Raw genomic sequence first — 72,089 nt, 5'->3', positions numbered from 1 at the left:
TAGACCTGCAAGAGCCGAGGCAGAGTGGAGCTGAAGCGTAGCCGAAGGGGCTCAGACTTGCCCACAAGAGGTGGGAGACTGTCCCACTGTGGCTGCTTCTACAACCTCTTCGTTATCTTCAACACCAAGAGCCACATCGATGTGTGGTTGTTACACCTGGTTGAGAATTTAAGAATCATATCACATTTACAGAGCTGCACGTCATGTTTTCCAATTTTGTTTCCAGTCGAATATGGTCTACCCGAAAGCATTCTCTCTCACAGTCTGACATTAGGCAGGAGTGATGGAGAGCTCTTTTAAACTTCCTTCCCACCGTACCTATTCTGTCTGTGCTCTGCAGCTACCTGCCGACAGGTAGCAACAGGGCCCAAGAAGACTGTTCAGAAATGGGCATCTCTATCACCAGAGGCCACAAGCCCACCAGAAGAAACAGCTCCTGGGAACAGTGTTTTTTAAATTGTATCCCACACTCATTGTATACACTCCGCATCCCACCACTTGGTGACAAATCCTTCAGAAAATGACCCCATGTTGGTCCAGGGCCACTGGGTAGCCAGTGAGCCTCCAAGAGGCAGGCCAAAAGCTTGGTTGGCAGGATGTGGGAGCCACGGGTGCTAAAGGTTCCCTCAGAGACCAGTGGGGACAAATCTGTCACCCCAGCAAGTGGCCAGGCTACCTCAGAGACAAGAGTGCAGTGGCCTATCACACACGCTCAGTTTTGTCATGACATTCTCAGGATTGATGCTCATTGGCAGAGAAGGTGGTACAGGAAACAGACGCCACAGACGCCCAAATCTCGGTCAAGCCTCCTTCTCTTCACAGACTATTTTGAAACAAACCCCAGACATTTCATCACTGTCTATAAATACTCAGCATGATAGCAGAAAGGTAACGGCTATTTTGTAAACACAGCCATGCTGGCACTACCCAACACTCAAACCGCCAGAAAGAGCCTTTGTAATCAAGCGTGAAGCTTGCTTTGGGCTGTCTAGACTGCCATAACCTTTGCCCCTACATCTGGAGGTGGGCACATTGTCCAGTATCCTCTGGCCAAGTCTCTTCAGCTTTTGTTGTCTGCTGGAGAACCGGGCTCATCGGTCTTGCCGGCACCTCATCTTGGCATTGCTTTGACCTCTCGGCCTTGCCCTCCCATCCTGGCTTCACAGTGCCCTTCCATTCCTCTACACCAATCACTGTTTCTTAGATGTTCTTTTTTTCCTGGACAGATTTGCAGACATGAGACCTCAAGCACTGGACATTGCCGTGGGGGCAAGGAAGGAAGGGAGGAATTCAAGGACCTCAGATAAGGACTCATCGATTTGGGGGTACTTGACGTCTCCTGGGAGCACAGCAGCTGCAGGTCGCGAGGTGAGCAATGGGGAGGTAAATGCACCCTGGTATGGTCCCGCTGGAGAAAGGTACAGAAGGGTGAGCCCAGGATCGAGGAACTGGGTCCTAGGAGGTAACGGGAATAGGGCCTGAGCTGGCCCATCTAAACTCTTTGCAGACTCTGTGTGAACTCGGAGCTGAGCTGCCATCCTGGAGCGTAGAAGTTGCGCGGGGAACCCCATCAGATGTTGGGAGCTCCAGGCTGTCAGGGGCAGCTATTCGTTCACACCAAGTCCTCAAACTTTAGAAGTTGTTGAGGGACATTTTCCCAGTAAGAGACACTGGTAATGCATTGCCCGGGGGCTATGGCAGAGGAGAGCTCCAGAGTCGGGCGGGCTTGTGTAGAGTGGATCTTCAGAGATTTGTTTCCTGCACAGTCAGATCCCATCAGCCTAAATATATGGGTAAATCATCAAGTGCCACCACGGCTCCAGGAACCCACCAGAGAGCCAAAAGAGTTCCCTTGATTCCCCATTTCTTCCAAGAATGGTATGGGTTCTCGGAGCTCTGATTCTGCACTCACCTGGAGGAATGTGGTAAGAGACCTGCTCTTGGAGTCACAGAAGGCCTGCAGTAATAGCAGGGAGCAGGCTGTGACCCCCGCCCAAGACTCTCAGCAGAGGCCTCCGGCAGCTGTCCTCTGTGACCAACACTTTTTCAAAAGCACTGCGCACTGCCCTGCCCAGACCCAGCCAGCCTCATCTACCCTCTTCAGATAAAGGTAGGGAGCTAGCAGGAGCCACCCACCACAGCATGGCCCTTCGGGGTGATGATACCTCAGGTGCTGGAGGAGGAGCGGCAAGGGCAGCCCCTTTCCTCCCACCTGCCAATAGCTCGGATGATGAGGGTGAGGGACACAGGAGCGCCTCTGACTCCTCACCCCCCACCCCTGCCTTCTCATCCCTACTTCCGCTGCCCACTTCCCTTCCTCGAGCTCACCAGCAGTTCCTGGTGTCTAGGTTCCTGGGGGCCCTGCTGCTGGGGCACCAGCTCACCAAGACCAAGAAGGAAGAGAGTACACAAGACTGTGGCTGCACCTTCTCCCAGCAGCTCCACCACTCACCACAGCTTTCTTGGTGCTCAGTGGAAAAACTGTTGAACACACGGTGTGACCGGTCAAATATTTGGAGTTTGCTTTAAAATTAATGAGGATTTTAACTTTTATAAACTTCTAAAATTCAAAATACACCAACTTAGGGGGGAAAAAAAAAGAGTTCCCAGTCATGTGAAGCCAGCTCACACTGACCTGTTTTCTGCCCTGTAGTCCTTGGAATTTCACTGTGCTCCCATCCTTCACTGTGTCAAGACACCCTAAGGTATCAACTTAGAGGAGGAAGAATCCATCGGGCTCCTGGTTGCAGAGGTTTCAGTCCATGGCCACTGGAGTTCACTGCCTCTGAGCCCGTGGGAGACAGATAACAGTAAGGAGAACAGAGCACAACAGCCCCGTGGCAAAGAAGCAGGAGTGGAAGGAAAGAGGGAAGAGAGAGGAGAAGGAGCTGGGAATAAGTCACACCCATGGGTACCTTCTCTTTTTTCCAGGATCCACCCCCATGTTTCTACCACCTCCCAATGTACCAGCCAATGACGAGCTTATCAGTGGATCTGTCCACCAGTAAGGTCAGAACATTCAAAATCCAGTCCCCGCCCCATCCCCAGATGTCCCACCTTTGACCATGGGAACCATGCCCCCATGCGCAAGCCCCTGGGTGCATTTCAGATCCGAACCCCTGCACACACTGCACCTTGGTTTGGTTCTGTTAGTGCACTCTACCAGTCCTGCCTCTAAAGTGGGAGCACCAATGGCTGCTCTTACAGTGCGGCCAACCGCACGGCTCCTAAGAAGTCTGGACCTTTTAGGGAGATCCCTCCTCAGTCCTGCCTTGCCACCTTCATGGCTGTCCCTACCGGTAGGTCCCGCCATTCCCTCCCAAAGCCCCACTCTGACCACTCCCACACCATTGGACCCTCCTGCACAAGCGAGGGTCACTGCTTCTGCTCCCATGGCATTTGCTTTCCCCTTATCTCTTGACTTTTTGTCTGGAATTAGTTTAATCATTTTTTCCTGCCCCACTTTGTAGCATGGGCAAATACTAGAGTGAACTCAATCACCAAAATAAGAAGGTAACTGAAGAAAAAAAAAAAACTAAATGTCTCCACCATAAATTTCTCATTTTTGTCATTTAAGCTACTTTTATTGGGTTTTTAACATGGCAGTGAACAGGAAGAAAATAATATCTGAAAATATGGCAGCAGAGCATGGGGTGAGCAATCACCATCCACCAACTGACCAGCCATGGCTTTACAGACATGGTCAGTGCAGAGGACTCCCATGCTGGCACAGTTTTAAACACACACACACACACACACACACACACACACACACACTCAAACCCATAAGCTCTTCTGTATTCACACTCACATACATTCACACCTGTAAGCTCATACACTCATGCATACTCACACACACTCACACAAACACATACACATGCATACTAACATCCACACTCATAGCCACATGATTCACATCCATACATGCACATTCCCATATGTTAACACCCACACGCATTCATTCACACCCGATGGCACACACATATGAGCATACTCTCACACATGCTTGCACACTCACATACATTCCCATACTCCTAATAACACCGGACTACACATAATCCAACCTGCATGTTTATGAATGTTCATGCACAATGGTGCACACTCATAATAGTACACTCACATGCTCACATGACTCACGTATACACACACTCAAATCTGCACTCTTAAGCACATTCACACACACATAAGTATATTCATGTCCTCACAATATGTGTGAAAACACACGTACATGCTCACTGTGATGACTAGTTTTATGTCACAAGCTAGAGTTAATTTGAAAAAAGGAACCTCAATTGAGAAGATGCCCATACCCGACTGGCCTGTGGACAAGGCTGTGGTGCATTTCTCTGATTAATGATTGATCTGTGGGAAGTGCCCTCCCTGGGCTGGTGTTCTGGGGTGCCATAAGAAAGCAGGCTGAGCAAACCACAAGGAGCAAGCCACTAAGCAGCACTCTTACAGGCCTGCTCCACTTACTGCCTTCAGGCTCCCTCCCGCCCTGAGGTTTTGCCCTGGCTTCACTCAGTGACGGACCCATAAGCTGTAAGGTGAAATATACTGTTTCTTCCCAAAGATGCTTTTGGTCATAGTGTTTTATCACAGCATTAGAAATCTTAACTAAGAATGAGTACCAGGAGTGGAGTATTGCTGTGACAGACCTGACCCTGTTCAGGGGAAGACTGCGGTAGCATCTGAACTTCGAGCTGTAAAAGGCATTTAGTGTTCAGCACCCAGTGGGCTTTTCTGTGGCATCTTGGAAGAGTATTGAGACATATGCAGACAATGGGGACCTGGCTTGTGTCATTTCGGAGGGAAGATTTGAAGGCTTCTTAAGACTCCACCAGGGCCATTTGTGTGATGTTTTAAGAATCTGTGTGTCTAGTCAGCTGGAGCTGAAGAATCTGCTTGTGATTACCAAGAGACTGGCACCATGGGAGTAAAACCTTAACTTTCCTAGGGCAATTGATACTGATCAGCTGAGACTGGGGAATTACTACAACTGAGAAGAGACCAGCTTCATTGAGGTAAAACCATCTGATAGTATTTCCTTAGGCTCAGCACATAGAACCTGTGGTCTGGGGTAGTCACGGCTGCATTTCACGGGGGCAGCTGAAGTTGGTAGTCACTAGATACTGGTTTTGAAGGCATGAAGGGGTCATGGAGAAGAGCTGAGGGCTGGAACTGTGTGGCAGGGTTAGAGTCCCTGAAGACATTCCAGGAGACGTTGTTAGTGAAAGTGTGTCGCAATTGCAGCAGGAGACCCCAGCATTTCGGAGCTGTCTATAGCACAGAATGACTGCTCAGGACAGCAGCAGCAGCAGCCATGGAGTGGAGCTAGCCTGAGCCTACAGAACAAGCTGTGCATGCTTCAGGTAACAGGCTTGAGACGTGGAGCTAGCTATCCAGACCATGGGAGCCTAGATGATTGTGAGTGAATCCCAGACATGGGATACTGGGTTATTTACACTGTTAGAGTCTGACTTTGCTTTGTTCAGATTGAGACTGTATCTTGGGTCTTCCTTCTTGGAATAAGAAAGTATTTAACTTATTTTTATTTTATAGGGGTCCACGGTTGAGAGAATTGGGATTTTTGAAGAGATTTTGGAGTTTTAGAGACTATGAATATTTTAGAGACTTGAGATATCTTGGGGAGGCTTTGAACATTGAAAGTGCCTGGGTGTTTTAAAGGAACTGGACTTTAAAGGACATTCACAATCATTTGTGTTTTATAGCGTGATAGTGATATTAACATGCCGTCCTGGAGACAAACAAGAAGGGAAGGGTTCTAGTGGAGTAGTTATTTCCTGTGTGTCAGGTTGACAAGGGATCAATTGTACTGACTAGCTTTATGTCAACTTGACACAACCTAGAGTTGGTTTGGGAAAGGGAACTTCAATCGAGAAAACACCCCCACCAGACTGGCCCATGGTGCATGTTCTTCATTGATGATTGATTTGGAAGGGCCTAGATCACTGTGGGTGATGCTACCACTGGGCTGGTGCCGTAAGAAAGCAGGGTCAGCGAGCCACAGTAAGCAGCACTCCTCTACGGCCTCTGCTCCCGTTCCTGCCTCCACGTTCCTGTCCTGAGTTCTTGCCCTGGCTTCTCTCGCTGACAGATCTGTAAGTGATAAGGTGAAATAAAGCCTTTCTTCCCTCCCCAAGTTGCTTCTTGACATGGTGTTTCATCACAGCAATAGAAACTCTAACCAAGATACTCACAAGATATTCACACTAACGTGTACATACACACTCACATACATTCATACTTATATGTTTGTACACATTCATGTTCATTTGCATTCCTACTCACACATCACACAATCCTATAGGCTCACATACATTCACACCCACACACTCATATGCACACTTGTGCATATTCACACTCTAACATTCACTCACACATTTATTCACATTTATATGATCACATACATTCACACACACATTCTCATGCACATTCAAACACATTTGTGCATGTTCAAACACACATTTGTGCATGTTCATACTCCCACAACCACACAATTCACACTAACATGTTTGCACAAACCCACATTTGCATGCTTACACACATCTGCACTTGCTTGCTCAGCCACATTCATACTCATGCATTCACATACATCTGTATTTGCACACATGGTCATATACATGCACACTTATACTCATCTATTCACAACTATATACATTCATATACTTACACACATCCACCTGAGCTTGCATGTTTGCCACTGACACGCTCACATGTTTGTGCACAGTAGCATACTGACACACCCACATACTAGCTTGTGTGTTCAGGAGCTCATTTGTACACACTTGGACTCTGAGACACATTTGCAAACACTTTCACACTCAATTCTTTGAGCACACATTTTCTTAAACACATTTACACAGTCTGCTCATACATGCTGGCTTCTTCATTTTCACACATACTAACACACATATTCACACACAGTACTCATGGTGTCTGTGAGGAGAGCTCACAGAGCAGCAGTACTGTCCTACATAGTGTGATTTGCTGGCCACTCCCCAGAGTGGGTATTCAGCTGCCTCCAACCCATCCCTGAGCTGGATATTTAAGATCTTCCAAACTTCTGCTCTCACCAAGAGCTCAAAGCACGAACGACTGGCTGGAAAATTATTAGATATTTAAAAATATAATGATATTTTTAGGCTTAAAGATATTTCTGAAACAGAGAATTATTTTACAATGTAAAGAAGTAGAAGACTGCCCTGGGTTGTGCCAAAATTGCTAATACTAGAAAAACCAGTGACTCAGAAACATTAATTTTTAAATAAATAATTACTTTAACAAAATTGCCAGGTGGAGCAACTTGCTTTCCACCACAGCTAATTTAGTTAAATTGCTCTGGCCCAACTGCCAGAGGACACAGCCGGAGCCAGCCCCCCCACCACCACCCCCAGGATAGACAGGCAGATAGCAAATACATGTCGCACTGATGAACAGTCCAGGTAGGGTTTGGCTAGCAGCACCCAGAATGCTTGGAGGGTGGAGGGTCCAGGCCCCAAGCTCCAGCTATAGTCTAGCTGCTAAATGGAAGGTCTGCGACAGGAAGAGGACCTTGGGCATCAGACAGTCTAGTCAGCACCATGGACAGTTCCTGAGCACCCCGACACCTAAGAGGGACTACCCTCTGCCTTCCAGGACAGATGCCCTGTGAACTGGATCTGGGCCTGACCTTCATGTCCTCTTTATGCCTGACAGTGGCCAGGGAAGAGGATGGATGAACTGGGGAGTTGGGAGGGAACAGGTGGATGAACTGGGGCAGGAGGAGGGGGGAGGCTGGGAGGAGAGTGTATAAGAAGCTTGTCCACTGAGAAATCGGGGAGGCATAACAAGCCCCTGCAGTCACATCCACTCCTGATAGAAGGGCTGCAAAGGTGACTTCTGCCCGCAGCACACTACCCCCCAACACCCTCACCCTAGAAGGTGGCCTCTTCTCATAAAAGCCAGGCTGTTGGCTCACTACTGGGGTCTGGAGACCAGAGTGGTCCCTGAAACTTAAAGCCATCTGGGTAACTGGATGTCTCTGTTCCATCTTTAGCTCACATTCGAGATGAAGATAGCAGTAGAGAGTGTGGTTGTGTTGCAGAAAGTCCCAGCAGGTCTGGCTAGAAATGCTGTGTTTAAAAATGTTCCTGAGAAGCCAGGTTAACTCCCGAAAATGGAGGCTATTGGGGTGCCCCACAGTGCTGCAAGTGCCTGGTGTCTGTGTGCCTCGCTAGCTGCCACAGTCGTCGCAGCTATCAGTCTAGCCTGTGAGGACAGGCTCTGTGTATTGCTTATCTCCCCCTGTGATTAGCTCTTGTTGAAATTCTGTGCAGAGCCAGAGGTTTCTGCAGCTCCTGGGAATCGTCCTCGCCCTGTCTGTGGCCACATGTCCAGGCCACACTTCAGTCCTGGGAGATGAAAGATGCTGGTGCTGGCATGTTTTGGTGACAGGTGAGACTGGTGTCCTCCAACAGGCATCAGTGGGTCTCTTATTTGGAGACCCAAGTCCGTGTACAGAGATTTATCTAGGCCATCCATGCGCATGTCCAGAGCTATCAGGGGTCAGGACAAGCAGCCAGAGATCAGACTGTACATCTGTCTGTGCCTCAAGGTGGGGGTGGCAGGTGTGCCTTGGTATCAACCGAGGCAGCTCCTCTTTCCTTCCAGAAGGAGCTGGGTATGTCTCCAAGGGGAGGGGATACATGGATCCTGGAAAAGGCTGTGGACTCACTTCACGGTGTGGCCACTTTAGCTCCCTTGCTCTATACTCTCCAGTGCTGAAGACACAGTCAGCAGTGTGCTAGGGCATGGTAGACATGTCCCATCAGTGAGGATTTCAGAAGGCTGTGTCTGAAGCTTATGAGGCCTCAAGGGATAAAGTGAGGGAGTTGAGAGCCACAAAGTTGTATCATATCACTCATCACCATGACAACTAAGAACAAACCTGCTTCTTACTCTCTCCCTCAGATACATCATTCTATGGCTCCCTAGTGCCTGCAGAATAAGCAAGATTTCCGCGCCCAGACCTCTACTCCTGGGCCCAGTGTGCCAGGCTCCCTGTCTGGAGTATGGGTGGGCTTGGTGGGCAATGAAGCCATGTGTCTCTTCTGGAATCTACGATGGAGTTAGCAGGAACAGAGAGAAGCTGCATGTGTCCCAGGATACACTGCTGCCTCTATGATCTTGGTAGAATGAGGTAGGTTCTCCACAGGGCAGCCTTGCCAGTGTCTCCCTCTTCCTGCCAACAGCTCTCCAAACCTCCCCAAAAACCAAAGGGCCCCAGGGAAGGAGAGTGGCCTTCTGAAGAAAGAGGAAGGGTCTGAAGCTGAGGAGGTGGAGCTCAGTGAGACACCTGGCACTTGGGGTCAAGGGTCAAAGTGAAAACTCCATAACCTGCTGTCTTCCCAGCTCCCAGACCAACAGGGCCTGAGCTCTTTGCTGCAATCTGAACAACCCAGGGCCCCGTATCTGCCCAGGAGGCCTTCTAGGCACTTGCGAAATGCCAAAGTGTCTGTTTGTTACCAAGCAGAAGCTGCACATTACCTCCTTGTCCTCCAAGACTGTGATGGGGGCTGGACTGGCCCTGGGCCTCTCAAGGGTCCAACTGTGCTTTGTTAAAGAGCCAGCAGCAGGAGAATACTGGAAGTTGGTGATTTTATTATTTGCTTCTCAAACTCATCTTATCTCGAGGTGAGAATGAGTTTGTTGGCTTGAATCTGTTAGGAATGGTCTGTACAGATTCAGACTGATGCTGTGGGGGTTGGGGGTGGGGAGATGGCTGGTTTCCACAGCAACCCAAGAACCTTTTAAATTCTGCTCTGCAGCCCAGATGCTGCACATAGAGAGACCAGGGCCACAGTCCCACCCCCTCCAGGGCCAGGCTGCATCCCCCAGAGGCCACTGTTTCCACATCTACCTGTTTCCCATTTCAGTTTCTTGGTCCCCACAAAATGGCTGGGAAGCCTACAGCTATGAAGACTCAAGTGCTCAGAAGAGGTACATCTAGCCAGGGCACTAGCAGCCATCCAAGGCCATCCCTATTCTAAGATAAAATGTTTCTTACAAGTACCTTGCCATGTCCTTGGTAGCCTCAGCCCCTCTGAGAGAGGAAAGATAGTCTCAATTCCACCAACCAGGTGCATGACTCAATCTTAGCCTCCTCATGGGACTGTTTCCTGTTCTCCCACCAACAGCTTGCAGATTCCTGAAGCCATACAATACAGAAAGAAGCCTGGCCTCTTGCGGTCCTGGGTTCTGGATGTTTGGGTTTCCTGATAGCCACTGCAGGGCAGCCAAGCTTTCTCCTTCTGAGCAATAGGGTGGGCTGTGACCCATCTAGACTCTGTCCCTAACCAGGCAGTACTCGCAAGTCCATTTGAGTTTGACAAGAACTCCCAGCTGCCTGCAGTCAGCATACATGTCTCTACGACATCAATAAGCCAGGTTCAAAGGCTGCTGGGAAGGCCACAGCTTTGATTGAGATCCTAACACTTCAGAGGAGGCCAGAGCCACTAGCTCAGTCTGTGAGACTGACTGGATGATCTCACAGTCCAAAAAACTAACCTCTCTGGAAGAGAGGCAGAAGCTGAGGGCACCGAGGGAACTGGAGCTGTCCATCAGTGGAGAAACCTAGGATTATGCTTTAAACAGGCCACACAGGCTTGAAGCCTCTGTACCATTATTGTCCACTGACACTCCTTTTGGAGAGGATATCAGTGGTAAGATTTGCGGCAGGAAGCAGCTGAGCAGCTAGACACTGTCCCACGCCAGCAATGGTAGGAACCTAGGAGATGTGACCGAGTCCTGAGGACATGTTTTCTGGGATAATGGCCCCCCAGAGCCAATACAGCCACAGCTTGCCACATACAACCCATAAGCAGGACGTCCTCTCTCACAGTTCTAAAAGGTTGGAAAAAAAGAAGAATAACACGTGAGAACTGTGTATTTTTCCAGTGTTGGCACCCAGCCAGCCCTTTGCTGAGAACTTGTCTCCACCAGCAGGGTGGAATGCTGTGAGGAGGATCTGGCCCGTGGAGCCTGAGAGAGGTGCTGTCTGGCCCTTTATGAAAGTGGCAGCCTGGTAGGATGGTCCATGCTGTGTCCCCACAGGGGCTGCTGTCCTGTCTCGGCCAAAACACGTGGAGACATTACACAGAGGAGACTTTGTAGATGCTGCAAATTCTAACCAGCACTTGCTTTTTACTACACGTGAGGAAGATGGCCCTGGATGACTAGGTAGGATGACCTGCCTGGCAATGGACAGGACTACAGCTGAGGTCTTCTTGAGATGAAACCCTCAAGGACAACACTACCAGCCTGTGCTGGAAGACTCCAGACAGTCATTTATATCCCTGCTGTCCTGTGTGACTGTCATAGATGCAGAAACTCGCATCTTCTGCTGGTGTCTCTTTGAGCACTAGACTTGGGGAACTTTGGTAAGCAGAATGTGCCCTGAGCAAAGACCCACACACGGGGCAGAAACTGGCATTTCCCTACATGGAGGGGTTTTACTTGTCCTCAGTGAGGGCCCTTGTTGCCTGCATCCTAGTGGCCTCGGATTGGGGGTTATTTCAGTTCTTTTCCCTTCTCCCGTGCTTTCCTCTTTGACCAGTTTGTGGAGTTAGCAGGTACTCTGAGATGACTACATCCATGATGCCCAGAGGTCGGGCTGTGTCCCATAGCCACACTGAATCCACGCAGCTAAAGGAGGGATTGGGCTTCATGGCCCATGCAGTTATAGACACTTGGGCCCAGGGCTAATATTTCCCAGCCCATCCCCCTGGGGGCAGGTTCCTAACTACAGGGTAATTTACATTACTCCAAGTGAGTGTTGAGAGACAAGAGACCAGAGGCTTGAGCCACATTGCCAGGCTTCCTTAAAGAAAAAGCAGCCCCATAGCCAAATATGCTTTCAGTAAGAGGCAAGTGTAGCCTGTCTAGCAAATAAGACAGGGTGGTTCCCAGAGCAGCAGCAAAGGCTGGGTGGTAACCAGAAACATACCTGACTATGCCATGCCTCAGTTTCTCCATCCCATAGAACAGTGGTTCTCAGTCTGTGGGTTGCAACTCCTTTTGGGGGTTGCATAGCAGATACTCTGCATAACAGATATCTACATTATAATTCATAACCATAGCACAATGGCAGTTATGAAGTAGCAATGACATAATTTTATGGTTAGGGGTCACTACCACATGAGGAACTGTCTTACAGGGTCACAGCATTAGGAAGGTTAAGAACCACTGCCATAGGAAAACTATTCTGTGTTGATATAGAACATGAACCATCACGTAGGCATCATGGCACCTCTGTCTCCAGTGCCACCCCAGAGATCGGCTCTGAAGTGATGCCCTCCTTGGGCAGCTCCAACCCTAGGCCCTGGCACAGCTGCAGAGGGGCGTATATGGGTTGGTGGAAGCCACTAGTCCAGTGCCAGTATTCATGAAGCCAGGTGCTGGGCTTTGATTCTGGAAACTTCAGCTAGGGCCCAAGCACAGTACAAGCACAAATTCTTGGTTATGGCCACTCTAGGAAGAGGCTGGGGGACATCACTCAAGTTGTGCATAGAGTGAAGGACCAGTAGCCTGTGCTATTCTGCCCTTCCTGAGGCCCTGGGCCACCTGTGATAATCCTGGAGCCATAAGCAGGAGATAGGTGTCAGAGTCCACTCTGGTCCAGAGCCACCACACACGCACACCCCATACTGCCTCCTTATCTACCCACTTGACCATGACCATCAGCCAGACTCTATCAGGGAGGGACCTTGGCTGGCCTCTAGTCCCTGGAGAAGCCACTCTCAGAGTATAGAACACAAGAAGGTCTCCACAACTCATAGGGTTCTGAGCAGGCAGAATCCCCTCTGGGTCTCCAGTCCCTTTATCTGAAGTTCAGGGTTCATCTCAATGTTCCCACTGAGCTCTGGGACAGAGGACACTTGACCACACCCCACCCAGAGGTTACACACCACAGGATGTACAAAACCAAGAATTACAATGTCCCTGGATCCAATTCTGCCTTCAAGATTCTTAACAATCCTCCCCCACCCACCCACCCCACCCCCACCCCCACCCCCCACCCACCCCCGGCACTCTAGCTTCCAACCTGGGGACCCCCTTGGAGTAGGCACTAGCTTGAAGAGCAGAGTAGATGGGCGGGGCTGAACCAGGTGGAGAGAAACCAGAGTGGCCCCCAAACAGGTGTCTCCCAATCATAGTGCCATGCCAACATTCCCCGAAGAGATTAACCTTATGAAAAACCTAGACCTGATCCTGGTCCTCGCCTCAGGCAGCAGCCGGGGTCAGGCCATCCCCACTACAGTTGGGAGCCGGGGCTCTGGCCTCTGACAAACACCGCAGTACACTTTCCTTCACAGTGCTCAGTTCTTTTGACCCGGGCTGGGAGAAGGGGTTCAACATTGGGGTTAAGGAAGACACTTCCTGCCCAGCCAGGCCCTGTCCAGAGGCAGGACCAACCCTGCTGACTCATGCTCAGATAGACTTCACCCCAGTTTGGGCATATTTGGATTTGAGAAATATTTTAATACCAGGGTTGTGGAGATTCTTCCAAAATCAATTTCCGTTTTCACCTTCCTGTTCCTGGAGCCCTCAACAGACAGCGATCTCTTTTAAAAATGAAATAACATCATGCTGTCCTCCTTTTGGGGGAAATGCTTTAATGTGAGTTGTCTGAATCTGTTGGAAGCAAGCAGCAAACCCTAGTCGGTTGTCTCTTTAAATCGACTCTGCAGTGTGACGGGCAGCGCGGGCCGCCGGGCTGGGAAGAACCATTCCCGCTCTGCCGCAGGGAGCCAGGGCACGGCGCTGCCGCGGTCCGCGCCTCCCCCAGTCCCCATGGTTACAGCTCCTGCTTCCCGGCCGGTCCTTCATTCCCCTGGCTGCTGCTGCAGAAATCAGGCGCGCAGGCGGCTGGCGTCCCCCAACCCAGAGCTGGAAACTGCCTGCAGAGAGCGCATTGGATGCCTGCTCTTCTCGGCTCTGACTCATTCCCTCCGGGTGCAGAGCTCCGTCCCCAGCGCAGTGCTCTGACCACAGCCAGTCGCCAGGCTGCAGCGCTGCAATCTGTTGATAACTCCACTCACAAGCTCCAGTCGAATGCCTCCTTCCGTCATAGAAAGCTGTTCCCTAGCACGAGGGACATGCCACATCTCGCCTATGAGAAGCGTGAGACCTGTGCCTCTCCTGCTGCCTTTACCAAAATAGGTGAGAAGTTGGGTGGCTTCCTCCTGGTGTCTGAGAAGGAAAGGGGAGGGGTGGTGCTTCTGGCCAAGCTACTGGCCCACCACAGTGTCCACTCATGAGGGCCATTTCTGGGGCTATGAGGGGTTGGACCACTCTTGCTGTTGGAAGGTGGATTCTGAATAACTTTGGGTAAGTCTAGGGCTTAGAGCCCTAGCAAGACCACATAGTTCCAGCACCGGCAAGAATGTCCATGTGGGAGACACTAGCCCTCCAGGTCTGGCCGTGTCAGGCAACAGAAGCTTCTGCCAGCCAGGTCTGCTGGGCACTGAGAGATTTATTCAGGTTTATTTGATTCTCTTGATTTAAATTGATAATGTTGGTCTGGCTTTGTGGAGCCTGAAATAACCAAGTGGCATTCTTATGTTGGGATGGTGAGCAGGGACGACTCAAGGGATGGTCTCTGGCTGCCAGAAGGCAGGTTTCCTCCAGAGTCCCAAAGCTCAGATTGTCACCACCTTTCTGGATGCCTCAGATGGAGCCTGAGCCAGGGACTCCAACAGGCTGGCCAGGCTGATAGGAGCCAGAAAGGGGCATACTTGGAAAGGGGCTGGGTGCTCCCTGAGTGTGCCTGGGTACTGGCCTGTAACGGGCTGGGAGAGCCTTCCCTTCACTCTGAAAGTGCGTATTGTCTTTGCAGGTGGGTCAGCCTGCAGATCCTCAGCCATCCTGTCCCAGTCACTCTGAGGTCGCCTTCTCAGGAGCTCCACGGGGACTGCTGTTTGGGACTTGACCTTCCAAACGGCCATGGAGGCTAGAGGGGAGAAGGGCGCAACATAGTGGTCGCAGCCAGCAACCCCACCGGTGCGCTTGCCTCTCTAACTCTGCAGGGCTCATGGTGAGTACGCAGCCCCGAGGGGCTAACAGCTCAGGGCACCCTGCGTCCACGCCAGATCAAGCACTACCACCTCTGCTAGGTGGAGGGGGCCTGGCCGGGGAAGTAACTTACGGGGTGGTTAGGTCGTTAGCAACTGTCCAGCCTGTGCTCATTCCTGGAGTGGGAGAACTCTCCGGGGCTGGTGCTGAGGGCAGCAGGGTCTGGCCGCCCTGGGTCTCTGGCTGCCTGCCAGGGTCTGTCTGCTCACTGGCTCACTTGGTGCTGTTCATACTAATTAGCTGCAGGCACACGGCAGTGTCGGATCATTTAATCAACAGAGTGGCATCCATCCATGGGGCTCTTGTCCATGCCCTGGGAAACCTTGTCCTAGTCCTAGACAAGGTTCCCTCCCACTCAGGGGGGGCCTCAGTCAGGTCACCAGGCCCTTCCTACTGTTCCTGCTCCTCAGAAAGTCCAAGGGCTTCGGCAGCCACAGTCACAAGAGGAGTGCAAGGGTGTTTCTCTCACCAGAGAGGGGTAAGGGCAGTGTGGTCAGCGGGTTGGAACAGTGTCCAAGACATGCCGGGGCCCTTCCTGAAGGCTCCCACAAGCTTTTATTGTGGTTGCTGCCTATCGGTCTCCAGGAAGGCTGACAGCCGAGTAAATAATGCATTGTGCATGCTCCTAAGGGACAGCTGACAGGGCAGCTCCGGCTGGGGTGCGTGCCGAGAATGCCAATGGCCACCAGGATAACATGTCCATAGCCCAGACATGGGCATGGATGCCTCAGGGCAGACCTGTGTGTCTCCCTAGCAGGGAGCATTCTGTCTGAGACACTGTCTCACTTGCTTCTTGCTCCATTCAAAGATGCCCCGGAAGAGAAATCCCTGATGCCCAAAGCCACATCACTTCAGCATTGGTGGCTGAGGCCAAGCTTGTGTCCACGCTCTCTCCGGACCCCAGCAAGGTTACCTGTTCCAGGCACTGGCAGCTCTCAAAGGACAGCAGCCCGGGCTCCAGGGTGCCTTGGCTTCTGACTCTCTCCCCTGCTGCCCCCAGGTGCCACACCCAACATGGCTGTCGGCCCTAGGTTGGAACGGTTTGTGGCTTTCATCCTCAAACTCATGATGTTTGCGAAATGGAAACCTGCCCTTGGCAGATGATAAGTAAACTGATTGGAGCTTCAGGAGGCATGGGTGTTTGCAGTGCCCACCCTGTGGGACCCACTGGGCAGAATTAGCTGCCCAGCTCAGCCCTGCCTTCCCCCGACTCCTTACAAGCCCTTGGCCCTTGCCTACACTCATCTCCCTCTGCACAAAGTGCCTGCCCTCTGCTCCCCCTGCCTCCATGTGCAGGACTCACAGCAGGGGCCAGCAACCCCCGTAGGGATCTCTCATCTACACAAGGACCATGTCAGACTTAGCAGCCCAAGGCTGCCCATTTAAGAGCCTATACTGCAAATGCCTCCTTGACAGCTTGGCCCAGAACCTGTGGGCTTCCGTGGGTTTTATTACTTTCAACTGATAGTTTACAGATTAGAATAGCTCAGAGACACAGAAAGTAGACCACCTGAAGTGCCACACCTTCTGTACGTCTGCAGGCTGAGGTGCGGGTGCTGGGCAATTCACCTGGGACCCAGGGACAGAATGGTCAGTGGTTCTGAGACTGCATGGCCTTAGCTAATACTCCATGGCTGCTGGAACTTCCCCAACACATGTCCAGCAGTGAACTGCCACCTTCCTGCTCCCAGGCTTAAGACATAGCCACATACCCTGGTCTTCTGAACCACATACCAGGGCTTAAATGAGCCCTGGATTCAAGCCTCCTTCACTTAGCCATGCCATACTCCTCCTCCTAGACATTGTCTTTGTCTGGTCCTCCCTATGACCATGTCCAATGTGTGAAGCCAAGGGCACCTCTGTCCTTCTCAGGGCATCTGTGTCACAGAAGATAACAAACTCAGAAGCAACCCAGCTAATTTCTACAACAGACACTGCTGTTTAATTCCAGCAGACACCCAGACAGGGTTGGTTTTGCCCTCTGTCACCTGTGATTCTCACAGTTAGCACCAAGAAAGCAACTCTCAAAGGGAGCGAAGTGATAGCTGTCAATGACAGGGAGAGTGGTTCGGCACCTGCCTTCTCTCTGCTGGTCCTTGAGAGCATCCACATCTGGGGGACAGCTAAGGCACTTCCCACATGCACAGCTCTTGTTTTCTGCCAACCAGAGATGAGGAACTAAACAGGGTAGACGGATGTGACAGCCATGTTCTGTTGTGGGGAGGGATATGTGGTATAGAATAGTGTGGTACAGAATGTGCATTGTAGAATGGGGTGGGTTGGGGTATGGGGTATGAAATGGTGTGGCCCAGAATAGGTGGTGTAGAATGTATGGCATACAATGGTATAGTATGGAGTCTGTGGTATACAATAGTATGAAATGTGTGGTATAGACTGTGTGGTGCGGGATATGTGTCGTAGATGTGTGCTGTGGAATGTGTGATGTGGGATATATAGTGTAGATATGTGATGAGGGATGTGTGGTGGAGATGTATGGGTGTAGAATGTGTGGTGTGAGTGTGTGTATAGAGTGGTATGGAGTGTGATGTATGTTACAGAATGGTATAATATAAAATGTATTGTATGGAATATGTGATATAGACCATTATTGTATGGAATGTGTGGTATGGATGGGGCTGTAGGTATGTGGTGTGGGATTTATAGTGCACATGTGTGGTGTGAGATGTGTGGTGTAGGAGTGTATTGTGTGAAGTGTGGGATACAGAATGTGTGGTGAGGATGTGTGTTGGAGATATGTGGTGTTGAATTGTGTGATGTGTGGTATAGAATGTATGGTGTAGATGTGTGGTAGGGATGTGTGATGTTGACTAGTCTAATATGTGATACATGGTGTAGAATGTGTGGTGTGAGATGTATGTCATAGACCAGTGTGGCATGAAATGTATGGTATGATTGTGGTATAGGATGTGTGGAATAGACTAGGGTAGTGTGCAATGTGTGGTGTGCAAGATGTGATAGACAATGTGTGGTGTGGAATTATGATGTGCAATGTGTGGTATAGATGTGTGGTGTAGAAGATGTGGTGTGGGAAGTGTGGGGTGGGATGTGTGGTGTGGGATGTGTGGGGTGGGATTGTGGTATGGGATGTGTGGGGTGGGATTGTGGTATGGGATGTGTGGGGTGGGATTGTGGTGTTGTGTGAGATGGGGTGTGTGGTGTAAAATGTGTGGTGGGAAGCAGAGTGGTATAGTATGAGATATATGGTGTAGAATGGTGCAGTATTAGATGGTGTGGGGGTGTGGTATGGGATGTGTGATACAGACTAGTATGGTGTAGAATGTGTGGTATAGATGTGTGGTGTGGAATGTGTAGTAGGGATATGTACTGTGGGGTATGTGGGGTTAAATGGTGTGATGGGGGATGTGTGGTGTAGAATGTGTGGTGTAAAGCTGTATGGTATGAGACATGTGGTATAGCATGAAATGTGTGGTATGGGCTGTGATGGGTGGAGTGTAGGGTATGGAATGTATGGTGTGAGATGTGTGGTTGTGTAAACTGGGAATGGTGGGTCAAACCCATCATCTCAAAATTCAGGAGGCTGAGGCAAGAAAACTGACATGCATCTGAAGCCAGCCTGGGCTGCATAGCAAGACTCTGTCTCAACAACAAGAGAACGGTGTGGTATAGAGTGGTGTTGCGTGAGACAGTGTTCATTTGGATGGTGTGTGGAATGATGTGGAGTGGATGGCAAGGAGTGAGATGGCAAGGCGTGATACACTCTTGGGAGGTGGGGCATTGTAGAGTGCCATCATGTGGGGTAACACAGGACGGGATGCTGTAGTGTGGGGTGGTGTAGTCTGGAATGACATGGTGAGGAATCGTGCTGTGTGGAGTTGCATAATGTGGACTTGTGTGGTATGGGAAGAAATGGGGTGGCTTATGATGATGTTCTTTGAAATAGTATGATGTAAGATGGTCTGGAATAAAATAGCATAAAGTAGGGTGGGGAGGGTTAAGGTGGCATTGTGTAATGGGGTACTCGGGGATGGCATAGTGAGAGAACCCATGGGTGGGATATAGTGATGAGTGTGGTGGGAAGATGTGGTACTGGGTAGTGTGATGTGGGATGGCATGGAGGGGGTGACAGTGTGGAATGCTGGGATGCAGTGTTGGTTCCTGGCTCCCTGTAACTGTCGTAGTTGAGTCTGGCTGGTCAGGTGCCGCACCCGTCTGTTGGTTGTGACAATGCTGGCTTCACGTTGTTCTAAGCACTGTTCCTAGCAGTAGCAACCACGGAGGTTGGAGCTTTCACAGAAAGCACAGTTGGCCCTCACTTGCTGTGGCCCAGAGCTTACCTCACTGCCACTGGATGGTCCTTAGCCACATTTGACAGGGACACAAGGCCTCACCTAGTCCCTACTTGAGGTCAAGGATCCAGATACATGATATATTCACAACGCCCTTTGTGTCTGCTCTTTCCACATTCAAAAAAGACAAGAGAGGAGACTAAAGACCAAGGAAAGCCTAAAAACCTGAGTTCAATCCCCAGAACCCACATTAAAGTGAAAGGAGAGAACCAATACCGCAAAGTTGTCCTCTGACCTCCATACAAGATCCATGGCATGCGCATACCCACCCCCATACACACACAATGATAGTAACTGATTAAATCAACAAATATACAAGACATGACATGATTTCAAATGCCGAAGGCCCTCGAAAGGTGTCTAAAGGCTAAGCCCACAAACAAGCCTCAAGGTCCCCCCACAATGCCAGAGGGTCTCAGAGGCCGGTGGTGGGCACTTTCAGATGCACAGGGGAAGCTTTACCTGTGTGAGGTCAGCTCTGGGATCATGGGTGAGGGGATGTCTGTAGTTCTAAGCTATGAAAAGTATATGAACCTAAATGTCATGGGTTCATTTCAATCTAGCCAGGCTGTGGTTATTAGGAGCCAGCGAGTGGCCTGGCCTTGACCCACCCACTCACCCCCACCCACCCACCCACCCACCCCACTTACAGGCAGCCGGAAGATGGCTGTGTTTATGAACAGCTCAGAACTTTTGCTCACAGGATTTGGTGGGGTTTTGGTTTTTGATTTTCATTTTATTTGACTTGGTTTGTTTCTTTGTTTGTTTTCCACTTTCTTTTTTTTTTATCCCAAGGTCTAAATGACTAGATATATCTCAGAGCTACCTTCCTGTCAGGTAGAGCTATTACCATCTACTCAACATTCCCCTTAAACGATCCACACTGAAAAAGTAACCAGCAGCCTAGAAGGAAGTCCCCATAGTACTCTTCAAAATGCCTTTCTTCATGATTTCACCATCCCATGTATCCCCCCTAAAAAGAAAATCACAGCGGACTCTATTCACGGAACATCCAGTTGGTGTTTTGAGCAAATGAGTGACTTACCTTCTGCTTTTCCCACGGAAGGCTGATGGATCAATAAAGCCCAGTTATCACTGAAAAGACAGGCCAGGAAATGCATCAGGCTCTAGCGAAACCAGTCTGGGCTGGCACAGAACCAGAAAAGGAAACAGAACCAAGAAGAACAAGACAAGCAACCAAGCCGAGCACGGTGACTCACAGGGGTGATTCCAGCACTTGTGCGGCTGAGACAGCTACAGAGTGAGAGACCCTGTCACAAAACAAACTAAAACAAAACCACAGACGCAGATGAGGAAGACTACCCCGGAAAACTAAGTAGGAGGAAGAACCGAGGCTGAGGAGATGACCCAGTGGGTAAGATAACTTGTTGAAACCCAAGAGCCTGAGTTCAAACCCCACCACCCACATAAACAGTCAGGCATGGTCACGTGCTCCTGTGACCCCAGTGCTGGGGGGGGCAAAGACAGGACTGTCAGAGCTAACTGGCCATGAGGCTAACTCCAGGTTCAGTGAGAGACTGCCTCAAAGAGACTGTCACTTGACAGCCTCCTCTGGCTTCTACACACACACACACACACACACACACACACACACACACACGCACGCACGCACATGCTTCTGCACATACATGTAGGCACACATCACACTCACATATAGGCACACACACGCATACACACTGACATACAGACCCGCAAGAAAATTTAAAGGAGGGAAGGAACGAAGAGAGGGAGGGGGAGAGAGAGAGGGAGGGAGGGCAGGAGGGAGGGAACAAACCAGAAGAGGAACCAGAAAGATCCAGCTGCTCCCTCTATTCGAAGCTCCCAGGTCAGAAAGGACCGTGCCTTCAGACCTGGCATCGCCAGGTTCAAGAGATTCCTTTCCACCTGCCGCTGTCACATTACGTGATTGAGTTCTCATCCCCCTTCCCTCCTTTCTTCTGTCCTGTGTAGCTTCCTGGCTCATTCCATTGGCGGAACAATCCTAAAAGATACATCAACTAAAATAAAATGAAAGTGTGAGAGGAAGTCATGACTTATTGCAGGAAACCTGTTACTGTATGTTAGGGCAGATGTCTTAGTCGCTGCTCTATTGCGGTGAAAAGACACCATGACCAAGGCAACTTTCATAAAAGAAAACCTTTAACTGGCGGTTTGCGTACAGTTTCAGAGCTTTAGGCAGAGACCGTGCCAACAGGCAAGTATGGCTAAGAGCTGCATCCTGATCCATAGGTGACCCTGGTTTTGACATGGGACTTTGAAACCTCAAAGCCCAGCCCCAGTGACACACTCCCTCCAATAAGGCCACACCTCCTAATCCTTCTAATCTTTTCAAATATGCCACTTGTTGGTGACTAAGCCTATGGGGGCCATTCTTATTCAAACCACCACAGTGGGGATATTCATAAGACTGTTGACTGAGCAGCCATCTTAAGAGAAAGGGACTCTGGAATTTCCCAGTGAGCAGAGACATGTCCACAGTGGCTTCTGGAACCATCAGTCCATCCTATAAGCAATGCAAATGGTTATGTCACCTGGACCTGGAGAGCTGGGGGAAGCCTTTAGCCATCATTGAAATGCACCCTGCCTCTGAGGGTTCTCTGGGGTGGCCCTTCTTCGCCTGCTATTGAATCTCCCAGTTCTTTTCTTACTTAATGCCAATAGCATCACCCAACAGTTCTGGGGAATAGGCAGGAAGTGTTACCCAGTAGTCAAGGAATGGAAAGGGGAAGCTCAACTCTGCAGGCTCTCAGGCTGCTGCTCTGAGGTCTGGGTTTTTACTAGGCCTGTGTTCTGACAGTGAATACAGTGAAGTATTCACGCCGTCTTCAGAGAAGGGAGGAGACTTCCAGGAACCAGGGTGCTGCCTCTTTTCTCCCCTGACTTGGTTACATTCAGATCTGTGACAGCAGGGTGGGTGTATCTGTATCACTATAATGAGATTCTAATGAGCTCAGCATCCTCTGGAGTGTCAACATGACCTCCACACCAGACCTCATTGATGTGGAGTTCTTGTGGAATGAGAGGGAAACTGGGTAGCCGGCAGCCAGGAGCATGTGGATATCAGCATGCTAGCTGTTGTTTGTGGGAGCGAGAGACACAGCTGGACAACAGGCTTTGGTCATTTGAGAGCTCTTATGGGGTGACCTGGGAGCCAAGCTCTGCTCACCATCACTGCTCCAAAGAATGTTCTGGCTCCACAGCTGCAGAGGGACTCTTTGTCCTCAAGCCAGGCAGCTCCTGCCTGACCCCATGTCAGATCACTGGAATCCTGCCCAAGGAACATTTGCACAGTAGACTCCTTGAGAGGAACTTGCCCATGTGTGAACTTTAAAATATGAAATGCATCTCCACTTTGCATTGCCTACTTTGAATTTTAAATGTCACCTCTAAAAATGCAGAAAGACACTGCTGATCATTCTGATACAAACAAGCAGGAAGCCAAGTCAAGTCTCACTTCTTACCAAGCTCATTGGTCATCCCCTGGCTCAAACTGTCCCTAGTCTCTGAAGTCTGTCTTCACATAGGTGACTCCACCCCCTCAGGCTTAGTCTCCCAAGCTTACAGAGCCACTAAAGGGTTAAAGGCCACCCCCTGGGAATATACAGCTGAGGCTGAGCCCCTCAGCCCAAAGTTCTGTGACCCTTGTCTCGATGGCATCCTTCAAAAAACATCACTGCGCAGCAAGCTGGCTCTCTGAGCATTCTGTCTGCTACGTAGAGACAGTCCTGCTTTTTTATTTGGCCTCCCATGAGGCTTTGTTATGTGAATTCAAGCCATGGATAGGAGTATCCAAATGCAGGTGTTCCTAGAGGGCCTGGGGATGAGGATGTGGGACCTTGCTCCCGACTTAGAACACCAGAGATGCTGCAAACACTGCTTCGGTTAGAACTGAGCCCTCTGCCCTCTGTGGCTGTCTCCAAATCCTTCCCATCACAAGAGTCTGATACTGTCAGGAAGGCAAGGCCCTGTGACACCCCCACACCCCAGATGCACAGTGACAATGACCCTGAGGAGGGCCATGGAAGACTTGTAAGCCACAGGCCTTCAGGATCATTGTAGAGTTTTAGTTCCAGGGAAGAGACCTAGATGCAAGGAAAGAACTGTGCTGGGAAGCTCGCTTGCGCTTTCCCTCTCATGTGCTCTCTCTTTCTTGTGCTCGATCTCTCTCTCTCTCTCTCTCTCTCTCTCTCTCTCTCTCTCTCTCTCTCTCTCTCTCAACAATGGCCAAAATGAATCAAAATTCTAAGACCCCTCCCATGAAAAGACCCATGTGCACAAGAACCTGAAGATGTCACCTGAACCCATTTGAACCCAGAGCTCTTAGAGCCCCACAAGGCACCCCACCACCTCCCAGTGGCACAAGCTCATCAGGTGGGTGGGTATCCTGATCTCAGCAGCAAGTGTGCTTTCCATGACTCAAGAGCTGGCTCCTGTCTGACAGGAAGCAGCTGAGCCGAGACAAACAGAATAATGGCCTTGGTGCTCACAGGGGCCGCAGAGTGTCCTCTATCAGCCCATAGCAAACACAAATACCCAGCAGACAGACACCAAGGGAGGACACGTGGGCTCCCTAGGAGAGCAAGTGTCCTGGAGGAGGAGGCTGTACACTGAGTCTGGGGCCCTCTGCTCAGCACACTGCAGGAAGCAGCTAGCCTTAGAAGTCAGGGGCACTCAGGCAATCTTAATGGAGGCTCTTGTTACTTGACAGTGAGGTAGTCTCTGGCCAGGTTCCTAAAAACACCCATGGGCAAATGGATGCCATGTAACTGAGCTGAGCCATCAGACTAGATGTTGGATGTCCAGGAAGAAGGGGCCAGTTGAAGACACACACGTTGGGGAAACAGTGCTCACCCTCTTCAGAAACTCCCATTCCATGGCAGGTGCCTTGTCCTCACTCAGGCACTGGTTCCTCCTGCACTTGTTGCTGGCTAGCTTTTCTAAGGGCTTCCTGGGGCACAGATGTATGGGGCATCCTTCCTTAGCTGGACCATCCTGTAGCTATCTTGACTGCCAAGTTCCCTTCCTTGGGCCCTGTGCAGGATATGGTGGTGCCCAATGGAGAGCACTACAGTGTGCCTGCACTAAGGATAGCTTTCCAATGTGTTGTTTTACCTCATTACAGCGGCTGCGGCTTAAACTACTAGTGGCTGGCTGTTAAGGCCATAGCCTGGGGGGGGGAACTTCTGTACCCTCAAACAATGATTCAAAGGTTAGGGTGAAAACTCGTGAGCTCAGAGATTTAGAATAGCAACTGGCTAACTCTTTGCTGGCATCCCAGAAGCTACCCACTTCCAGACTGCCCCAGCTAAAACAACACCTGCGTTAAGCTCCTCCCTGCTACTTCCGGTCAACCAGTTGCTGACCCCATGTCTCTGAGCCATGTTAGTTTTATTCTATTAATGCAAAGGCAACACGTCTTTACATAGCATGAACAAGTGTAAGACATCTTTGCCTGGTTTGAGCAAATATTCCGCAACGCTAATGTCTCATTAGGAAATCATTATCTGAGATGGACACAGGCTACATGGCATCCCACCCATTGAACCCCATGTCTTCTAGAGAGTTGCTCATGTGCTACCCATGTCCACACCCACCTCTCAGATTTCTGCCCTGCACCAGCTGTGACTCAGAAGTGTGAGACATGTGAGGACACTGTGGGCCCTAGCCCTGGCTGCCCACTGACCAGGTGACTCTTCAAGGTCAAGCAAAGACTTGACCCTCTTACCCTAAACATAGTAGCAAGGACACCTACCCCAGTGCCTCAAGGATTTCTAAGTATTCCCATTCCAGACATCCATTCCTCTGTTTCCCTACCACAGGAAAGCCATGCTTTCATTTGAACTGTGACCTTTAACCTGTTACTACAGCTCTGATACACAGTAAAGTGGGTAAAGGTGGAAAAGGTCCTGAGGCCATACCTACTGTTCATAACAACTTCTCTCCATCTGCTCAGGTCAATGCCACTGTCTTAGTGCTGCCGAAACATGGTGCAGAATTCCCTAGGGAGCCATTTAAAAGCATAATGTCAATGAATGTGGGGCGCAGAAGTGGGCTGGGGAGGCTGAGTGTTCTGTAGCTTCTCTGAAGGCAGCAGACATGCATGCAGTTGAAGCTGGTGACATGGAGGGAAAGAAGGCTGGAGGCAGGTGTGGGCACTGTGGAAGTGGTCCCTCCAGGAGCTGCTCTCAGAGTCATGGGAAGATGCTCTCAGCTGAGCAGCCCTGGGAAGACACCAATCCCAGGTGAGCTCCTGGGATACGATGCCCTACACCCTGCACAAGTTAGCCCCTGAGCAGAGGGTCTGTCAGCTACCAGCCTGCCCCCTCCTGAGACACCTGACAAATCACATAAAGAATCCCGGCCGGATCAGTCACTCGAGTCTCGGCTTCCTTTCCAGGATTTGAAGACTGTCCTCTCCCTGCCCCAGTACCCAGGGGAGTTCCTGCACCCCGTGGTGTATGCCTGCACTGCGGTAATGCTCCTGTGCCTCCTTGCCTCCGTCATCACTTACATCCTGCACCAGAGGTAAGGGAGCCTACCTCGCCCTACCTGGAACAGTGGCCACTAGGGCATAGTACTGGAGAAAACCCAGTCCTTCCCTCCTGGGTCTCTGGCCTTCTTTTTTCGTTGTTAATTTATTTTTATGTTATGTATGTGAATGTTTTGCCTACGTGTATGTATGTGTTCTTTATGTGTGCTTGGTACCCAAGGAGGCCAGTAGAGGGTGAAAGATCCCCCTAGAACTGGAGTTAAGAATGGTTATAAGCTACCATACAGGCGCTGAAAACCAAACCTGAGTTCTCTGAAAAACAGCAAGTGCTCTTAACTGCTGAGCCATCTCTTTAGCCCCCTTTGGGCCCTCTTTACACCTTTTTTTAAAGTTTCTCAAGACAGGGTTTTTCTGTGTAACAGTTCTGGCTGTCCTGGGTCTTGTTCTGTAGATCAGGCTGGCCTCGAACATGGAGATCCGCCTGTCTCTGCCTCCCAAGAGCTGGGATTATAGGTGTGTGCCACCACCGCCTGGCTCACGGGACCTTCCTAATAGCAACCTCTGTATTCTTGTAAAACTGTGAAATAAGTCCATCCTGAAATGGAAGCATGTTGGCTCCAGCATCCTAAGAGGCATGGTCAGGCTTGCAGAACCTTGAAGTCTTTTTATTTAGTGAGAGCCTTCTAGACAGAGATCTACTTCTGAGTTCATTTCTGGCTGCCTATATCTGGGAATGGGGATGTGTGTGACTGCTGTGTGTCTGAATTTCTAGAAGATGCACTAGGACATAGAAGGAGGGGATCCTAGCCATAGCCACTACCAAACCCATAACCAACAGTATGAGTAATGCCTAGGCCTGGTTCACAGCCAGTCACAAGTGGAGGCTTGGTAGGACAAGGTCCCTGTTGTGGGAGAGGTTTGAATAGGTCCAAAACTGTTCTTAGTCTATTTTGGTAGCTCTAACAAGTTACCACACAGTGACTGGTTGATAATAATGGATAAAGTAGAAATTGTTTTTTCATGGTTCTAGAAATTAGAAGTCAAGAAAGAGCGATGGTACTGAGCAGGTTTGGTGTCTGATGAGACATGTCTTGATTCATGGATGGCTCTCTTTCTCTCTCTCTCTCTCTCTCTCTCTCTCTCTCTCTCTCTCTCTCTCTCTGTGTGTGTGTGTGTGTGTGTGTGTGTGTGTGTGTGTGTGTGTGTATGTGTGTGTGTCCTCCAGTGGTATAAAGAGAAAGGCAGCCCTTAGGGGTCTCTTTTATAAGGCTCTACATCTGTTGGTGAGAGCTCTTCCCCAACAACATTCTCTAATGCCACCATGCTGTCGGTTAGGTATCAACAGGGATTTTGAGAAGCGTGCTCAGACCACAGGAGCTGTAGGAGGAGACTTAGACATGTACACAGCCATGATGGAGTCAGAGCTATAAGCTGAGCAAGGCTGGCCCTGCCCCAGTTGACTAGGTAGAGCTTTAGACATGCTGGTGACTATGGACATTATCATAACCTAAGGCAGTCATACTCTTAGTCACATAACCTGGTCCTCTCTGTGCATCAGACATCTTCTCAGAGATGAAGCTGACGTGGGAATCAGAAGCATGACTTCCCCTCTAGACAAGTCATTCTCTGTCAAATGGGCAGAGGGGTAGAAACTCTACAGAAGCCTTTCCAAGCATTGTACAAGTGAGAAGCTGCTGAGGTGGACAAGACCTAGTTGTCTATCTTTCCCGTGGTCTGGTCCTTTGGATGGGTTGCTCCCAGTCCAACTGAGGGATTACTGTTCCCACAGTGGACAAGGTATTTCCAAGCTCTTCTCTGGACCAGTAGTTTTAAATGTGAAATCTCTGTCCCCCACAGTGCCATCCGGATCAGCCGGAAAGGCCGGCACGCGCTCCTCAACTTCTGCTTCCACGCAGCTCTGACCTTCACCGTGTTTGCCGGCGGCATCAATCGTACCAAGCACCCCATCCTATGCCAAGCGGTGAGTGCTGCCTTCCCTATGCTGAAAAGTGAAAGTGTGCATGCCAGCTTTCTTATCGAAGTGGAAACGAATGTTAATTTGCTTATAAAATAATATCTTAGCGTGTGTTCAGCTGTTGCTCCTGGAGAGAATATCGAAGCTTCTATAATGGGTTCGTATTATAATCCCACTTCATCTGAAAGGTTGTTTTGCTCAACATTTGGCCATATGAAACAATTTTGTTTTTTACTACAGCAACTTGTCTAAGGACTAGTGGGTCATATACCTAGACATACACTGTCCAGAAAATGGTGATCTTCACAAGAATGGGGACATGATGCCTTTCCTGAAGACCAATAAGGCAGGACCCAGGGGTGGGCTGAATGAGACCTTCTAGGTGCTAACCTCACATTGCAAAGTAGATCTGCCAGCTATAGGTACCAGTGGCAGCAGAGGCTCTCTCCTCACATGAATCAGGCAGAGCATCCCTCTTTCTTAGGGAAGAGGGAGCTTTGAAACACCAAGCATAGAAAAGAATAGCTCAAATCACAAGGCACATCATCTTCACACTTGTGGCCTGGTTTGACTTGCTTAAACGAGAAATAGAAATAACCTGTGATCCTCGGCTAAAGAGATGCTAGAGAGCCTCCTTTCAAAGTCAAGCCCAGGACTGCCCTGTCGGGTTGTGGCTCTGGGCCAAGGAAGAGAGCCATCTGCACCCCCAATAAGGAGTCTGTGTTTGTCCTGCCCCCAGACCTGCTCCACACCTAGGCTCCATGAGTGAGGCCAGGCCGGAACCCAAGGACCCAAAACAACTTACCAAAGGCCTTGGTGGTTTCTGTCATGTCATGGCCAACAACTTCCCTGCACCATGGGTTCTCAGGTATCCCTAACTGTTGCAAATTCAGCAAGTAGCTATTGGCTGATGCAGAAATGACCCCCAACCAAAACCTGACCACAGGACCCACATTAATGACAATAGCCACACTAACTGGTTCCTCTGTAATCCCCCACGGGTAGCTAGCTGAAGGTGAGGCTTATCCTGTGCATCAGTGGGTTAAAGGCTGTTCCCAGAACAGCCTGGCTGAGAGAACACACCCTCCTACCTACCTGATTCCCACCCAGACCCACCTAGCTCAGGGAAGCTTCAACCAACTCAATCACTGCTACTTTGTTTCCCTACACTGATGCCATTTGAGTGTTCTGTGAGCATGACACCCACACCTGAAAGACACAACCCGTGCTCTGGTCCTCTGGGCACCAAATGTGTGACTATGTGACACATCCAACCCCAGGAAGCCAGGCCACCACCCAGGCCTGAGCCAGACAAGCAGAAGAGACAGTACCACATGCCTGAACGGAAGGGAGAGAAGACAGCTTCCTCCATTGCTGCCTCTGTTGAGCTGGAAACAGCCACAGTGAGGGCTAGGAAATCCCACTCACTCCTGTTACAAAAGCCTGTCCAGAAGCCATCGAAAAGGCAATTGAGTGGGTCATTATCTTTATGTCTTTGCTCTGATACCAAGTGCTGCACAGCCAGGGCCTGCTGGCCACACAGTCCATTGCAATCATCTTAGTGCCTCCATGCAGTCTGGCACTGGCCCGAGGCTCAAGCCAGCCCCATGAAGCCCCAGGAGGCAGGCGTCATCCATGGCATTCCAAAATTCTACAGGTGCAGGACCTGGAGGAGAGGTTTAGTAGGTGGGGACAAATGGACCTGGAAATATCATCCTCCAGGCTAAGATCTGTAAGGGTCATGCTCAAGTGAGAAGTCCTTAGTAACAAACACTGGGACTCCAGATGATGGACAGGTCCCTGTGTGCTAGAGAAGGATGGACTGCAGAAAGCTGACACCGTCTGGTCTCCTGTGGCTTTTCCTGGAGTGGCCAGCCTCTATCCATCCCTCACTTGGCAGCATACCTTCCAGGCCCAGGCAGTGTTAGGGATGTGGGACCAGTGGAAACATATCAGTGGAAACATCAGGCTATGTTGGGAGAAGTTATGGACAGCAGACTAAGGGGAGAAAAAAAAAAGCCACAGGCAGATGAGCTTTTGGCGACGCAGAACCTCTGCAAGGGCAGTGGGGAAGCGGGGAGAACTCAGGTAAATAAGAGCTGAAGGGTGGGGACCGCGGTTCCCACAAGGCACTCCAGGTGACCATCTCCACCACACCATGCCTATAAGCAGAGGTGAGGTTGTCTATTGCTTCTGAGGCCCCCCTGAGCTGGAAGCCAGGCTGGTTTTGATCAGCAGCCTGGTAGGTCAGGAGCTGGCCCAGCTCACCCAGCACAATTGCTCCCTCACCTGCTAAGAGGGGGACACCTGAGAGGAGCAGGCTAAAAGCTAGATCACTGAAAGCTAGCTGTGTCCCCACATTGACTAGCAGCCATCCAGATGACTGAGTAGAGGAGTCCCAGCCCCTCCCCATCCAAGCTCAGCATCACCATAGAACAACCAGGAGAAGTGGTCCAGAGCTCTGGATGGCTGGCAAGAACAGACAGTTGTCATGGCAACAGAAAGATGACCGTGCGTCTCATTAAAGTACTAAGTGACATCATAAACAAAGCAGACGGCTGCTGTTAGTCCCACATAATGAATGTGCGTCAGTGCTGGCCCTGGGTCCGGAAGCAAGGGAGGGTGTCAGTCCTGCTTCTTCCTTTCAATAGCACATGCTGTCTGGAAGCCAGGCGGCATTTCCCTTGACCTCCCTGTGTGTTCTGCCTCAAGTTGGTGTTTAAGAGACAGAGCCTCCCATTGTACACCTTCTCCCGCTCCCTGATCATACAGCCTGGATGAGACACAGCTTAAGGAAGGAAGCTGCCAGGCCTCCTCTCTCTCTGCTCCCAGCCGGGCTCCCTCCTACCTCAAGGCCCCGGGCCAATGTTTCAAGGCCAAAAGCAGGAGCCCTTCTGAGAATGAGTCTGACATTTCTGTTTACATATGGCAAAGACAGCCACACTGCAGACCTCCCTTCAAACCATGGCTGCCCTCCCCTTTTCTGGTTGCCCTTACCTTGAACTCTTAGATGGCAGACAGCTCTTGCCACCCAGGTCCAGGACCTCCTACTCTCATCCAGGAGGGGTGAGCCCAGTGTGCCTGGGATGTTCATATGGCCCATCTCACCTGAGCAGCAGCGAGACCAAAGGGAAGGCTGAACTCGCAGGACATACTGCGCTGTACCTACGAAGCCATCTGAAACCATAAACAGTTCTTCGATCTCCCTACCCCTTACCCCGCCCCAAATCCTCATCAATTATTACAGCATTTGCTCATAAGTAAAAATTGAACTCTGGATTTGATAAATCATTATAATGGTGCAATGTTAGCTTTATTCAGGAAATCTCCATATTCCTTAAACATTTATGTCCTTTCCGATTATAGCAATATTTTACTTGTCATTTCAAAATGTCAGGTTATTACCTCAAAGGTAGCCTTATTTTATGGAATCAGATGGAGATGAAGCAGTGCAGAATGCGTAATTAGCTAGCGTAAAAAAAAAAAAAATAAGTGCTGGATGGGACTGGCTCCGGAGGCTGTTTCCATAGCAATGAGTCACTCTGACGTGCAAGGGCGGGTTATCATCATCCCCGAGATTCCTCTCTTTAAATTCAATGCCACAGTGATACATGTTGAGAGGCCTGCTGTGCAACTGTGCCTGCCTTCCACTTGGGGGCCCCAGAATGGGGCCAGAGTTCACAAGTAGGTGTGCCTACCAGGACCCATACATAAGGATGGCACAGACATCCTGCAGAGCGGGGACCAGTGTGCAAAACCACAAGCTTCCCACAGGTTCTCAAGCACAGCCAACAGCTGAACAGTTTCAAAGCCTTGGCTGGCCCTGACACATGCCCTACCTGTCCTCCTGGTGGTCTCATTTTTTTTTTAATCGTCCCTCAACCGTTGCAGAGTAGCTGCCAGGGTTCAGTACACTCACGGCACAGGAAGTTTGGGCTGCACACAAGGAGTCTGCTGTGCTGTGCTGGGGCAGGTGGCTGCAGGAGGTGGCTGGCTGACATTCTCCCCTCCCAGGTGGGCATTGCACTGCACTATTCTACGCTTTCTACCATGCTGTGGATCGGAGTGACTGCCAGGAACATCTACAAACAGGTGACCAAGAAGGCCCTGCCATGCCCAGGTGCAGACCAGCCACCGTACCCCAAGCAGCCCTTGCTCAGGTATCCAAGAATATTCATGGGCCCCTCCACCACCTGAGCCCAAGGAACCCATGACCCTGGACATACCTGTTATGTGTCCTGTAAACCTTCCCCACCAGACTCCGGGCTGGAGATGATCTGGCCTGCATAAATGACCTGAGGGCTGGACAGAACTAGGAGGTGGCACAGTAAGTGGGGGGAGGGTCTGGGGGCAGGAATTGGGCGGCACTGTGCCAAATATGGGGACCTGGGGTAACATGGGATAGTAGAGCAAAGTCCTGAGGTAAGATGGGTTCAGCCATGGTGGTGAGGCTAATATAGGGACAAAGACCCAAGGTAGGTAGGCCTGGGGCAACTTGAAGGGCAGGGCACTGCCCATGGTATCTCCGTCTGGAGCTAGGCTGGTCTGAGGACTTGTGTCCCTATACTGCATGGGACATTGGGCTGCCCAGTTACTGGTAGAAGGCCCCTCCATGCCCCTGGGGTGACCATACATGGTGACTGGGCATTTGTGGCTTTGGTTTACTTGCTGGTCTCAGTGACACTAACGTACCTGCTTTTAACTAGTAGAAAACCTTTGCACATTCTAGTACTAATTTCATAGTCACTGTGCACTGACCTGTTGGGACCCTGTGGATGTCCACTACCCTCTCTCCTTGGAGAGAATTCTCAGCAGACTTGGAACCATGCATATGCTGGGGCCATGGAAATAGCCCTCAAAGACAAAGACACCAGGATGGTTATTTCCCTCTTTCCAGGATTGAGACAGAAAAGCCACAGGACTAGCCCATCTAGGAAATGGCGGGAGCCCTCTCACTTCCCCTAGAAAACAGCTGTGCTGTGGAGCGATCGAAAGCTAGACAAGAACATGCCTATAATCATAGCAGACAGACGTTAACAATAAGAGCCCCAAGGTTTTGTCACTTGCTTAACACCAACCCCCCAACACTCCAGTCAACAAAAGCCAGATTCAGAGTGGTCTGCCTGGAGGCCCTGGGCATAAATGCTACCCTACATGAAGCAGGCCTTACCTGTTCTGTAGACCACGGAGGTTCCACAAGTATCCTTCTTGGCCTATCAGGACCTGATGTATTAGGTGGACCATGATGCTAGGAACCCAGCAACCCTGGGTCACTGGCATGTCTGACCCTTCCTGTCTTCTCCAGTCCCTGCCCCCATGGCTAGCTAGGGGCTTGGTATACATAACTACCTCTAAGTGCGCACCCTGTATATACATATGTAGCTATGTACCCTCTGTATACACATGGGAACACCTATCCACAGGTACATAGCCCCTGTTGATACATTCTGTCCATGTATACATGCATATGCATGCTTTCCACAGGGTCACACTCTACAGGTTAATGTCATTTGGAGGTGCAGGTTCAGGGATTAGGAGGGGTGTCTGTTTCATTCTCCACTAAAGTCCTGCTTCCCTCTCCTAACTTCTGATCCAGCCTGGGGCTGGTAAGGGAATTGCTGCACCTGGCCCTTTTCAGAGAGGCCAGGGTCTAAGGAGAAGGAAGGAGGGAGCCTTTCATCTCGGACCCCATGATGAGCCCTCTGATGCTCAATCTGGATTGTTAACTTTACTGAATTGAGAGATGCCTGGGACCAGAGAAGTACATCTGGGTATGAGTGTGAGGACATTTCCAGAGATGACTGGTATGAGATGCAGTAAAGAGGAAAGGCCCACCTTGTATGTGGGCAGCAGCACCCAATTAGACTGGGGCCCAAATGGAGTGCCATGAGAAAAGGAGGACCCCAGCCAGCATGTGCAAGCCTCATGCTTCCTGAGAGAGCACATCTATTTTGGCTGCCATGGCCCATGGACACCAGACTCCATCTTCTTCAGCCTTTGAATGTAATCATACCAGCAACTCTCCAGGGAGCTTCCAGGTTTCCAGCCCCAGATGGAGGCATCGCTGGTCTCCTCTCTCTCTTTCTAAGGCTTCCAGCCTCTTAACTAAGCAGTTAGGGATCTTCTGCCTCTCCATCATACAGACAGCCATTGTTGGACTACCCAGCCTCTACTGTATGAGCCAATCTAACGAATATTGTTATCAAATATATATATACATATATATGCATATATATGTATAGATCCTATTGGTTGTTACTCTAGAGAACACTGGCTGGTACACCCTTCATCTCTGGACCAGAAGCCTCTAACATGCCTTCCTTGATCCAATATCTCACTCAGGTGTCTCTTCCTGGGACTCCACAACGGGCATCTCCCTGGATTTGCATCCTGCTCTGGTCCCCAAACTCCTAAATGCTTATCAGCATGCACTGAAATTAGTTCTAGAGTCTTGAGAACTTTACAGTCCCAGAAAAGAAGAACCCCCAAAGTGCCCACCAGATGCATGACCTGCTTAACTAGTCTCTGGACAGAATACCTGTACCCCTTCTTAATGGCCACCACAGGAAAACAGTCAGATACCATGGGTACAGCCAGTGAGCTCTGTTTCCTGTGTGCAAAGGCCCATGTGGCCAGCCTTGCCTGCAGGTTTCCAAGAAGAGGTACTAAGAGAGCTGATGGGCTTCTGGAAGAGCCTAGGACACACTGTTGGAACTTTCCACATTTCCAGCAACTTCCCCGTCCCTAAGACAGCATTGCCATATCCGTGTTCTAAATATACTCCCTGCCCGGTTCGGTGGAGACACACCCGCCTTAGGGAAACGTTGTAGTGAACTCCAGCCACATAAGATTCATAGGACTTAGGCAATGAGTGCTGTGCAAGCCTGAGACCCTCTGTCTGAGTGCCGGGTATGATGTAGACTGTGTCATTGGACGACACCATGAGGACAGAGGGTGCTAATTCCCTGGAGCCTCCACATGTGTGTTAGTGCTGTTTCAAGGAGAGAGGGGATCCACAGAGACCCAGAACAGAGCAGCTGAGTGGGCCTCATTGCCAAGGTTGAAACCAACTATTTGCTCCTCAGTCATGACCGAGGTTGGTAGTTTCCATGACAACAAAAAAGACTAGACTCTCAGCGGGGATTCTGTGACTTTAGCTAGTGATTCACCTGGTCTCGTCTCCCCTCTCTCTCTAGATATGTGTGTGACCACATGGATGTGCACACACACACACACACACACACACACACACACACACACACACACACACATTAAGGGACACCCTGAGAAACCCATGGCCAGCCAAGCTCTCAGAGAATGGCCCCTGGATATATGGAGAAACAGCAACTCAGGTCTCTTCCTCAACAGTGGGGTGTCTTGAAGAAGGCATAACCAGCCCTGCTACCAACAGGATCCTGGCTGGGGCCAGGCAATCGAATGCTCAGACATGGAGTTTATGTCCCAGAGACAAGTCATCAAAGGCCAAAACCCATGAAGGGACAGGTCAGGCACTCACACAGCTTATAGCCTTGGGCCAAAGATAAAGAGCGCTGGCCTTGGGCGGTCTGTCAGGTCTTTTCAGTTCAGCCTGCAGTGAGGAATGATGTGGCCTGCAGACCATGTAAGGAAGCATGGTCGTTTTCACAGGACTAGCGTCTCAATTCTACAGACACAGCCTCCTTTCCATGTATGGAAATCTTTAATTTCCCCCGGAACCCCCTAGAGTTCGCAACACCAAAGTCTTGGGCCTCCTTGTTCACCTTTTTTCCTAAGTATATTTTTCCCTTGAAACATTACTATAGCTAGATGTTGTAGCTCATGCCTGTATTTCCAGAACTCAGGTGCCTAAAGCAGGGGAGTTATCAAAAAAAAGTTCAAAACCAGCTTCAGATACATAGTGCATTCCAAGCCAGCAGGGAGGGCAGGGTAAAAATAAGAATTTTTTTTAAAAAAAAAGTAACTATAAATTGAGACTTTTTAATTTTCATTTCTAATCAGCCCATGCTTGCCTATGGAAATACAACTGGTTTTGTGTGTGGATCTTGTTTCCTGTAGCTTTGATGAATTCTCTTATCAGTTTCAAAGGTTTTTCTGGTTAATTCCTAGGAGTTGTGTGCATGTAATGATTGCATCATTGGTGCCTAGCAACAAAGCTGCTCCTCCCATGCCAGTCAGAGTCCTTCCTTTTCTCCTGTCTGGCTGACCGCTCTGGCCATGACTCCAAGCCAGCGTTGGCCTTCTCCCTCCGCTTAGTGTAGCGCACATCCGCTAAGTGTGTTGAGCGTTCTAAAGAACCAGCCTTTGGTGTATCCGTGATCTGTTTTTTTTTTTTTTTTCCTGTTCTGTCATCTCTGCTCTGTCCTTTCTTCTGTGTGAATAGGTTTGTTTTGCGCTTCTTCCTAGTTCCTAACCATGAGAAACTGGGGGATTAATCTTTCATTAAAATGACTATTTCACAGCTGTAAGTTTTCTTGTGTGTGGCGTTGCCGGGGGCCCCCAAGGCATAGTGTGTGATTTTTCATTCAACTCAAAATAGTTTCTGTGTTTCCCTAGGATTTCTTCCTTGGTCTTTGGTTACTTAAGGGTTTTGTTTTCACGGATCGTTAGATATTAGAAAACAGGAGGAAACTATCTGGAAACTTGTGGAGATTTTTGTTTTTGTGATGATTGGAATGAAGAAAGTCCTGGCTTGGTCACAGGAGGTGGTGAGATTTTAGCTGCTCAGACTCTGTAAAGAGATCTTTGCTACAACCAACAGACAAGTCTCATTCCTTTATCATGTTTAGAAAGTTCTACGTGTGCCCAATGACTCTGCAGCCAGGGAAGGGGCAAGACTGGGCTGAGAGTAGGTGACTGCCCATCTTCCCTCCCGGGGAAGTCTAGGCTGTGCCTGGACTGCCTCTTCTGGCTCTGTTGGAGTGGGAACTCTGGGAGAGTGGGGAGTGGAGCTGTGTTGTCACGTGCTCAGTGGGGGAGCTACAGCCTCTGGAAATTACCTGGTGTTGAGGATCCTGATCAGAAGTCATCCAGACATCATGCAGTGGGCCCAGAGCTCTGACGGGGGTCTCTGGCCCAAACACAACGGTGGATTTAGTGGGGATCACATCCCTTCCTTAGTCCTATCTCAAGCCTCTGTGGGTTAAGAAACCACAAGTAACCAAGAGAAATGTTAGGGAAGCCCAGGAGCAGAAAGTCTTGGGAAAGAGAGTCTTAGGACCTCAGCTAGGGAACCAGGGGTCTCTGACAAGCACAGTCTGGCTTTGCCATTGAAGGAAGGGTGACTTTGAACAGGCCTAGCACATGGGCAGAATAGGGCACATGCTGAAGAGAAGTTTGCTGGGAGAAGGAAGCCTGGGGAAAAGCTGAGTTGCCTGGTTGAGAGGGATAGCAGGACTGGGCATAGTCCACCCAACTCCTGAGAGATGCTGTGCCAGCACCCCCAGGCACCTATGTAGGGCCTCTGCTGATGTGGAGAAACCCAGCATAGCCAAACATTATAGCCACAGTTCGCAATGGATATCCTGAGCTCTAGCTCACAGCATTGTGGCCAGATCCACAGCCAACCACCCTGACTGGCATGCATCAGTGTAACTCCCACACACATGTACACACAGAGGTCACTACCTAATGAGGCCTCCTCTGGGAAGCTATCATATAGCTCAAATGTGATTTCAGGCACAGGTCTTTGCCACAATCTACTTGGAATTCTCTCCTTGTGGAGCTAAGACTCCCCACAATGTCTGTATGAGACCAGAAATCCATCTTCCGGTGTCCACATCCTCCATAGGTATCCAAGACCTTTCCCCTATTGATGTCTATGTGGAAACAAAAACTCACACACAATATTTACATGAGACCAAAATCTTCCCATATGTCTATGTTAACCCAGACCCTCCTCAGTATTCACATAGGACCAGTTCCACCCCCCTCATATTTCCATGCCACTATGACCTACCCCTCTGAATCCAAATGGAAACAAGCTCTCCCCTCCAGTGTACGTACACACACACACACACACACACACACACACACACACACACACACACTATCCACATGGGATCAGGACTTCTCCCTATGTTCACATTGGACCAGGATCTCTTCTCCAGCCTCCACATAGGACTAGGACTCCTCCTCACAGTGTTCACAGAGGGCCAATATCTCCACCCTGCTGTGCCCATATAAAATCAGGATTTATAGTCTTTAGTTCCAGATAGGACCAAGATCTTTCTCCACCCAATGTACGCAAGGGACTAGGACCTCTCCCTAGTGTCCACATTGGATCAGGATTTCCCCCAGCACCCTCAAGGACCAGGACCTCTGTTTAGTGTCTACATAGGGCCAGAATCTCTCTCACTCTCACTCTTGCACACACCATACACACACACACACACACACACACAGACACACACACACACACACACACACACACACCTCATATAGGAAGAGTACATTACCCTGTACCCAGTACCCATGGGAGCAACACCAACCCCTCCATTCCACATGGGAGTAGGACCCCCCCCTTTTTCATCATCCACATGGGATCAGACAAGGACTACCTCTTCCCTCTTCATTTATCAGAGTCTGGCATCAAGTCCTACTCATAACTATTGATACTTTGAGTGGTCACTCATCAGAGCCTAGTGTCATTTGTTGACTTCTCCTGGAGTGAATCCCCTCCAGTCTGAGTGGGGTACTTTGAAGGAATGTTATGTGTAAATTATCCTTGTGAGGTATGAATGACCAGCAGGGTCACTCATCCTTGTGAGTTTTCAGAGCCCTACAGTCACGTGTCACCAAAAGCAAGCCAGAACTCAGGACTCCAAAGCAGCCACCATTATGAAATGGTACCTCTTCACAGAAGGACAAAGGACCTTTGTGCCTAAGACCCATTAAATGGGGTCAATGGGAACCAGGAGCAGGTGTCTGTTGTGCAACTTTTCCAGGGAGGATATTAACAAAGGTCCCTTCATCATAGATAGGACACCAACAGACCAAAGAAACAATTCCACTGTGGCCTAGCCTAATGAATCAGCAAGCTTACTGGGGTCACTTGGAGAATCATAGATGAGAGGTTACTTACAGGAGCATGGGTGACTCAAAGGCAAGAATGCCACCAAAGCCCATCCAAGAATAAGTAAGGACTCAGAAGAGAGATGGGCTATCTCTAGAGCTTCCTGAACAATCAGAAGTCAGCTCAGCCCATTTGGAGTGTTCCCGGCAATTGTTACAGTTTATATAGTCTGTGAATCTTGTAAGTTTCAGGAACTTCCTGAGCCTTGCAAATTTTGTTTGCTTCCTGAGTCTTAGGACCCTTCCTCCAGCCTCCAGTAGGAAATGTTTAAGTTCAGAGAAAATAGCTAGTAATCATCTCCTAGATTTTCCTGGGATCCATGGCCCACTCCTTCCACCATCAGTGAAACATGTTGTGTCTCCATCTAGGAAAGCTGGCTCAGTGTTTCACTCAAAGTTCTTTCTTGGTCTAGTATCTGAACATAGCCTTGAGGCCCCTGATCCTTAGGAAGCACACTGCCTGGCAGTGTGCTGCTCGGCACACACGATGTTACTCCATAAACAGCCTTGGGAGGCTGGTTCTGCAAACTCAGTGCTGGGCACGAAATGGCCCTGAGTAGCCCACACTAGGAGCCAGGCTCCAGCTAAGCGCTGGCTGCCAGAGCTGCCCTCAGAGAATATCAGGAGGCTAATGTCTCTTGCACAGGGAGTATGTCCTCCAGTGAAGACTGGCAGCCCTCCCCATCTCGTCTCCATGACGACACAGGACCTTCGCTCCCCTAGCGAGCTGCTGCAATCACCTGTCTCTAAAGATACGGTGAGAAGAGTGACGTTGGAAGCGATTGGGTGAGAAATATGCAAACAAACAAGTGTGGACACTGTCCCCTGGGCTGTGCCTTCCTACACCAAGTAGGGGTACAGTAAGCCCCCCACTTCTGGAAAGTCACATTTAAGACTTTACATCAGAGCTCCACGGGACTTGCTAGGTCCCTAAAGTCATGGAACCTTAGTCAACCCACTACCCTGTTCAAATCCTTGTTTAACTAGTGATCTGACTAGCACAGGACAGAACAGCGATCATAGTCCTGACACGCAGCCGCTGTGTCAGGTTACACCTGTCACTGTAGGGGGACTGTGGTTGAGACCAGGCCTGCTGCCCACGTCAGGTACCTCTCACCCAACCCTGATGCTCTGCCCTCATTTAGAGAGATCTCTGTGGACACATCTTGCCACATTTTTTTCTACCCTCCATCAGCCTGAGGGAAGCCACTTCTGAGGCCCATAGCATGTCTTGGGGTGGTTTGTAGATGCTCAGGGGTTAGTTCCCAGTTAGCTATATGTGATTACATCCTAACTGTCCGGTCTCTTCTGCTCCTTCTGGTGACATCTCCCTCAGTAGCACCCATTATGGTAGGCCCACCAGTGGTATTTCTGTTTGGAAGGAAACTCTCACAGCCACAAGAAGATTGTAGTCAATTTCAGGAGCCAGCTTTGGGAAATGACCATTTGTTTCCTCCCACACAATGAGGAGAACTCTGCTGAAGCCCCAAGGACAGACATGCTAATAGAATGGTTCCCTGGGACCCTCATCCAGTAACCCCTTCTTGGGCAACAGTAGCAAATTCTGAAACCTTCCATGGGTCTCTGACATTCTCGTCTCTAAGCACCAGCCGGGCCTGATCTGCGCACAGAATCCGGGACCCTGGAAATGGCCAACAGGGCGAATCCACCTACTTCTCCTGCACTTGGACCTCACACTCAAATTCAGTCTACAGGAGGACTGTGCTGCAGTGAGCTGTGGTCTCATGCAGGCAGACAGATGCCAGGCAGGAAACAGGGGCATGGTTAAACCTCCTCCTTGGGTTGTCTACTACTCTAAAGACTGTAGGGTACCCTGAGAACCTGACAGGATGCCAAGATGCAGAGCTAGGGAACCTCTTACAAAGGTAGCATCCTCTAGAGCGTGCTATGGGACTATGAGCACGCAATAAAACATTCCTCTGCTGCCTCTCCCCACAGGCCCTTGGGTGCCAGGCCAAAAATGCCTTTGAGTTCATTTCCTGGCCCAGATTCCCAAATGAGGAAACTGAGATGAGAGAGGCATGGAAGCTTGTACACAGCCGTAGTCAGGCTTTCAGGACCTTGTGCCCCACATTCTCACCTCCACAGACTCTGGTCATGTTATGTCTCCTTACCCAGATAGTCCAAGGGTCACACAGTATTGACCTCCTCTCATTGTCTGAAAATGAGCGGGAAGACCAGAGAGAAGTATCTGGTGCTTCCAAGATCCCACTCACCAACTCTGCAAGATCCTACTCCACATCCCTGTGGGGACACAGAAGATTCCAGAACCTTGGCGGACAGGTGAAGCCATAGCAGGTACCCATATCGTGGAGCAATCCTTGAGTCCACACATGGGAAATACATACTACAGCAGACTTGACTCAATAATATAAGTTCTCATCATGCAAAAATGATCCCACAGCCCAGGGTATAGGAACCCAATTCTAGGAAGTCCTAGGGAATGGTGTCTGAGTGTTTTGGTAGGTCTCATTACACAGTTGCCTTTCTGAACAAGAAGATGTCACAGTGCCATTTGCAGGTGGCGTCTGGTCTCACTCTACATTTGATCTCCATGTCTTTGTCTCCACCTGTCCTCTCCTTGTCTAAAGCACCTCCCTCCATCAGCATTGGTGTGTTGGATGCACCATGGGTACCCATGCATAAACAGATCTCTCTATACATATATATATACATATATATTTATAGATTATTTATATACATACATGTAAGCCTGTATTTGTATGATGTATACATGTCAAGTGTGCACTGTGTACTGTACAAATGCCATTCATGTAAATGGTAGACTCGTGTTGAATACAGAGTGTGCTAAGATTGTGGCCGAGTCTGAGCCCTCTTCCATAGTTTCTCAGGATTCCAGTAATAAATTTATTCCAACAGGTCCACCATTTCCAGTTGGCAGCAAGGTGACTGGAAAGGCAGGGACACAGAATGTCTTAGTTAGGGTTTCTATTGCTGTGGCAAAACACCATGACCAAAAGCAACTTGGGGAGGACAGGGTTTCGGCTTACAGCGTGTAGCCCATCCCTGGGGAAGACAAGGCAGAAACTCAACACATGGAACTTGGAGGCAGGAGCTGATGCAGAGGCCCCGGAGGAGTGCTGCTGACTGGCTTTTTCCTCATGACTTGTTCAGCTTGCTTTCTTATAGCACCCAAGACCACAAGCCAGGGGTGGCATTGCCCATAGTGAGCAACCCCCACCCCATCGATCATCAGTCAAGAAATGTACTGCAGGCTTGCCCACAGGCCAGCCTAATAGGGGCACTCTCTCAACTGAGGTTCCCTCTTTCAAAATGACTCCAGCTTGTATCAAGTTGACAAAAGTACCACCAAATGGACCCACAAAGGACAGAGGATCACAGCATAGGACAGGCTCAGCTACCCAGCAAAGCCTCCTTTGGGAGCTCCGACACATCACCGGCTACGTTCTTTCCCTTCTTTCTCTTTTTCTCCCAAGCATGTGAGGGAGCACTTACAGAGATGAACGAGCAGGGATGAGCGACCTGCAGCCAGGAGGAGCCTCCGTGAGTGTCTAGCCCCGACTCCCTCCAGCCTGATTTTAGAATGCCACATTGTCTGTGGTTTGCCAGCCAAGTTTACATACACTGGTGTGCCTAAACCTGAGCTGGAAGCCCTGGGATCATTTCACTATTTTATTTTTTTATCATGGTTTTCTCCTGCACGCTGTTCTTTAGGGTCCGTTACGTAACTATCCACAACATGGCTCACCATTCGGTCTCAGTGTGCGAGACGGATTTGTATGATGCTGTGGTTGGTCCAGTCCCACTGCCTCCCACACTCTCAGGCTTCCTGGTCCCACCTCCCTATCCATGAGGCTCTCTGTGACCCTGAACTGCTATGTCTAGAGGGTAGCCTTCTGAGGCTCTCTCCCTCTGCCTTTGACAAACTGGGGTCTGATTAGTGCTTCATTGAGACTCGGCTTCCTCCTTCCATTCTGGAAGCTGTCACTAGGAAAGGAAAGGGCCTGGCCCCCCACGCTAGATGATTCAAGCTGGACCTGCCCTGTGTCAGGTGGGCTAATGATACAAAAGAAGTCCAGAGGCATCAGGGGCCCTGTTGGCCAGGACGGAAACACTCAGAAGACAGAAGCCTCCCTGCAGCAGGAAACTCCACATATCAAAAAGTGATACTAGGATGGCACAAGAGAAGGTTCCAGAAGAGAATACATCTTCATAGCAAGCCAGGAATCAGGCCCCAGTGAAGAGACTATGACCACCACCTACCACTCATGAGCTCTGCTGGCAGTCAGGACAGGGGGGTAACCAGGGAGAGACAAGACAGGCCTGGATGCAAAGGTCCGTGGTCCAGACAGCTAACGCTGAATGAGGGAAGGCTCCACAGTAGTCCAGCATCCACCCTGGTGATGGATGCAAATGCAGCAAAAAAAGCCACGGCCTGGCCAAAGGGCACCTGCAGTGGCCTCTCACGCCCTCTGCTGACAAAATCTGATAGTGCAGGCAAGCCAGGAAGGAAGAAAAGACTCCTGAACATGGCTGTGGTGTGTGAGGGCTTGGAGCTGGAACTCTTCATGGGAGGAACAACCTTCCCAGCCACCAGCTGTGAGTAATGTCTCCCCTCTGAGGAGATCAAGGTGACACTGGAAGAACCAGTTTCCCAGGATAAGATCTACAGACACTGCAGAGGCAGTAGTGGGCAGTACTGAGTGATTCCCTAGTGGGAATCACAGCAGAGTCTCCGATCTCCAAGTAATGATTGGGACTCCTCCGGAGCACTACTTCTCTCTGGCTCCTCTGGGTCCTGTATCTGTAAAGGAAACCGTAGGTTTGCCTCCAAATAGAGCAAATCTATCATTCTTGTCACATTGCTGCCAGGAGTCTGCCACATCAAGGGTACCTTGAGGCTGGAACCTGTAGACATCATGGGGAATGTGACTGTCTTTCTATTCTAAATGGGCTCTCAGGCGTCCATATTCAGAACCAGGGCTTTCGGAATCATAGAAAGAGCAGAGCGTCCCTGTGCATGACGTCATGTCCGCTGGCTAGAGCCAGGCACTGACGGGCCTCCAGTGCCCAGCAGCACGATCTGAACAGAACCTGTTTTGAGTGGCTCTCCAAGCCCAGCTCACTCATGAGTTTTCCTACTGCTGTTAGGAACAAGGGTGCTCTTCTATCAGCAAGTTGTCCACTAACTAACGTGAGCCACTACCCAGCATGATGACTCCTACATGCTAGAGTCCCACATGTTGGTTATCTGCCCCTTGACCTTCTGAAGTCACAGTCTGGAGGTTCTTGTGTATTTCCCTTCACACCAAGCCAGAACAACTCCCCAACTTTCGGCCTTTCTTTGGCTCTTCATTCAGCTGGTGGCCAGACTGACTCCATGACAGCGTCATACAAATGAGGCTGCTTCCTGGGAAACCATTTTCCCTAGCCCTGATGTTCTAGTTTGGTGCAGGTCCTCATTTAGCCACAGAGAAGGCCCTCATAGCCCCACAACCTGCAGAGTCCCAGTAGCAAGTCTCCACAGATGACTAATTTGACCAAGAAACACGAAGTCCTATGACAACAGACTCAAGACCCACCCATTAGCAGCCCGTGCACGGAGGCACTGTCTAGCAATAAGGGGTCAGTGAGGTTGGTCTCCACCTCCGTATACAGAACAGTGATGTGTCGGGGCAGATTCTCTGGAGGATACAGGAAGACTGTAGAGGTGGCTTGTCATGGATGAGGCACGGCAGCTGGGGAACAGCCAGGACAAGTGCTGGTAGAAGATTTCGAAAGGGTCAGGGGCTAAGTCTTGAGGGGCTACAGGATTCTTAGGCATGTGGCTCAGTGGCCTCTGAGGTCCTTGTCATTAGGCTGAAAACACTACCTTACAGTGTTTGGGATTTCTTGTTTCCTAAGAAAAACCATGATACTTTCTGATCAAGTGATACGCTCCTACCCCCTCACCCCCTTCCCATTCCCCATCTCCCACTCCCTACCCCCAACCCCCTTCCTACCCCCCACCTCCACACATGTGCTTCTTCCCAAGAAGAGAAGGGCCTTTGTGAGAAGAGATTGGCTGTCCTTTCTCTAGGAGATGGGGCTACGCTTGCCTTGTCAGGGGCAAAGGCATACAGAGGGGAGGAAACTCCTATGTCCCACTGGTCTCACCGCCTCCCTGGGAGCCACAGGAAGCTAGAACACCTGCAGCTTTAAGTGTTGCTGGCCAGGAAGCCAGGCTGTCACCAAGTGTGACAACATGGTTAGTTGCCTGTGTCTTAGGGGCAACTCTTCCGGATTATAGAGTTCAAACAAGGTCTGGTGGGTACACCAGGGGCCTGGGAGGGGAAGAACCCCATGAGAAGGGAGAAAAGGCCAGAGTCAGAGCCAGATGGGGTCCCCAGCCCAGAATGAGTCTGTGGAACTGAGTCTAGCCTGAACTAGTGGCTAAAAGGAAATGGGTCTTTCTAGATGCGCCTTCCGGCTGCCAGGACCACAAAACTCTGATGGACTCTGGTGAGTTCCATAAACTCTAAAACCAGAAGGGATTTTGATGGGTTCAGGAGATAGGGTAGGGTCAAATCACAGCCCACCTGCTGCAGTTCATACTGACCAAAGCTGGATTATGCTGGTGCACGCCTTTAATCTCAGCACTCAGGAGGCAGAGGCAGGTGGATCTCTGAGTTCGAGGCTAGCCTGGTCTACAAATCGAGTTCCAAACAACCAACCAAAACAAACAAACACTGACCAAAAACAGTGTGGGGGAGGAAAGGGTTTATTTGGCTTACATCCAGAGAAGCTAAGATGCACACCTGGGGGCCAGAAATGAAGCAGAAAACACAGAGGAGGAGCGCTGCTTCCTGGCTCGCTCAATCTGTCTCGCTCAGCTACTCAGGCCCACCTGCCTAGACATGACATTGCACACCATGGTCTGAGCCCTCCAACATCAATTAGCATTAAGAAAATGCCTCCGTCTGGGCGGCGGCGGTGGTGTGCACATTTAATCCCAGCACTCAGGAGGCAGAGGCAGAAGGAGTTCTGTGAGTTAGAGACCAGCCTGGTCTACAGAGCTAGTTCCAGGACAGCCAAGGCTACACAGAGAAACCCTGTCTCAATAAACCAAAAGAAAAAAGCTTCAAAGACATGGCCACAGGCCAATCTGATCAAAGCAATTCTTCAGCTGAAGTTTCCTCTTCCTCTTCCCGGATGACTCTAGGTTTGCGGTAGGTTGACAGCTGAAGCTAGCTATGACAGGTGTGCTCCACGTCCTCCAGAGAAGTCCACTGCGGAGGCATTTCCTGCTAGGACAGTGGCCTTCTTCCACCTCGTCCCAGCAGTTTGTGAGCTTTCGCACATGTACGAAGCTGAACGTCAGTTGCCCCCACTGTCCTACCACCAGGCCTGTGCTGTTCCACCCTGCACTGTCGGATCCCCCTCCTGAGGCCATTCCCTCCATCCTCTCTCTGCAGTCCATCCTCCTCCATCCACCCATGCCATCATCCTTCCATGGTCTAGCGATACCCACCTGGCCATCCAGCCCCCCCCCCCAAACACACACACATGCACACACCTGTCCTTCCATCATCTGCTTTATTTTTGTGCTTTTTCTAAGTATGCTGCAGACCTCGCATATACCACAAAACTGTTCGGCAGTGTCTGCTTGCAGGGCTTCCCCACTGTGTGGAACTCACTTATGCTTAAACATGCTCAGTGAGCTGCAGCAGATGCAGGCAGAGAACTTGACCATCTACCTAGGTAGCCATCAGAGCCTATGCTGTGAAGACTAACTTTATGGGAGGCTATGCATATGATGGTAAACCAGAGTGTATTCAAGGAGGAGGCAACCAAGGGAAGGAAAGGGGTGATGTCCATGGAGTATTAATAAATGGCCTTCAGGCATCAATCCACAGGGTGTTGCTGCCTGAGGCTGAGGAGCCTCTGGGGACATCCCCACAGGAGTGTGTCCTCCTGAAGATGGAGTGGCCTCTGTACAAGCTGTGCTTCTAGCAATCTGCTGTGGTAGCTGTCTACGTCAGGCACATGTGTGAGCCCTTCTTAATCACCTGCCACTCTATGATTTATCTACTCACTTGTTTTTATTCATTTTGCTTTGGGTTTGACAACTTTCACAGCCAAGTCCCCAAAGTGTTCTCATGTCTGGCCCTAGGCACCTCTGTGAGGGGTGTTTTTTCATCACACATTGACTCTGCCTAGCTTAGTGCCTAGGGTGAATAAGACCACTCAGGGCTGGGCTGGAGTGTGACTCTGTGGTAGAACATTTGCCTAATGTGTACTCTACCATCAGAGCACACAAAGAAGAGAGAGAGAGAGAGAGAGAGAGAGAGAGAGAGAGAGAGAGAGAGAGAGAGAGAAAGAAAGAAAGAAAGAAAGAAAGAAAGAAAGAAAGAAAGAAAGAAAGAAAGAAAGAAAGAAAGAGAAAGAAAGAAAGAGAAAGAAAGAAGCCCACTGCAGTGTGCAGCCTTTTGAATCAGACCTGGTTGACTCAGAATGTTTTGGATTCATGTGAGGACAGATACACAAATCTGTCATGTCAGGAATCTGGGTGTACCAGGGATTCTTCCAGGTCCTTCAAATGGATCTGAATAATCTAATCACTTACACACCCAAATAATTCTAGAATCAATTTTTCAACTTTTTTCTTTTGGTTTTTTGTTTTTCAAGACAGGGTTTCTCTGTATAGCCCTGGCTGTCCTGGAACTCACTCTGTAGACCAGGCTGGCCTCAAACTCACAGAGATCTGCCTGCTTCGGCCTCCTGAGTGCTGGGATTAAATGCATGCACCACCACCGCCCAACTTCAATTTTTCAACTTTTACAAGAAGGAAACCTTCTGGGGCTGTGACTGGGATGTGTTCATGCCATTTAATGACATCTTTATTTTATTTGCCAGCGGTCCCCTGTTTTCACTCAAATATAAAAATGTGTGTCTGTGTGTAAATCCTGCACCTTCTTAAATGTACACACATGTCCCACAGATCTTGCAGAATTTCTCATGCAGCCCATCTCATCATCGACAAATAGAAACATGTCTCTTCATCCTCATCTGATGCAAGTCTTTCCCAGGTAACTTTTATAGAAAGTGGAAAACTGCCTTCTTTTGATGGTTGGCTGAGTTTGGGAATGAATACATGCTATTTCCACTAGATGCTTTTCCTGAATCCACTTAACGGTCTCACTGTGATCTCCATACTGCTGATATGTTGAACTACTTTGCAACTATGAATGAATAACAAATCAGTCCAGAGTTGTGAGATCAGTCTTACTTCTATAAATGAGTGCTAACACTCATTTACTTATACATTACTACAGAGTACTTACAAAGTACTACAGGTCTGAATAACTGACTTCTTCAATGTCTGTGTCTGGTTTTGACATCAGGTCCCACTGGCCTCAAATCTGAGCAACATTTCGCTGGCCACCTCCCCCCTTTGCCATCTGAACAAGTTTGTATAATACTCTACCAGCAAGCCCGCTTGTACAGAAGTTAAAACCTGGTTGTTGTTGTTGTTGTTGTTGTTTATTAGACAGAGCACAGTAAAGTTTGTTTTGTTTTGTTTTATTTTGTTTTAGTTGTTTAGTTGGTTGGTTGGATGGTTGGTTGGATGGTTGGTTGGTTGGTTGGTTGGTTGGTTGAGTGGGTGGGTGGGTGGGTGGGTGGATGGATGGATGGATGGATGGATGGTTGGTTGGTTGAGGGGGGCTGTATTTTGGTTTCTTGAGACAAAGTCTTGCTATATAGTGTCTAGCTGCTCATATGAGACAAGAAGCAGGAACCTGGTTTTGGCTCTGTTTAGAATTGGTTATTAAATATTCTCAGGTTTAAGGTGGAAACTCGAGCCGTTGGGCGCCATTTGTAGCTGGAGGGCTTCTCTCCAGGTTCCCCAAGCCCCGCAGTCCCACAATCTACTTATAAAATAATCACTCAGACGCTTATATCACTTATAAACTGTATGGCCGTGGCAGGCTTCTTGCTAACTGCTCTTTTATCTTAAATTAACCCATTTCTATAAATCTATACCTTGCCACGTGGCTGGTGGCTTACCAGAGTCTCTACATGCTGCTTCTCCTGGCGGTGGCTGCAGTCTCTCTCCCAGCCTTCCGCTTCCCAGAATTCTCCTCTCTCCTTGTCCCACCTACCTCCTGCCTGGTCATTGGCCATCAGTGTTTTATTTACATAGAGTGATATCCACAGCAATATAGTCTAGGCTAACCTTGAATTTTCAGAGCTCCTCCTGTCTCTGCCTCCCAGAGGAGGTATGTGCCATCAGACCCAGCAAGATTTTCTTTTCTTTTTCTGTGAAATATATTTTGATGACAATTTTCCCCTCCCCAACTTCTCTCAGATTCTCTCTCCACCTCCTTACATATCCAACTTTGTGTTCTCTCTCTGTGTCTTTCTCAGAAACACACACACACACACACACACACACACACACACACACACACACACAAAATGAAAATCAAAACAAACAATGAAAAAAAAAACAGTAAGACTGGAAAAATGCCAAAACAAAATCAAACAAAAAGTCTACCAAAAAAAAAGAAAGAAGAGGAACAGAGTTTTGTATTGTCCAACAGTATATTCTTGGGCAAGGGGCCTGCCTGGAATGTGGTTGATATACCCAATGACACTCTATTGGAGAGAATTGATTTTCCATTTGCCTTCCAGTATCAATTCCAGCAAGATTTTCTAATGTTTTTGGTTTTTACACCCCCCTTTTTTTGGGGGGGGGGTTCAAGACAGGGTTTCTCTGTGTAGCTTTGCGCCTTTCCTGGAACTCACTCTGTAGTCCAGGCTGGCCTTGAACTCACAGAGATCTGCCTGCCTCTGCCTCCCGAGTGCTGGGATTAAAGGCGTGCACCACCACTGCCAGGCCTACCCTTTAATTCTTGCAGTGTGTCTACAGGGTGCATAACAATAACTGTTTCTTAAGATTGAGAATGAATCTTCTCAAACAATCTTTTTAATTACTTTATTATCATTATTGTGTGTCCACGATGGGGGGGGGGCAGACAAGCCATGGCACGTGCGTGGAGGTCAGAGGATAACTTAGAGGAATTGGTTCTCTCTGTCCACCTTTATTCGGGTTCTAGGATCAAACTTGAGTTTGCAAGGCAAGGTCCTTTGTGCACTGAACATCTCATCAGCCCTTCTTCTCTCTTTGCTTAGTCTAAGTTTATAGCTTCACTGATTTTTGCTGTGGAGGGCAAGTTTCCAACATTTTTCTCTGGTCTTTGCCATCTTCATCATGTGACGACCTTGGGTCTACCTTGAGCTTTTGTTTTTCTACCTTGTTGGGGTAGAATTTTAGATCACTAAATTTCAGATCTTTCTCTTCTTTCTAATGGAAGATTAGAAACTATAAATTTACCATTCAGCCCTGCTGTATCTGTAGCCAAGAAATTTCTGTATGTCATATTTTCTTTAGTATTGTTTAAGGTGTTTCCCGATCCTTTATGATTTCTTCCCTGTTCCATGAATGATTTATAAGTGTATCGTTAAGTCCACAGTGTTTGTGGTATCTTGGTTATAATAATGATATCAATTTTTCATCTAAATTATTTGTGGTTCTAGAATATGCTTTGCAAGATCTCAAATCTTCTGAATGTTTGAGTCTTTCACGGCATATACCTAGTGAAAAGCCCAAACACACTGAAAAATGTCATTGTTGTCATGGTGAATATGCCATATGCACTGAAAGAGTGCCTATAGGGTACCAATGTTGTCATGGTGAACAAGCCACACACAGTGGAGAGGGATGTATAGATACCACGGTTGCCATGGTGAACAGGCCACATATACAGTGAAGGAGGGAATATGAATGCCATTGTTAACATGGTGAATAGACCACATACAACGGAACGGGATGCCACTGTTGTCATGGTGATCAGTACATACACAGTGGAGGAAAGTGGGTGCTTACTGTAGATGCCAGTTTTTGTGGTGAACATGCCACAGACTCTGGAGGAGAATGCAGAGATACCATGGGTGACAGGTCACACACAGCAGAAGAGAATGTGAAGATGTCATGGTTAACATGGTGAAAACACACACTGGAACAAGATGCATGAATGTTATGGTTGCCATGGTGCGTGGGCCACATGAACTGAATGAAGATGTGTGGGTGCTACTCTCATTTGGGTGAACAAGCCACACATTCTGGAGAATAATGTGTAAATGTCACTGATGTCATGGTGAACAAGCTACCATCCCTGGAGCTGGAGTACACTGGTGACGCTGTTGGGTGAGATGTGTTACAAGGACCCTTGAGGTCCAACTTCTTCAGAAACTGTGCCCATTGCCTCTAAATTCCTCGCTGGTTTTGGGTTAGTTGTTTATCTCTTGCTGAGAGAGGGAACTTTAATGCCCACTATAATTTGGGAACTGCTGCTTCTCTCTATGCCTAACAACATTTGTTCTGGTATTTTGAACCTCCTTTGGTCTCTGCTTGGTAGTTGGGCTGCCTCCCTGGCAGATGCAAATGTCATGTCTTATCCGAGCCTGAGTTACTTCTGTCTTGCCCCAGCCTGTTTTCCCTTCTGCTGCTGGCCCAGCCCGGCAGCCTTCCTTGGCTTACAGCAGTGGTTCTCAACCTTCCTAATGCCACGACCTTTTCCTACACTCCCTCATGTTGTGGTGACTCCCCCACCCCAACCCACCCCCACCAGCCATAAACTTATTTTTGTTGCTACATCATAACCGTAATTTTGCTACTGTTATGAATCATAACGTAAATATCTGATACACAAGCCCTGTGAAAGGGTCATTCGGCCCCAAATGGGTCACGACCCACAGGTTGAGAACCGCTGGCCTACAGGAAGAGGCTGACTCCCCCCATAGGTCCACTTTCAGCCCCACCCCCATCTCTTCTACTCAATGCTAGCCCCCACCGGGTCTTTCTTTTTTCTCTAGTCTGGCAACCTCTGCCTTGAAGGAGAATATTGAGACTGTTAACATGTAACTCATTTTTCACTCGTTTGGACTGTCTCCGTTTTTTTTTCTCTTTCCTGCCTCTTTTGTGATACTGTTTCCATGTGGTTTCTCTTCTTTCATTCCTCCTTTTCTTCCTGCTTTTGTGTTGTTATGATATTTTTATTTCAAACTTAATATATTAATTAGCTTCTTTCTCTTAGTGTCTTGCAGCCTCCCCAGAGATTAACATGACCAATCTATTCACAATCCATGTAAAATAAAGTTGTACGACGTCACATAAAACATCCGGAGATGTCTTGGAACTCAAGACCGCTCCACCTCATCTTTTACGGCACAAATGCCACATGTATCACCCCCCCAACACCCGGTGTTATTCATGAATTCACAAAATGTCAAACTTCTCTGTTTTAATACTCATCTGTATTTTGAAGAAGTTACCCTAATCTTTTTTTTTTTTTTTTCTTGGTATGAGTGCTCTATCTCCATGTATGTCTGCATACCAGAAGAGGGCAGCAGATCCCACTATAGATGGTTGTGAGCCACCACGTGGTTGCTGGTATTGAACTCAGGACCTCTGGAAAAGCAGCCCATGCTCTTAACCACTGAGCCATCTCTCCAGCCCCTAGTTACTCTAATCTTAGCATTCCTTGTATTCTTCTTTCCTGGGGACCAGCTTCCTTCAGTGCGGCATCCCGCTACCCTGATGGATGTCACGTGACCTTCAAGTGTCGTTCACCCAAGTACATAAACTGTTGTTATTCTTTTATGAAAGGGCATCTCTGCTGCACCTGCTTCATTTTCTTTGTTTTCAGATAAGGGATCGCCCCTAGCACTAGCTTGCCTGGAGCTTACCTGCTAGGCAGCCCAGGCTGGCCTCAAAGTTGTGCCACACTGTCCACTCAAGGCGTCTGTAATGGCAGCCACTTTCCCATAGAAATCCTCTGAGCTGGCCTTGAGGTGGCCCCACCATGGCTCATCACAGTGGGAAGCGATCGGTCACGCCCAGTATATCAGAATCAGTGTGCACACAGGCTAAGCCTAGGACACACGTGCTCAGTGGGGTTGGACTCAAATAGGAGCTATCCAGTGGGCTGCACACTGAATCACCCCCAGTGAAGCTATCTATCAACTGAGGTCCATGGAGGGGAGGTCGGCCCATGCCACAGCCTACTCCTACCAGGGTGATCAGCTGTCCCTCCAGGGATAGCTCAAAGGTGAGCATCTCTCCCAACTGCCACAGAGGGCTAGGTGAGCCAGGCTCCTCACCCTAAAACTAGGTCTAACAATACACTGGCTCACTGATCGCTGAGCACGGCAAACAGGGAGGGAAGGGGTATAAGCCGGGTTCTGGCTAAAGACAGGTCTGAAGGGAATCCAACTGGGCCACCACTCAAGATGGCACTTTGGGATAAGGATGCCCCACTCAACACCCTCCAGAACCTCCTTGCCCTATGGATGCACTGCCTGTACCTCTTCATAGCTACCCTGCGCCCAGCCCGGGTTCCACGAGGTCCCACGGAGTCTGAAGATTCACTGTAAGCCCCTGCCAGCCAGAACCAAGCAGGAGGAGAGCAGGCTCCCCCACTGGACATGTGTTTGTCTATACTAAAGGGTGGCATGGCCATGGAATCCAGCCACCTCCCTTTTGCATCAGGGAAGGGGGAGGACGGCCTCATTTCTCTAGGAGGATCTGGGCTATTCCTGGCAAGTCAGCCTTCTGATCTCTGGCAGGTTCTACCTCATCAGCGGAGGGGTCCCTTTTATCATCTGTGGGGTCACAGCTGCCACAAACATCAGAAATTATGGGACCGAGGATGAAGACATAGCATAGTGAGTACTTGCTACCTGTGAGCCAGTGAAAAGTTGGGGACACTGCCCAGCTCCTCCTGGGGTCATCCCAGACACTTGAGGAATTCGCTGACTTTGTGCCCAGGCCTGGGGAAGGCAGGGAAGGTGCCCCCACAGACATCTGTCATAATCAACCTTTGTTATGACTGTCCTCCAAGGTACCTGTGGTAAGGCAAGCCCTTGAGGTGAACTCACCACCTTGGGCCCCAGAGGACCACTCTGTTGTGTCTCCCCGAACTCTGTGTGCGCAGAAGCCCTTCTCCCAACACCCTCAGCTTCCCACTGACTCTATTTCCTTAGACCCCGAAGGCCCGACCTTTTTTTTTTTTTTTTTTTTTTTTTTTTTTTTTTTTTATTGTCTGGCACCAGATAACAGAAGGTCAGCCAAGCATGGCATACCCCTGGAGCAGAGACAGACCTAGCCCCACCCCCCACAGGTGCCCAAAGCCCTGGTGGGACCCTCATCATTCTCAGTATCTCCTCAAGACCCCAGCATGTCCAGCCCTCACTCAAGCCATAGTGAGCCCCATGCCCTGCCCATCAGAACCTGCCTCCGCCCACTTCCTCCTCACCCAGGACAATTTCCTGCCTCCTGCAGTGGACCTCCTTGCCCCATCCACCACCTGCCTCTATCTCACCCGCATCCGTCTCCTGAGAGCTAGCACACAGAGTTAAACAACCAGCTGGCTCCAAACACTCATCTAGACTGCAGTTCTGTCCCCATTAACCCAAAGCTCATGGCTGACCAGTCTCTGGTCCCATCTGTTTCCTTATCACAATTAAATACTCCCTTGTAGGAAACCCATTCAGTCCTGATGGCGCCCCCCCCCCCCCCCCCCCCCGGCCAAGTACTCCAACCACATACCCACACTTACCTGCTTCTCCCTGCAGCTGCTGGATGGCCTGGGAACCCAGCTTGGGTGCATTCTATGGGCCAGCTGCCTTCATTGCCCTGGTCACCTGTGTATACTTCCTCTGCACCTATGTGCAACTGCGGCGTCACCCAGAGCGCAGGTATGAGCTCAGAGAGCGCACTGAGGAGCAGCAGCGGCTGGCAGTGCCAGAGAGCGGCCGTCGCCATGGGATGCGTCCCGGCACACCACCCACCTGTGACGCCCTGGCTGCCTCCCAGCTGCAGAACGAGCATTCCTTCAAGGCCCAGCTGCGTGCTGCCGCCTTCACTTTGTTCCTGTTCACAGCCACATGGACGTTTGGGGCCCTGGCCGTGTCTCAGGGCCACTTCCTGGACATGATCTTCAGCTGTCTGTACGGCGCCTTCTGTGTGACGCTGGGACTCTTTGTACTTATCCACCACTGCGCCAAGCGGGAGGATGTGTGGCAGTGCTGGTGGTCATGCTGCCCCTCTCGGGGAGATACCTCCGCCACCAAGCCCAGTGCCCACCCGACGCTCGATGCCAATGGGGATGCACTGGGTCATACAGCCTGCCTGCAGGACTCACCATGCCCTGGAAAACTCAGGGGCTTTGGCCATCCACCAGCCAGCCACTGCAAGATGACCAACCTGCAGGCTGCCCAGGGCCATGTCAGCTGTCTGTCCCCTGCCACCCCTTGCTGCGCCAAGATGCACTGTGAGCAACTAATGGAGGAGGAGGCCCACATGCACATGGCTGAGGAGGACCCCTTCCCGCACGATCACCACCTGCACGACCCTCATCTGCACAGGTGCCTCAAGGGCAGAACTAAGCCCCACTACTTCAGCCGGCACCAGGCAGCCGCGGCTGAGAGGGAGTACGCCTACCACATCCCCTCCAGCCTGGATGGCAGCCCCCACAGCTCGCGCACAGACAGCCCTCCCAGCTCTCTTGAGGGCCCAGTGGGGGTGCATACATTGGCCTGCTGTGCCCAGGTCGATCCCTTCCCCATGGTCAGCCAGCCTGAGGGTGGAGACACGAGCCCCGGGCTCTATGGCTGTCCTCCACGGCTGTCCCCAGGCCCTGCCCACTTGGAGATGTTACGAAGGACACAGTCCCTGCCTTTTGGGGGTCCCAGCCAGAATGGGCTGCTCCAGGGTGATGTGCGAGAAGGCCTGCCATTTGGCACTGATGGGACAGGGAACATCCGAACAGGACCCTGGAAAAACGAAACTACAGTGTAGCCAGGTTGGGAACACAACCCCCTCACCAGTGCCACCATATGTCCCTGGAGGAGCTTCATCAGAGCAGAGAGTGGCACTCTGCTGTGTGAGGTTAATGGGCTGGGAGGGTCATCAAATGACCAAGTGGTTTAGAAGTGGTTCACGGCCCTCAGCCATGCTCTCTTTTATTGTGAAAGACCCATCAGGAGAACACCGGGTCACAGACACCCCCACTGGTTCCAAGGCTGGAGGTAACTCTCCCCAAGCTTGTCACCTGCTTTCTGTTTATAGCACCTTCCCTTGCTGCTGGGAGGGAAGCTGGGGGGCCTCCGCAAAGACTCCAGCTGGTGTTCCTGCCTTTGGTATATGTGTGTTAGGTTTTATGCTCACACTGGGCAGTTTCCTGTCCCCTGCTGTCCTTGTGTTAGTTACCTCACACCTGCATCTTCACTGGGGACCACCTGGCACCATTGCCTGCTCACCACCTGCACCCATATGGGACATGGCCCTGGCCTGATAGCCTGGGGTCGTCTTGGGTGCTAAGAATGGGCCTGCTGTGAAGCTGTGGGGAGAGGAAGCAGCCAGTGGCTGTGGTCTTCAGAGAGCTGGCTACAGTCTCTCTGAGCCTATGCTTTTGAAAAGATGCCCAAACACTTTTCGATGGAGACCTGGCTTTGAAAGTCAGCCACTGTCAGACTGGATTCTGTTCCAATGTGAGCATGTAGTAATCAAGTTCTCTGTCCCACAAGGAGGGACTAACTGGGGTGTGATGGTCATCACAGATGGAAGCTTCTTTTTCTTTTTTTTGTTGTTTTCATGAACATTTGGGTACAAAACCCCACCTCAAAGAATAGATGTCAACAATGAGCCTTTTGTAAAAGCAAATGTCTTACCCTAGGGGAGGTCCTCACAGAGGTGAGAGCCCTTGTGTCCAGAGATGCCAACCTATGAGACTGTCCACCTGTCCTCTTTCTCTTCCCAATTGGTGGTTCATATGCATACACATACACACACATACACACACACACACACACACACACACACACACACACACACACACACACCATACACACCACATATTCATACACATGGATGTACACCTCATATGGTAAACACACATGCTTATACACATTTACAGTTACACCATGCACACCACAGACATGTGCATCCACACACCTGCTCACCACATACATGCATGTGCACATGCCTGCATACCACCACACATGCATACATACTGTAATGCCCACATATAGACATATTGGTGTTCATATGCACCCACAAATAATTAGTGCATTCATAGCCCTGAGCACTGGGTTCCTTGGCCTATGTGAATGAGTCTCTGTGACTTGCTTCACAGAGCATAGTCTTGCCGATAACGAACAGGGCATTGGAGGCAGCACATTCTGCAGCCTGTGGTGGGCAGTGCCATCTAGAGGCAGACACTCAGTATCTGAGTAAGGAGACTGGCAGGCAGATCTGACATTTACAAGCTCCTCTGTGATGATGTCCCTTAAAGCAGCATTCTGCACCCATCCTCCAGGTGGGTAGCCAGGGACCACCAGGCTGTTTCAGCCCCTTTCACTACCAGACTTCTTTATCTGCTTGCGTAGCTGACGTGTGCAGAACCCACCATGCTGTGTGTGTACTGTAGATTCAGACCATCCAGAGGAAAATACAGTGTTTTACATTGTTTGTCCTTGGTCAGGCTGGTCAATAGCATTCGTGTGTGTTTCTCGGTCTTAACAAGGAAGAATGGTGCAGGAGAGACGGGAACGCCATCCAGGCTGCTCCCCTGGGCCTGCCCCTCACATCTTTTCTTCCATGGTGCCTCTGGAAGAACAGAGACACCTCTTCACTCAACCAAAGAAATGCAGCCTTCAGCATTAAATATTGAACCTTGCTTCAGAGTCATGAGTCCACGTGGACCAATACTGCAACAGACTCCAGTTTCGTCCGGCTGAGGGTGTATGGTGATCTGCAGCAAACCTGCTTTTTAGAGCCCTTGACTCCTAACCAACCTCCCTTAGACCATGGAACTTTTCTATGCCAGCTTTGCAGGCTTCCTTTGCCATGACCCTTCCTCCTTTCATGAGAATGCACATGGCCAACATGTAGGTGGCCGTGCTGTGAGTGTGCACATTAGTATGTGAATGCATGTGCGTGTGTGTATTGTGTGAGTTGGGAGTGGGTGTTTGCCAGAGTCACGTTGCATGTCCATCTGTATGGAATGTGCATGTGTGTATGTATCTGTGTGTGTGTGCTTTTCACAAAGGCAGCATGAGGCACCCCCTAACCTCTCCCTCCAGCCTCCCTGCACTGCTAAATATTTCATGAGGTTAGAACCTCACCACACGGAGCTGTTATGACAACTTGACTCACTGCTGCAGTGATTCTGGCTATGGAGGCTCTGCATGCCTGGAGGCCAGCAGTGTTTGCTGTGTCTCCCACGGGGGTACTCCACGGCCAGACAATCTCCCATCTGCCTGCTGAGGTATCAGCACTGCCTAGGCAGATCAAGGACACCTCTAGGATCTGGGAATGAGTCACCTCTGCAGGGGCTTTGAGCAGCTGAGAGGCCCCTGGAGCTCCCAGAAAGAAGATGAGATGGGATCTACATTCCAGCTGTCTGAAACGGTCAGACAAGACTGAAACATGGGAAAACAGGAGAGACTCTGGGCCCTGTCTTCAAAGGACAGTCAGCTCAGAGGATGCAATGAGGTTGCCGGGGGTGTGGGTCTGGGAGCAGCCGTGGCTGGGCACCTGTGGATGGATCCTTCGTTCTAATGGTGCAGATAGTCGCAGGTATTTCTTAGTAGTGCCTGGCAGAGGTGTACCTGCCAGTGGCTGCACTATAGGCAGCCTTCCAAGTCCTACCCACCTGCCCCCTGGCTCTCAGTGTTTCTGGGTAGATGCTGTCAGGTCCAGCACAGGCCACAGCCTACAGTAGACTCTTAGATCAGCGGAGCCCTCTGCAAGGACCACAACCCCCAGGGCAGCTCCCGTCACACTTACTCCTCCATGGCGTTGGTAGAATTTACAGTTGAGGTCAGTGGCCTGGGAAACACCTTCATTGTGTAATTTACTTTCCACCAAAATGTCACCTGTTACTATTTACCACTGGGACCAAAAACTGCAGGCAATAAAGCTGAGTGTTTGGAATCCACAACGGAGCCCAGCTCTGCATCCACAGCCCAGGGTATGCCCAGTAAGGTAAGGACAGAGGCTAGAGAGAAAAGAGACAGAAAGAACATTGGACACGTGGCTTAGTCAGAGCCTGGGCCCAGTGAGGCTCTGGGGTAAAAGATAGAAAAACCAAGTGAAATGATCTCTGGGACAAATGAATGATCACCTGAGGGCATCAGTTAGCCGAGGATGGATAGAACAGGAAGGTCCTGAGATCCAAACATGAGAGAGAAGCAAATCCCTGGGGCCTCCAATGATAAATGATGTTTTCACAGTGGGTCAGCGAGGCCATGGTAAGGACCAGTCTTCATTTCATGCCTCCTTGGTTTGGAGTCTGTGATCCCAGATGGAGTTTAAACAGAGTTAGCACCCAGACAGCCAATTCCCACTACTCTGGGATTACTCTCCAGGCCTCCTACGGCTGTAAACCACATCCTTTCCATTCACCAAGGCCAGGACAGGCACTGCGTGCCTCCATCCTGGGGTGTTCCTGTGGATCATCTGGGACCATGGGCCCCTAGTTGACTACTCACCCACTACTGATGTGGGTGCTTAGAGCAGCGACATTAAGTTCCTTTTAAACCTGGTCTACAAGATTTGATGCTGCATAAATATCACTTCAACTGTGATACCACATTCCTGTCCCCACAATTCAAACTCCAGCTATAACCAGCCATGGGGCAGGGAGGCAGACACTGCAGTCAGGCCTATGAACCAGTCTCCATCACTGTTCCAACAAGACAGTGACTTGTAAAACAACTGATTCAGACAGAAAAGGCTTGGGTTGACATGTTGCAGTTACACCATGCACACCACAGACATGTGCATCCACACACCTGCTCACCACATACATGCATGTGCACATGCCTGCACACCACCACACATGCATACATACTGCAATGCCCACATATAGACATACTGGTGTTCGTATGCACCCACAAAGAATTAGTGCATTCATAGCCCTGAGCACTGGGTTTCTTTGCAGGAAAACCAGGAGACCGTGGATTTGGGTCCTTGGTGGGGGTACCACACAGCATCAATAGACATGTTGGGGAACACGTGGAAGAGCCAACAGTATAAATCATACCAGGAAGAAGGATCAGAGACCCACAATCCCTCTTAAAAGCCTGTCCAAGGACGTAAAGCCTTCTCATCCCACAAGGACCCCTCCTAAAGGGGCATAGCAGCCCCCCAACAGCACACCTTGGGAAATAAGCCTTGACACATGGAGTTTAAGGCAGACCTATCCAAACCACCGCAAGAACACAGCAGCAAGACACCCAGAAGGCAGGCCCTTCCCTGACAGTCGACGTCCTTGGCCTGTCCTTAGTCCAGATCCACCTGCCTGGGAGAAGGAGAGTGGAAAGAGCTGACTCACCAGGGAGAATGGGAGGAGGCCTCATGCCCGTGGCTTGGTTTAGAGAGGATTCCTGGCCCTGGCCCAAACACATAGCCCTGTGTACCAAGACTCCCAGGAAGAGGCAGTCTAGTGGGTTGTTGTGGGGAAGTGTTCAGAGAGGATGCCAGCAGGACAAGGGGACATGGCCTGCACGTGGCAGGATGAGTGTCACCATCAGCGTTCACCTCTCTGTACCCTGGAATGATGAGGTTCTCCACTAGTGCACTCGGGAAGCCCCTAAGAACTACTGGATAGGTAAATACCGTGTGGTCTTCGTATTGTGGGAAAGAGGGAGTCCAGCCAGGGCTTGGGGGAGCTGAGCCTGGAGTCTCTAAATCGTCATCATCTGCATCATCGTCATGGACGATGTCTTGGGAGGGGACCCGGGACAGAGGCTATTTCAGGTAGGTGACCCAGGGTGGGAGGCAGATGAGGGAGAGGGCTTCTAGACAAGGACATGATACCATTACAGTTTGGGTGATTCAATCATGCAAGGCCAGTCACCTGCATCAGACGGTCTTGTTCAAAATCTACCCAGTGTCACTTTCTCACAGCCTGGGAGGAAAGATGGCAGTCAGGACTACCACAGTGATGGAAAGCAGCAATTCAGCTCTGAACACTCAGGGTGAGGAGAAAGTGAGGCCCCAGAGCAGGAGCCCAGAGTCACCAGAATGTACCCTCTATGCTGGTCACCAGGATTAGAAGTGGGAAGGCTCAAACTTAACCAAGTCAAATTTCCTCCAGCAAGGTTGATGGAAATCGGGTTCTGTGTCAAGAGTGTCTTGGTGACTTGAGTCATTTGGTGGTACATGGCCACAGGTGCCCTCAGCAGCTCCCCTGTGCTGGGAGGAGACATGGGCTGCAGAAGATGAGGCTAACGAGAAAAGCCCTCTTGGGAGCAGGTGAAACCAGAGAAGACAGGTATTCAAACTCGCCCTGTCTTCTGGTCTCACTGATGCCCACCATCCCACATCCATTCCGCTTGCACTCCGTACCCCTCCAATCCCACTCATGTTCCTCACAGAATCCCACTCCTCCGGTAGAACTGGGAGGAGGGGTACAAAGAGGGCTCATCTAGGCTGCAAAGACACTGGGAATCTGGGAACAAACCCATCCCTTTTTATGGTGGTGCAACCACACATCAAACCCATCACATTGAACAGTTTCCCACATTCAGTTCATGTGTGTCACTTACCCCTATAAAAACCATCTGGCACATGGCATCAAAAAAAACAGGGGATGGGAAATAAAAAGCTTCTGTATAGAAAAAAAGAGCAAGAAGAAGGATGAGGATGAGGAGGAGGAAAAGGAGGAAGAGGAGGAGAAGGAGATGATAGAGAGGAATGAGCAAAGGACCACACCTTGGCTCAGGCATTCAGAGTAAGCCTTCAAAACCTACCTGAGATGCTGGGGGTAACCACAGGACTATGGGTATGTCTTGGCATAATGATCACCCTGGAAGCAGAATCAAGACCATGAGTATTTTTTGAGACCTAGGCCTCGGGCATGCTCAGGGTGCCTGGTCTCATAATGCCACCTAAGCCTCTAGGCCTGCTGACCCCACTGCTGCACTGGCTAACAAGCCACTCCCCCTACATGTCCTTAGACACAGCATCTCCTGCCCTGCATGGGAGGGACGTCCACATACATACAGATTCACTGAGTGAGAGGAGAGGGAGAGGGCAGTAAGACTCCACAGAAGTTTCTAGGATCTGACATGAAGCTGGTCACCTGGACACTAACTAGTGCCCTCTCCTGGAAGAGGCTGAGGAACTGTGTGGATACCATGTGGACACCCCAGTTCTAGAAAACAAGGCATTGGAGGTAGGTGCTGATAAAGGCCAAGGTTTTACCTGGGGACACCATGGAGGAAACAGCCCACCCTGGAGTGAGCCCAGCTTCTCCTGGAAACAGATAATGTGTCAGAGTTCACACATATACACATCACCCAGAGGGAGTCCAAGGCCACCTAGCCATGAATTTCTCACCAGAAGGCCAGGGAGATACCCAAAAAAGCCACAGAGTCAGAGAATAACTCTAACCCCAACTTGCAGGCACTGTGGGCTAGCTGCCAGAGAATGTCCCTGTGGCAAAAAGTATCAACTGAGACATAGGTCTCAGGGGGAGACAGTACGTCCCTGTAGTCGACTGGGACAAGGATGCATTGTCCTGTCTGGTCTTTCTCAAGCCTGGTCTGGGAACTACCCACTGTGACATCTGGGGACATCTACAGAGGACAATGTCAACTTGAGTGGGGAAATGGACTAAGTGACCCATGCTTTTCCAGAGTATATTCTAGCCCCCCACCCCCAGTGTTCAGTGGAAGCCACTGGACTTGAGCCCCAGAGTTGGTCAGGGGTGGCACCGGGACTGTTAAGCATCAGAGCAAATGTATTCATAATTAGAATTCATATTTAATATAGATGGAGAAAATGCTGCAGCTGAAGCACAAAATTGGTCATGCAGAGTTGTGCTTACATCTTCATCAATATCTACACACCCTGTTGCCTTACTCAGTGTTCTATTGCTGTGAAGAGACACCATAACCAAGGCAACTCTTGTAAAGGAAAGCATTTGCTTGAGGCTGGCTTACAGTTTCAGAGGTTTAGTCCATTATCATCATGGCAGGAAGCATGACGGCGTGCAGACAAGCCTGGTACTGGAGAAGGAGCTGAGAGTTCTACATCTGGATCCACCGGCAGCAGGAAGAGAGAGACACTGGGACTGACTTGGGCATTTGAAACCTCAAATTCCACTCCCAATGACACACTTCCTCCACTAAGGCCACATCTACTCCAGTCGGCCCACACCTACTAATCCCTCTCAAGCAGTGCCACTGCCTGATGACCGAGCATTCAAATATATGAGCCTATAGGGGCCATTCTTATTTAAATCACCTCACCTGTTAATAAGAAATGTAAATAGAAGGATGTAGAAGAATTAAAAACAAGCTGGGCAGTGGTGGTGCACGCCTTTAAGGGAGGCAGAGGCAGGCGGATCTTTGTGAGTTCAAGGCCAGCCTGGTCTACAGAGCAAGATCCAGGAAAGGTGCAAAGCTACACAGAGAAACCCTGTCTCAAAAAACCAAAAACCAAAAAAAAAAAAAAGAAGAAGAATTAAAAACAAAAGCATGATGGGGCTGGAGACATGGTTGAATGGTTAAGAGCGTTTGCTGCTCTTGCGGAGGAACCAGGCTCAATTCCTGGCACCCATATGGCAATTCACAATTGTGTAACTCCGGTCCCAGGAGATCTGACACCTCCCTCTGACCTCCATAGGCACCAGGCACACATGTTGCACACTTAGATACATGCAGGCAAAATGCTCATAAACATAAAATAAATAATGTTTTTTAAAGTTAAAAAGCTTGCCTAGAAAACAAGTGTTTTATTAAAAATGTAGTATTAATATTAAAAACATGAAGTGTTCCCCAAAATTCATGAAGAAATGTATTTCATAAAGATAGCCGATAACTTCAATAGGGAAATGCTATAACTGAAAATTGTGGGGGCTGGAGAAATGGCTCAGCAATTAAGAGCACTGGCTGTTCTTCCAGAGGTTATGAGTTCAATTCCCAGCAACCACATGGGGACTCACAACCACCTATAATAGGATCTGAAGCCCTCTCTGGCATACATGCACACAGAGCATGCATACCTTAAAAAGTACATAAATAAATAAAATTTTTAAAAAAGAAAATTGAGCCAGGCTGTGGTGGTGCACGCCTTTAATACCAGCACTTGGGAGGCAGAGGCAGGCAGATCTCTGTGAGTTCAAGGCCAGCCTGTTCTACAGAGTGAGCTCTAGGACAGCCAAAGCTATATAGAGAAATCCTGTCTCAAAAGAAAGAAAAAGAAAATTGTATTTATAACTAATGAATCATGGTAGACTCAGAGTAGGAACTGTCCAATTCTAGTCACAGTAAATGGTTTTTGCATACCCTTCTCAGCTCTAAAAGACAAGCAGACTAACCATTCATGGTGGTGCGTGCTGGTAATCTCAGCACTTGAAAGATTAAGGCAAGAAGATTGTGGGATTGAATCCAGTCTGCATAGAAACTGATCTCACCTCACAAAAGAGAAGATGGAGAGAGGGGGCTGGAGAGAGAGCTCAGCGGTTAAGAGCACTGGCTGCTTTTACAGAGGACCTGAGCTCAATCCCCAGCACCCACATGGGGGCGGGTGGGGGGCGGCTCAGACACCCTCTTCTGGCCTCCTTGGCACTAGGCACACACATGGGGCACAGACATAGGTGAAGGCGAGAAAACACTCATACATATGAAATTTTTAAAATTAATCATTTTTAAAAGAAAGAGAGAGGGGAGGGGGAGGGGAAAAGAGGAGAGAAAGATTGATGTCAGGTTATAGAAACTCAAAACTGATCAGCTAACTTTGAACTACTGGCATACAAAAAACACTTAGATCACATACCACAGTAGAGCATATTTTGAGCTGTAAACCAAGTCTCAAATATTCTCTGGTTCTCACTCTCCCTCTGGCTTTTCCTCTCTTATATACTTGCATACTCATGGTTCACATACAATCAGGCACACAAACATATACATAAACAAAAATAAAAGAATTTTTTTCAATTTTGGAGAATTTCTTTAAAATAGGGTCTTATAGGCTGGGCAGAGGTGGCACACGCCTTTAATCCCAGCACTCGGAAGGCAGAGCCAGGAGGATCTCTGTGACTTCAAGACCAGCCTGGTCTACAGAGTGAGATCCAGGACAGGCACCAAAACTATGCAGAGAAACCTTGTCTCGAAAAAAAAAAAAATAGGGTCTTATATGTCTCAGACTGTCCTTGAACCCACTATATAGCCAAGACTGGCCTTGAACTCCTGATCCTCCTGCCTCTAACTCCCACTTGCTGAGATTATAGGCATGCACAGCCATGCCCAGCTTCAAATAGTGTCCTAACACAATGCATTTCAGCTAGATGTCATTAACACTGAGGTAAGCAGAAAACATATGTTTGGAAATTTTGGAACATATTTTGACTAGAATAACAATGACAATGTAATACATCAAAACTTACCATGGTGAAACTCAGAGGCAATAAGCAATGGGAGAGAGAAGGAAGGAAGGGATGGGGAATGGAGAGGAGGAGGGAAAGAAGTTGTAAATATGTAAGTTATGTACTCGCCTCAAGAGAAGCTAGAGTGATTAAGAGCATTTGCTGTTCTTGCAGAGGACAGGGTTTGGATCCCACTCTGGGTAGCTCACAACACTACCTATCACTCCAGTTCTGCGGTTTCCGGGCTTCCACAGGCGGGCTTCCATGGACACCTGTGTACACATGGTCTACATATAATCAGTCACACACATATATAAATAAAAATAATTCTTTAATTTATAAAAAATTTCTAAAATAAAAATTAACCCAAATTAGGAGAAATTAAATAATAAAGAAGAATGTAAAATGGAAAACTAAATATGTGTTATATAGTCTTTAAAATATTAATAAAGCTGGGTGTGATGGCACATGCCTTTAATCTCAGCACTTGAGAGGCGGGGGCAAGCAGATCTCTGTGAGTTCAAGGCCAGCCTTGTCTATAGAGCGAGTTCCAGAACAGCCAGGGCTACACAGAGAAAGCTTGTCTCAAAAAAAAACAACAGCAAAAAGAAGCACAAGCTATAGACACCAGGAGTCACAGGGGGCTGTCACTACAGATCCTACAGACGAAAGAGAACGGGGTGGAGACACAAAGAATGCATAGAACACATAATCATACATCAGCAAATTTAAACAGGTGAGTAAAACAGAAGAATTCCTAGGAAGGAATATAACAAAATTGTCTTAAAAAAATATGAGAAAAGGCAGGCAGATCTCTGTGAGTTCGAGGCCGGCCTGGGCTACAGAGTGAGTCTCGGAAAAGGCGCAATGCTACACAGAAAAACCCTGTCTCAAAAAGACAAAATAAAACAAAATATAAGAACAGTTTATAACTATTAAAGAAATGGCTCTGTAATTTGAAACTTTCACATTAAGGAAAATAGTGTCTTAGTCCAAGTGTCCAGATGGCTTCATCAGAGAATTCTACCAACCATTTAAGATGAAAATAATATGAGTTTACAAGAACTTTTCCAAAGAACAGAAAAAGAAGGAATCTATCCAACCACTCATGAGTAAGCATAATCTTCTAATTAAATCTGACAAGGACATTATAAAAATACAAAATATAAGCCAATAAAAACAAGTACAAAAAGCCTACACAAAATATTATTCAACCAAGTCCAGCAATATTGGGAAAGATAGCATATCCTAATCATATGGATTTATTCCAGAAATATATAATTAGTTTAACAGTAAGCATTTGTCAATATAACCCAAAACATTAACAGAACAAATGCGAAAACACAGTCATTTTAATGGGCACAAAACACATATTTGGTGAAATTCAATGCCCACTTATGATTTTTTAAAAACGCATTAGTGGGGGCTGGAGAGATAGCTCAGGAATTAAGAGCACTGGCTGCTCTCCCAGAGGACCCAGGTTCAATTCCCAGCACCCACATAGCAGCTTACACTGTTCCTAACTCCAGTTCTTGGGACTCTGACAACCTCTACTGGCCTCTGTAAGAACCAGGCATGTATGTGGTGCGTAGAAACACATGCAGATGAAGCGCTCATATACATAAAACAAAAATAAATAAAACCCTTTCATAATGCACTAGGCAAATCAGTGGTAGACAGGAACTTAAGCTGTTAAGTGGAGTTACGGAAACCCACAATAAAATTATACTTCCTGGCAAAATAGAAATCTTGTCTGCTTTCACTCTGGGAGCTCAACAAAGACTGTTATTACCACTTCTCCTCAATTATTGCACAGGAGGTCTTGGCAGGAACTGTAGAGAAAGAGACACATGATGAGAATTACTAGTGGAGAACCCAAAACTCCATATTCTCAGAGAATACAATCACTTGCATAGAAAATCAGGGCAATCTACAAATCAAAATTAATAAGTAGGCTTAGCATCCAGGCATGGTGGCACACACCTTTAGTCCCAGTATTGGGGAGGCACAGGAAGGCGGATCTCTGAGTTTGAGGCCAGCCTGGGCTACAGAGAAAGTTCCAGGACAGCCAGGGACACACAAAGAAATGATATCTAAAAACAAACAAAAAAAACCCACCAAGGTCATTATTCAAAAATGTAAAAACATATGTTGCTTCTATAGGCCAACACAAAACAGATTTTTTTTTTTCTTTTCTGTAGTACTGTGGATAAAACCCAAGGCTTTGCATGTGGTAGGCACCCACTTAAAGATTTTTTTTTTTGCAATAAGACCACAAAAATATCAAATACCAGCAATAAATATAGTCAAAAATGCACAAATCCCTTCACAGGAATCTACAAAATGTAGTCAAAAGGACATAAGGAGACTCTGAATACTCAGAGAAACGTGCATGTTCCTAAGGCAGAAGACTAGTAAAAATTTATAGTCACATGACTTTAATCCCAGCACTATAAAGGGAGAGGCAGGTGGATCTCCATGAGTTCAAAGGCAGTCTGAGTTCCAGGACAGCCCAGTCTGCATAGTGAGATCCTGTCTCAAAAAAAAAAAAAGAAGAAGAAGAAGCACCTGCTGCACAAGGTTGGAAACTGGAGTTTGACCTCTGGAACCCACATAAAGGTGGAAGGAGAGAACCAACTCTACAACATTGTTCTGACTTCCACATTGTCATAGCATGTGAGCTTGCACACACAACACAATGGTGGTTTTTTGTTTTGTTTTGGTTTTTTTAAAAATATTTGTATGTAATCAGACCCAATGCAAACCAATCAAATCTCATGTTTCTGAATCACATAGCTAATTCTGAATTACCAAATGTGGCCAAGGAATTCCTGTTTGTTTGTTTGTTTGTTTGTTTGTTTGTTTGTTTTGTGTACTCGACTGTATGTCTTTAAATGTACCACATGGATGCAGTGCCTGTAGAAGCCAGAAGAGGGCATCAGATTCCCCTGGAACTGGATTACAGATGCTTGCTCTGCCTGGTGTGGCTCCTGGGAATGAAACCCTGGTTCTCTGCAAAAGTTCTCTTAACTGCTGAGCCACCTACCCAACCTGTGGCCAAGACATTCTTTTAAGAAACATAAGGAGGAAGGGTGAGTTTTGTGTATTGAGATTTCTGCCATTGTGGGGACAGAATGGCTCTGTTTGACAGACAAAATAAAACACTTGATTCAACAAAATCAAAATGGGAGAGCTGACAGCAAAGAACTATTCTCAATAAATTATGCCCAATCCATCGGAGGAAAAATACGAAGTTTAACACATGCATCACAATGACTTGCCAGTTCATAAATATAGTTTTTTTGTGTTTGTTTTTGTTTGGTTGGCTTTTTGGGGTTTTGTTTTGTTTTTGTTTTTTCCAGAGCTGAGGATCAAACCCAGGGCCTTGTGCTTGCTAGGCAAGCACTCTACCACTGACCTAAATCCCCAGTCCCCATAAATGTAGTTTTATCCCAAACCAGTGCATATGTGCAAAGAGAAATCAACAAAAGAGAGCTCCCAGATCCTGTTCATGCACCCTCAGACCCTCAAGTGATATGTTCATGTCCCTGAATCCAATTCAGCAACTGTAGTGAACAAGTCATCGACAAACGACTGAACCTCAAAAATGTAATATAAGAGAGGCCCCTCACCAACGCGTCCACATTACCAACTTAAGTCCCAGTTACACAAAGGAAAAATAAAATGGGCAGATCCCAGTTACTTATGTTGGTAATAAAAAGGGCAGATGAAAACACTGTGAGTGATGATATCAGCTCATGGTGGAGAAAACACAAAGAGAAACAGAAACACGGAGCACAGGTGTGTGCACCTGGGTATGTCTAGATGGGAGTATGGAGCACAGGTGTGTGTACCTGGTTGTGTCTAGGTCGAAGAATGGAGCACGGGTATGTGTACCTGGGTATGTCTAGGTGGCAGTGCATCTTCCTGTCCTTCTTGCCTCTGCTTTCCCGTCAGTAGTTTCTTACCACAGGTCCACATAGGGACCTAGGCTTAATAAAGCCTCCTGGTGTGAGAATCACACCAGGTTCTTAGGAATGTCCTCCTTAAGGCTTGTTTCAAGGGTGAGCAGCTGAGCTGGAGACTTCTGTCCTTGTGTGTGTTATCATTTCCATCAAGGCTACAAAGGAATAGATGTAATCTATGCACCAAAGCCAGTAAGCAGTGCATGCCCATAAAATGGATCTATGGTCACTGGAAACCAAAGTGAAAATGCTAGGGGGGTCAGATAAGGTATCTATAAAAAAAAATTTTAGGAATAGAAACATGATAGTGAGATGAAGTTCTGGACAAACCTAGATGCTTGCAATGAGCCTGGAGAGAAAGTGTCGCGGGAGTTCTGACTAGAGAAGCGTGTGCTTGCAGGGTCTCCAAATGATTGATAGTGGGCATCCAAACTTCTTTGGAATTTAGATTCTTGGAATATGTTTATAAGAATTACTAACAGTTTTCTTTCAGAATATCAATATTTACTCCACACCAGAGATTATATTCTTTGCATTTCTATTTTAAAAAAATAAATATTGGCTTCAAAATGTACACGTGATTTGACAACTTGTCAAAATTCTTATCAGAAAAAAAAATGTGAGCCAAACTTTGAAATTCCCATCCCACCTGCCACCACAAGTAGCTGGTCAAGCTGAATGCTGACCAATGCCATGAAGTAAAGGCAGCCTTTGTCAGGTGGAGAGACAGGGTCATGGGACAAGATAAATCCTGATCAATGTCTGAATATGACAAATCTGGAGCAAGCTCTCTGAAAAAGAGGTCACGGTCCCGAGTACCTGGTGACGGGGGTAGATCAGGAGGAGGCCAAAGGAGGCAAACCCCCAGGCCAGGGAAAACAGCTCAGGCCAAGAACAGCAGGAGACAGAGTTCTCCATGTAGCAGACGGTCCTGCAGGAAAGAATGTTAGAATGGATGAAGAATGAGTAGACCAGCCAAAACTGGAAGAAACTGGCTGTCAGAAAGCCAGAGTGCATCAAGTCACCGCTTGGACCAGGGACCTGAAGTTACAGTCATCACTTTTACAGAGTTCTGAGTGCCTGGGATAGGCTCTAGGAGGAAAATGCCAAGCATATGTTAGGCACACTGTATAAGCAGGGAACGATGAGGGGAAGAAAGCCATTCCCATGGTCTATTCCTGGAGTGAACCTCCAGAGGCCCTTTGGACATTCACGTACCATCTGTGCTGCTCATCAGCTGATAATGTGGACTGCCCAATCTAAGTTCGCTCTGACCTCCAGCATTATGTCCTCACACAACCTTAGTAAGCACCTACAACGTGCAAAGCACTGAGAACCGGGACCAGTACCATAGCCTTCCCCTACAGGAAGCTCACTATAAGTGCACATATGCAGGCAAATGTTCAGTGTGAATAACGAAATGTCCAGCTGATAAGGGCCAAACACCACAAACTTTCAGGAAAGTAGCTGGTAGTTTAAAGGTCGACAGTAGGTCTGAGCCCTCCAAAGCCTCCTCCTCACCTCCCACAATGTTCATTCTCCAGTCCTACAAAGGAGCCATGGAGTTACTCACCTTGGAAGGCAAGGGCCTGATGAGCAATTTCAACCGCTGTATCCAAGGCTGAGTCAGCGCTGTATTCAAACTTCACCCAAGTTAGATACACTTTTTCCTGAACTAGACCAGGAGTTGTACAGTGTGACCACTCCCTGAGTTTAGGGTTATCTCTGCCCCGTCCAGTCAGTGTTAGGTCTTTTCCCTAAACCCAGAGCTCAAGGGCACCCGTGAAGCCACCTGACAAAGTCCCACCTCAGCCACCACCAGGCCCTGGAGCCTCCTCTTTGTGGTCATATCTACCTAGGTTCTCCAAGAAAGCATGGACTCAGGGGGAGGGAGAACACAAGCTTGGGGGGGGACCACCAAGTGAGGGGTGCACCAGCTTAGGGAGCACAGATAGGAAGAACATGGACAAGAGGGACGCACTAAGTTACAAGGAGCACTGACTGGAGAGAGCACAGGCTGGAAAGCATAAGCTGTGGCCTCACAGATTTGGGGAGAGCACAGGCTGGAAAGCATAAGCTGTGGCCTCACAGATTTGGGGAGAGCACAGGCCAGGGCAACACAAGCTGGGGGAAGGGTAGGTGAGAAGCATCAAAGCTTGAACAAAGGAAGGTGGCAGCTTCTCAGCCCCCAAAGCAGAGGACAGAGGCACAGGGCTCATTGATCTAGACTCCTGGGACAAGCTGCAGCTAGCACCCAGGGGTGGGAGCGGGGTCTGCTGGCCACATCTGCCCTCCTTCTAACCCCAAACGGTGTCGGAGGGGTGAGCAGGCCAGGGCAGCACACCTGTGAGCTGTCTTTTCTCCCACTCAAGCTTCCAGCACCCTCTGTCACCTACTCTGGCTACAAGCTCATGAATGGCCAGTAACTGGAAGCCTTGAGAATGTGTCCCGACCTGCACTGTACTCGTGGACTTTGCGTGACCAGTTGCAAGCCCACCCTCCTTCACTCAAGGAGCACATATTAAAGGGTCTGCTATTGTACCCAGCCAGGCTAGGCTCTGGGGATAGGGCCAGCAATGCAAGGGGCCAGGCTGACCTGCAGTTCTTCAGGAGCTGTGG

General features: G+C 49.1%; 1 protein-coding gene across 3 annotated transcripts; it reads left to right on the top strand.

The window, feature by feature from the left end:
• Positions 1 to 13,785: 13,785 nt before the first annotated feature.
• Positions 13,786 to 57,596, top strand: Adgra1 (adhesion G protein-coupled receptor A1). 3 transcript variants are annotated; one of them, XM_028869532.2, is made up of 8 exons: positions 13,787 to 14,223; positions 14,900 to 15,097; positions 20,530 to 20,838; positions 25,882 to 26,009; positions 27,832 to 27,955; positions 31,964 to 32,109; positions 53,693 to 53,791; positions 54,701 to 57,596. In XM_028869532.2, the coding sequence occupies exons 3-8, from the start codon at positions 20,827 to 20,829 to the stop codon at positions 55,923 to 55,925; spliced, it is 1,734 nt and encodes a 577-aa protein (XP_028725365.1). In that variant the 5' UTR covers positions 13,787 to 14,223; positions 14,900 to 15,097; positions 20,530 to 20,826; the 3' UTR covers positions 55,926 to 57,596. The 3 variants fall into 3 exon arrangements, with proteins under 3 accessions (XP_028725373.1, XP_028725365.1, XP_028725356.1); XM_028869523.2 differs by having other exon boundaries at positions 20,259 to 20,838; XM_028869540.2 differs by lacking the exon at positions 20,530 to 20,838 and having other exon boundaries at positions 13,786 to 14,223.
• The last annotated feature ends 14,493 nt before the right edge of the window (positions 57,597 to 72,089 follow it).

This window comes from Peromyscus leucopus, chromosome 1 (genome assembly GCF_004664715.2).
Source record: "Peromyscus leucopus breed LL Stock chromosome 1, UCI_PerLeu_2.1, whole genome shotgun sequence".
In the NCBI taxonomy this organism is placed as follows: domain Eukaryota; kingdom Metazoa; phylum Chordata; class Mammalia; order Rodentia; family Cricetidae; genus Peromyscus; species Peromyscus leucopus.
This window is presented reverse-complemented; position numbering and strand designations above follow the sequence as displayed.

Coding starts and splice junctions, on each gene's coding strand:
- Adgra1 (XM_028869532.2), top strand. Junction 27,956..31,963: donor ACCCCATCCTATGCCAAGCG/GTGAGTGCTGCC, acceptor CTCCCCTCCCAG/GTGGGCATTGCACTGCACTA. Junction 53,792..54,700: donor GAGGATGAAGACATAGCATA/GTGAGTACTTGC, acceptor TTCTCCCTGCAG/CTGCTGGATGGCCTGGGAAC.